Genomic DNA, 72,089 nt, shown 5'->3' on the forward strand with positions numbered 1-72,089 from the left:
GATTTAAATTAAATAAAAAGACGAATGGTGGAGATTTAGATCCAAATTGAAATCTCTTGACAACTTTGCGTATTTGGATCTATAAATAGAAACCAAAAGGATCGAGAAAGGGTCTTTGGTTTATTTTAAGAATAATTATAAAAAATTCAAGATCCTTTGAGATCCAAGAATTCTCTCAAAATAAATACTAACTTGTGTTTTGGAGTACATTTTACAAATACACCCCAAGTTCGAATTGTGGAATCCTTAAAAGATCACAAAACATTATTTAAAAACCCAGGAGCCAAAAATATATAACCCTTTATTTGTTTGTCCCTAATTACTTTAACTTAGATAATTGAGAGTTTTAAGCACTTTCATATACGTTGTATAATTGAATATATAACTTTGAATTATTGTATTCATTGTACAAGAATGTAGAGAAAGATTTTCTAGTATAATTCTTTTTGCATTATATATATAGAATAATAAACTTAAACCTTTTTTATTATTAATTTTAGGAGTTCAAATTTTTCTTTTGATCTCAAATATTTTTTTAATTATCCAGAAAAATCAAATCAAAAGTCATTTTTTTGATACAGAATTAGGGATGGCAAAAATCCCCACGGGGACGGGTACCCTCGGGGATTTTTCCCATTCGGGGAGGGTACGAGGATAATTTTATACCCAATTGTTTTTTCGGGGAGGGGACGGGGAAAATTTTTTACCCAACTTTTTATTCGGGGAGGGGACGGGGATGAGGTGGAATCCCCATCCCCTACCCATTTCCTCATTTTAATTTTTAATTTTATTTTTATTTTTAAAATTACTAATAAATAAATAACAAAATTATAAATATTGTTAAAAATAATAAATATCAAAATAGTTGTATGTTGGGAAAGTGGTCACCCCTTACCGGGAATTAGTTGAAGAGTATTAATTGAAGTTTTCACCAACTGTTTATTGCTTTGATTATACTGGTAGTAGTTCTTCTACTAGATCTACAGGGAATTCTTATAAGAAAGCAACCAAATGGATGACAGGTTTTGATGATTATGTAAACAATGGAGATTGTGCATTTGTTGCAGATGAATTAGATTCATATTTGGATGAGAAAGTTATACCTCGGATGGAAGATTTTAATATTTTGAGTTGATGGAAGACAAATGCTAATAGGTATCCTACATTAACTCGAATTGCTAGAGATATTTTGGCAATTCCAATTACAACAGTTGCTTCTGAATCAGCTTTTAACACTAGTGGTAGAGTTGTGAGCCCATACCATAACAAACTTCATCCAAGCACATTGGAGGCCTTAATGTGCTGTCAAAGTTGGTTACGAGCTTACAATAGCGGTATGAGTTTATTTTAATATGATTAATTTAAAATCGAAAATAAAAAAAATGTATTAGACTATTAGTTATTCGGGGACCGGGGACCCTCGGGGATCCCCTGTTATTATTCGGGGAGGGGATGGGGATTCTCTCAAGCAATTCTGACGGGGATAGGGAGGGGACGGGGACATATGCAAAATATCGGGGATGGGTATGGGGAGATTGGTCCCCTCCCCTCCCCTCCCCATTGCCATCCCTATACAGAATACTGAATAAAATATGAATATATAGATATTAGTACTGAATATTTTGGTTATTAGTATTTTAAAGTATTCAAAATTTGTTCAGCAAAAATTTATTTGCAATATTTATGTATATCAATAGAAAAAATAGAGCATTATCAATAAAATAAAATAAAAATCATAAAAAAATGTCTTTAAAGATTTCTCAAGTATCTTTAATGTGATTGAAAGATTTAAGTTCAAAAAGAAAATAGTAATCAAAATTGATTTCGGTATTTAAAAACTCAATTGAAAGGAATAGATTGACAAACCTAAGCCTATTAAAATAGGCAGATAAATCATAATATTATTAAAATAGGCACATAAATCATAATATTATTAAAACACACGCACAACGTTTTCATTAAAAATTAATTAGATAGTGTATTAATATTTTCTACAAATATATTTTTTTCAAACATACGTTTGGTATTGTGAATTTTGCTCCAAAATAAATAATTGAAAGTATTGTTTGTATCTGTTGTGAAACATATGAATGATATTTTAGTTTTCAAATTAATAAATTAAATATTTAGCCAGGATATATTAAGTATTTAAATGGATTTGTTGAGTAAAACTTAAAGTTTTAAAATTTAATGGTGAACTTATTTAGTAAATGAGTTTAGGAGTAAATTGGACGTTCCATTTATTATTATTATTCTATCCTCGTAAGGTAAAAAGACCAAATTACCTACATAATTATTTTAATTTTCATAGAATCTCTAGTGTTCTTTTGCATTCCAAATGTTGGCTTCTGCTTTTCTTTTGGGATCACAATTAGCTATTTAACTCTTTATTTGATCAAATTGTTCCATATCACTCTTTAGGTGCTATTTAGCGATTAATCTTTTCATCAATATTTACATTATTGGAGTGAAATATTCAAATTAATATGCTACAACAAACGTAACGGTCAAAGACGAACAAGTCAAGAAATACAAGAAACAAAAAATAAAATTAGGGTCATGTAAGTTAATACTTTATTTGATTTGTTTGTAACTATGAGGACCCTGTCGTAAATTACCCTCAAAAGCTCTCATTTGGGCCATCCATTTAATCAAGTAAGCCCAGTAGCTTGGTAAATTAGAGCGTGGGCCGTGGGCCGTGGGCCGTATCTCAAATGTCATTAATGATCCAACAGCTTGGAAATAAAATAAATAAATAAATTATTTTTAAAAAATAAAATAAAATATAAAGTCACTTCTCATGAATGTTTTGATTTACAGGGAAGAAAAATTTTACAGAGTAAGAATAAGAGCAGGGAAGAAGAGTAGGGAGTGCGATGGACTTCTCTCCTTTAACAGACGCTTTAGCGTCCAAATCGTATGAAAAAATCGCTGATATTTGCGACGACCTAATGCTCAAGGTTAATTTTTTTTTTCCTTTTTAATAATTAATCTTATTTTCAAAAATTAATTTCTTCATCTCATTATTATTATTATTAAAATTTCTCTTTAACAGGTTGCTGCAGAGGGTATTGTGTTTCAAGACGAATGGCCTTACGTGATTCATCTCCTCGGTTACTATTATGTCAATGATATGTAAGTATAAGTGTTTAACCCTTTTTTAAAAAAAAAAATTAATTGTTTTTTTTTTAATATTTTTGTGTTGCATCAATATTGATTTCTGAGAATACTGGCGGAGAACTAAAAAAATAATTATAATATTTTAAAACAAATTTCCCCACTTGCAATTTAGAGTTTTAAGAGTGAACTCTGATTCACATAAGGATTTTTGGAATATAGGTAGTATATAATTGAGAGTTTTGCTTCAGAGTTAGTCATGGTTTCGCAGTATGTAGCTTTAGACCCTAGTGGGACGGATCTTAGAATTTTATGTGCTTGCAGTAACAGTGCACGCTTCCTTTGGAAATCAATACCTTCGACAATTAAGGATAGCAGGGCAGAAGTGGTTGCAGCTTGGAAAATTGGTCAGCATCTATGGACACGGGATTATGCTGGTGTTTATGACGCCATTCGTGGGTTTGATTGGAGTCAAGAAGCACAAGCTCTTGTTGCTGCTTTCTCAGGCAAGTGCTCTTGTCACAAAACATTGGATACATAACTCTGGTTGTCTACGTTGTTTATTTGATATCGGTTGAACAACTTACCTCTTTGTTCCTTTTTTTTTTTTTTAATACATTTGAATTATACATGTTTACATGATGAAGTGTCAGATTTGAGAAATTATTGCTATGCAGTTTGTGTAGTCCAGCTAATGATGTATTGTTAAGTGGTAAGAAGACTAAGAAAGTGCGATTACTTAGAATTTTTTCTTTCTTTTTTAAGGAATCAATATTACATCAAGTTTTTTTTGAAGTCTTTGATGAAGTTTGGGTAGCATAAATCCTTATGCAACTGTTTGATTTAGAAAAAGTATGTTATCATGTTCATTGTGGTGGTATCTAGGAGAAAGACCTAAGATCATGTTAGTTGAATTCTTGATTGTCACATGGCTTGGGATTCATTTAAATAGGATAGGAGAAGATTTATTCATGCTCTTCTTAGTTTAGAAGGTTTGTGATGTCCTTATCCTTATCCATATGTATATGTCAGCAGATATGTGTATCCCTTACTTTAAAACCTTTTGCTATTTTTGTACTATCTTTATCCTAGGGAAAATGTTGATGTGTTTGTTTAGTTTATTAATGCATGGTGCTTATCAGAAAAGATATACTAATTTGTTGTGTTATAAAATAATTTTATGTTTCTTTTCTGATATAACAAAAATAGCAATAATCCAAAGAGTAGATTAGGGGCATAGTGATTGGTAATAAAATGGAAGTGTGTGAGCTTGTTGGATAAATGGATAATTTGTAGTTTCATAATTTTAAGTGCAAACCTATGTGGATAAAAATAATTATCCTAACTCATGGAAAATCGTAGTTCAATGACTTTAGGTGCATGTACAAAAAGTTCTTGCAGTTGAGACTTAAGCTCTTAGGCGCAAGGAAGCTGCTATCGTGGTATGATTCAAATTGCTAATATTTAGCCAATCAAAGCAGACTGAAAAATATTTATGTCATCTTAACATTCAATGTTTCCCTACAATACCTGGCTTGGTCTGGATTTGCTATACTTAAGCTTGTTTGATTCATTTGTAAGGTGCTTTCCCGATTTTGCAACTAATTCAACCTTTTTCATGTGGAAAATCTGGATTGTGACAGAACAGTCACGTCTTGATCAACCTCAGAGCTTCAGAATTGAAGTAAAAATCTTACAATTCTATGTGTTATATCTTATTGTTAAAGCAGCCGAAGCATTGAGTTCATTTTGTGCGCGTGTGACTATAATCTCAATAACATGTAAACTCTGTAATGTGACAATCCGAAACTGTGAAAGCATGTAGACTGGATATACTTTTTCATGTGATTCTGAAAGTGATTAGTAGTTGTTTGATGAAATACTGGCATATGGGTTAAGAAATGCTGACATATGGGTTAAGTCTGATAATTTAAATTTTCACCTTTAAAAGTCCATGTGTATTGAGTTAAAAGCCAATCATTTGATTTTATTTAGAATAAAAGTTTCTGGGTCCATTGCTAGTTGTTTCTCTTTCTTCAAAAGATGCTTGATGCATTTGTGGATCTCACAACTTACAGTACCAAAGTCAATTTCTTGTTTTAATTGTATATGTATATATTTTGGAAACAATGTTGTTTAACAATATTCAACAGACCCTTCTAGTATTTGGTGAATTTACTGGACTACATACACTGCACTGGGCACATTGTAACACTTAATGAATTTATTTCTGCCGCTCAAACATTGTCTGGACACAGATGGTATGAAGGCAGGAAAGTAGCTCTTTCATGTAGAATTGTAGCAGTTATTCTTGTGCTTTTTATTCCCCTAATTATATTACTTGATTTTCCTGAATGTCTGGAAATATGAAAGCTGTCTGTCTATTTCCTTGTCATATGCTTTGGTTAAGATGTTTAGCACCATCTAACATTTATTATCCTTGTCTATTTGCAGAGCTCTACACCAAGAGGATGTTTCAGCTGCTTATGTCTGCTTATTCGACAATAAGCACCCAAGACACAGCTCTCTTTCTGGGAATGAATGAGGATGATGCCGCATATTGTAAGATTCTTTCATTAATGGCATTAGCTTTGGTGTTATTGTTAAGCTTATTCTGTAATAGGCTAATAGCATCAATAGCAGTGCTTTTATCCCTAAATCTCTTTGCGATATCTGTGACCTACTGATACTTGTTTTAGAAATTTTTTTCCTTTCTTTGCTGCTGAAACAGAAAATGCCAATTTCTAAATATATCGTTAAAAAGGTTTTGCTGTAACGTGAATTCTATATGTATCAGAGTTAGCCAAAACTCAGACTGATAATAAGACATCAGGATATATATAAAATCAGAATCAGAGTTAGCCAAAACTCGGACTGATAATAAGACGTCAGGGGTAAGTATTATTCTAGCGCTCCTTGAGAACACTAGTCAGCCAAGCATAATAGGTTGTCACGTTTGTGTTAAATGTGATCTGCAGGAGTTTAATGCTATGGCTTGGCAACTAGACTAAATTATGTATGATGTCATCTGGTCTGCCTAGTTCAATATTCTGATCTAATATGCACTAGTGTGGCCCCCTTCATCTGGATCTGTTCATTCTGGCATTTTGTTTTCGTTTTTGTTTTCTAGTCAGTCCAATGCTTGCCACAACCAGCAAGTTGGCTAAATAGGATGGCTGATAAATAAACATGTTTTGCTGTGATGAATGACTTCATATTCTGCCTGTCTATTGTTTGACTGTTTGCCAATGTGGTTTCACTTACAAGCAGACGTACAACAGCAAGGTTGGACTTTGGATCCTGCTTCTCGAATGTTGACCGTGAAGAAGCAGCCTCTTGTGACAGAGCAGAAACTAGATCCCAGCAAAATGCAGTGCTTGACAGAATATGTGTTCCACCTTGAACATTGATTTAACCTCTTGAACGGCCAAAACTGTCAATTCTCTTGTGAAATCAACTTTTGATCCTGGACAGAAATGCTTTCAAAGCATTTAGAACTCGGATCTTTCGGCAGATATTGAAATAGCAATTGTATGATTTTATTCTTTGTCGAATCTGTCTTCCTATTTCTTACTCTATTACCTTTGTTATGAAATTTAAACTTTTACTCTGGTAACAGAAATGAAATAGCTCCAGCATTAGTGGAAACTCTAGGATGCGTAGCGAGCTATGTGCAATCGTTCTCGAGTTTAGTAATTCTGTGTTACAAACTTCTGTATTTGCCAAATTTAGATCATAAGTGTCGTCACAGAGTCGCAGAGAGCTTGCTATAAGAAATGGACACTGAAAGTGATACTCGCTGCTTGGTAGTACCCCGAGTGCTGACCTACACTTTCAACAGCCCATGACAATATTGTAGGTTTGAGTTGACTCCCTTTACCGAGCTCTAAGAATATTTTTTCCAAACCTAGGAACTGATTTAAGTTTGTCCAAACAGACTTTTAATTACAAAAATCAGTTATTAAAGAAAGAAAAAAAGGAAAAAGGAAGGAAGTGTTGCTCGTTTTAATAAAAGCACCAGCTCAACATTTGTAATTATAAATTAACAGACCTTAAAATTATAATATACCTATAGATTATAACAATTAAAGAATATACTACATTATAATCTATATGATTCGGATTATGAACAAATTAATGTTAATAAATAAACACAGTCGAGGCTCCAATCATTCAAGCTACACTCACGTACATTTGTTGTTCTTCTTGTAATTTGGCACCATCAAAGGCTTTGTCAAACTATAAATAGAATCAACTGAACGAAACCTCCTTTTCCTCGTCTTCATCAGGTTCAGGCACGACCCATATTCTTCATCGTCATCTTCATCGATCATCGTCGACAGTACTGCTTCGCTTGGCTTGTAATCATCGCCAGCTTCTGCCTCTCCGTCTCTCGTAATGCTTCGTTCTCGTAGTTTATTATTGATCAACTTTTTGTTCACAGTATTTTCGTGGTGATGAATTCTATTCAAGTCGTCTCTGCAAAGTAGCATAAGCTGCCGAGCAGCTTCTATTTCCAGATCCGATAGCGATAAGCTCATCGTCGGATTTGGTCTTTTTTTTTATTTGCAGATGAAAATTTAGCCATAAATATGAACGTGATTGCGAATACAGAGAGAGAGGAGAGTTCAGTTGATGGAGCTTTTATAGAGAGACTCGTCGTTGGAGACAATTACTAATGCATGATAAAGACGCGTACGCAGGTCGGTTTAGCACAAGAATAAAATCGAAATAACTTTTGATCCCTATGCTTTTATAATTTCTCATCTGATGGCATGGTTTGTTTGTTTACATCAGATGAGTCCCTAATGACTGACTGTTAAATAACCAAATTAGCCTCATAATATTTATTTTTGACAAGATTATTTATTAGCATTCAAGAATAATTCAGTCATTTACAAAGTAGATGCTACTCAAGTGTTCTATGGTCGCCAAGTCCTCCCTCAACATTGAGAGTGTGAAATATTGGTTTGTATTAGTTCTAATATTTTATGAATTGTAAATATTTGTAGAATTTTATACAAATGGAAAACTTGTGTCTTGCACTGAGAAACTGTAAGAGATTAAGGATGCAGATGTTATTAGCCATAAAGTGAGAGTCCTTTCGACAGTTTCATAAACTCTTTTGTCGTTTTGTTTTATAGGAAAAAAAAATCACAATTATTTTTAGAAGAAAATATTTTTGTCAAATTATAATTAATTAATGTCACTTATTCAAGTTGTTTCCTAGTTAGGTTTAAACTGCTCCAATTTTACTCTTATCATCTTAGGGTTTATATTGTTTTTTTTTTCTTTTTTCTTTTCTTTTAAACACATCTGAGGGTCGGTCCTGTTTAATATTGAGCTATTGTAATTTTTAAGATACAGTTGTTGTAAAAAAAATTATGAAATAAAAACTAATATTATATAGTAACTAAATATAATTTTTAAATAATAAGTTTAACATAATTAGTAAATATATAATGGATTTTTTATTATACAAATATAAAGTCAAATTAACTTAGTTTGTAAGTTACAACAGCTACTGTTTATAAAATATTTTAGTACCATACCTTTTAAGGTAAAGTTACTTATTCTCAATCTCAAACTGAGGCTAAAACTCTCAAAACTTTTTAATTTTCTATAATCTCAAATTTCTCTACAGTACAACACTATGATAAGACTTTCCTGAATTTTGAATATAACAATAGTAAAATAACCTTTATTTTTAAAAGTATCTTTTTAACAAAGATACTAAACATTCCCTAAACTCTTGAATGCATATAATATTCATTGAATTACATAACCTTTATAAATTATTGTCAGTAAAAGGTGTTGATGCCGAAATATGGTTGAGCTGATGATGGCGACCAAATTTTCTCATCAACGCTTTAATTTATTTTGATGGGATACTGTCACTCGTTGCTATATTGGAATTTGAATTGTTCTGATACTTCCTTTGATCTGCAACAACGAAAAATTGTCATGGGTGCCAGATTTTTTCCAGTGAAAACCCTCCAATACTCAAGTTAGCAATCAAGTTTTCTTTGCAAGGAAAATAATAATGTCACTCTCATGATTTTAAGTATTTTGTATTTTTTACCAGAAATCCTTTTCAGCTGGAAAAAGAAACAAGTCCATTTTTTTGGATCTCCCCCAATTCTTTTAGGCAATTGTGCATGTCGCATGTTATTGCTCGTTCTTTAATGCCCAGCCATTATCAAATTGAATGTGCTACTTGAATCTAAGAGTTAATATATCCATTTGTGTAGTTATTGAGCTACCGTTATAACGTTTGATTGTGGTTTAAACATTATAGCAGATCGTGCATATACGTTACGGATGAGCTTCCAAATGAAGCTCAACAATTTGAGATATAATTCAAAACCATGCTGCCTGATTTTGGTCTCCTCACAGAACGCTGGTCGTGCTTGCACATGCGACAATATAATTTTCTCCTTGAACTCAATTAACTATATTTTCATGCTCCAAACAAAAGGTATAATTATATTTATCATTATTCAGTCAAAAAAAGTCAAACAACCCATTTAATGGCAAAAGCTAATGGATGAGGGCAGTGGAGAAGTACTTTTCCAAAAATATAGGGACGTACTTGTTATGTTCATGATAGAATTATGTTGCGTTTGTTTTTTTAATTTGAAATATGAATATGTCTGAATGAACATGTCTGAATGACTTGCATATTTGTTTTTCCTTTTTCAATATCTGAAGAGAAAACCTTAAAAATTAGTAATTTACATAAATATCATTTTAAGAGGTGTATATATTTGTTCTTCATAATTTATAATTTTCACAGGTTGATTAGTTTGGTAGCATTAAAAAAAATATTATCATTGTTGATCCTAATTTAATTTTTTAATAAAAGATGAATTATAACATCACATTTTATTATAAAGCCAACACTGTTATTTTACTTTTGATTAATCACAATGGACATAATTTGGTTTGTTCAATATTCCAATTTAGCTAATGTTATAATGTGAATAAAAATTTAAAGCAATTTAAAAAAATAACTTCAAGAATAATACAAAAATATTAGGTTTATATATAAAATGTGGAAATAAATGAGTTGTTAAGGGTATTTTTGAGATTTGGAATTAAAATTTTCCATTTAAACTTTAAATTTCAGATAAAAGTGGACTTTTTTACTTTTTTATTCAGATAAAATTGTCTGACAATAAGTGATAAGTTAAAAAAATAATTTAAAATAAACAAATAATTGAAAAAAAGTTAAATTCAGACTTAAGACTTAAAAAAAAAATAACACCGTAGTTCGGAAATGTAAATGCCTTTCATACAAACTAGGATACCTTTTCCTGGCTAACTAAAAGCATTCGTAATTTTAGTCATGTTGCTAATGTGAATCATTTTATCCAAAAAAAAAAAAAAAAATTAGAGTCCTTATCATATTGTTATGAGTGTAGTGTTCAACAATAATGATGATATGGTAAATGCCGGGACATGGACTTGATTTTGTGATGCCTTCTTAAATGGTGTATGTTCAAGCTATGAATTAATAATTAGTTAGATAACACCATGTATTATTATTATTCACGATAAGATGGTATAAATGTCATCCATTAAATCACCGCAATATAGTTTAAAATCGCATATATATATATATATATATATATATATAAATAGAAAGGAAAAATGGAAAATAGTAGCTCATGCAATGTGAATTATATTGGTGGTAATTAAAAATTTGATAATCCTTTATTGATCAAGGAGTACTCTTTTGACATTTTTTGAAAAATATAAGGGACGACACAAGTTCAAGTTGGGAATTTACAAAACCCTTGCTCATCCGATCGAAAAGCTTCTTTCAGCAACTTCTCTCTCTCTATATGTATATATGTATATCGACAAAAGTAATTGATTCTAAAAATTAAATGAAGCTACAATACCATATATTATTAAGCTCGACGGCCAGCCTACTCGCATTTCTTCTTCTTAGCACTTGAGCCAGCCACCGGCAGTGGGTTGGTTAAACTATAAATAGAATCAATGGAACGAAACCTCCTCTTTTTCCTCGACTTCATCGAACACTCATGATCATCATCGACCATCGTTGACATTAATCCCTCATCGACAACTGTACAAGAGGATAAATCATCATCTGCGTCGCTCTCGTGTCGTCGTTCTTGTAATTTACAATTACTCGTCTTCTTCTGCAAATCCAAATCCAAATCCATGCAAAGTTGTATCAGCTGCCGAGCAGCTTCTATTTCCAGCTCTGAGAAGGTCATCATGTTCAGATTTCTTCTTCTTTCTTCAGTACTTGTAGATGAAAATAATTTAGCCATGGCTTAGGCTTGGCTTGTTAAAATTCAGAAATTAGAAGGTGGGGTGGGCTTTTTATAGACAGCTTCCAATCAAAGTAAATTGCATGAACAAGACGCGTAAGAGGCGGTTTGTGAATCTGGCTTCTCTTAGGAAATAATAATAATAATAATAATAATGTCGTTTTGCGTTTTCGTGGATAAATTTAATTATTTAATTATTATTGTATTATAAAAATGGGTCTTGATTTCTTTTTCTTAGAGGGCAAGTCACGTTTTCCTTTTGTAGCAAAGATTGACGAGTCGGGTGACGGGCATTTTCATCTTTGATTTTCGTTGACAAAAATGCCCTTATTTATTGGTCAGAATTCCTTATGAAAGGAGGAAACAGGTCCCTTTTTTCACCAGAAATTTGTCAAAATGAAGTAATGAACAAAGATAAACCAACCAAATTTTTTATATTTATCTTTAAATAAAACTTTTAATTTAAATAACAATATAAGACAATAATAACCTAAATATTTAATAAATAAATGGCAATATATTATTTTACTTTCTTTACGTAAAATTATTTTTATTATTTTATTTTAAATACGCAAAAAATAATCTTATTTTATTTAATTATTTATTATTTAGAAACTAAAAATAAATTTATAAATTTTATGTGATAATTTACTTTTTTCCTAAAACACTAAATTCAAAAATAAATTTAAATTAAAGGATTACATTTGACATTAATAGATAAAGTTATATTATATTATAAAACAATATAATATTAGATTTACTATGTTATAATTTAATACTTAATTTCAAAACTTAATAATAAAACTCTAAAAAATTAATAAATTTAAATGATATTAATTTAATTTGAAAACTAATATAAATTGATGTTATTTTAAATAATATGGTCCATATTACATGGATTATAGTATTACAATTTAATACAATACATTATAATAAAATACAATTAGAATAGTATAATATAATATAAATGTATCAAAAAAATAAGATAATTATTCACCGACCACCTTTTTTTAGCATTTTAAAAAATACACTTTTTTTTTTTTTGCAGCGGTTCACCTGAAGTTAACATTTTTTTTATTGGTTCACTCCCATTATAACACCGTTAGCTGACATCATAAGGGTAAAATCGTCATTTCGCAAAGATATTGTTTGAAGACAAAAGTGAACAGGTGCAAAACAATATAATTTCAAGTGGAGTTCAGCAAAAAAAAAGTGTATTTTTCAAAAAATGCAAAAAAAAAATATGTGGTTAGTAGGGTGGATAATTGCCCTTTTACATTTGGGGGTAAAAAAATTATTTATATAATATTTTGTTAGTTTTCTTAATAGTTTGAAAACAGAAGTAGATAAATATAAAATAATATAATTTTGAGTGGAGTTCAATAAAAAAAAATTAAGAATGATGCATTTTGAAAAAGTGTGAAAAAATAGGTGGTTAGTAAATAATTGTCCAAAAAATATAATATAATGTAATACAATATAATACACAAAATTATATTAATTTAATATTATTCAAAATTTAATATGATATAATGTGATGCGACAAACGCAACCTAAACGCAACCATATTTACTGAAGATAGGATGAAGAGCGTCCACTCACATTCGTTGGATACGGTTTAATAATTTTAAATTTACTTGGGCCGGTTATACATGTATTGGGCTTTCTTGTCTCCGTTAAGTCTAGAGAGTGCGACCCATATGTCTCCTAGGGCTTTGGTGTGGCCCAATGATTCTTAACTGAGTTATCACTAGTTAACTGTAACTTTTTTAAAATTATAATTAACTCACATAATTAATTTAATTTTCCTGGTCATTGCATGATTAATGTACAACAGAAGGCTAGATCCTCATCCTTTGCTGCCATATTTCTTGTAAGAAAATAATAAAATCATTAGTTACCATGTGAATATCATTCAACTTTTATAAGGGGCTTGAACATCTCTAATATTCAAGTATGACTAAATATGCCAGTATAATTTTACAAAACACTAATTGTTAAAGATGTTGAGAAGAGAGACTATAGTTTTGGTCAAACGCATACACGAGCTCTCAATTCCTTGACCAAGATCTTGAATGCACAATTGCGACTCATATTAACTGGTTTTGCACTTGCAAGGTGTTATCAGATTTGCGTGTCTTGTCAACGAGACCAATAACAAGGGAGCTCATCGTCGCGGATCGTCCAAAATTCCAGGCATTTTGATGATGATAATGAAGAAGATGAAGCCTTTAATCCGCACACAAGCCCATCGATTGCTGAAAGAAAGGGGTGTGGTCTAGAAGGCAAACTGTTTGAGTGAGTATGGAGACCAGAGATAGCCATTTTAATTTATTTAAAAAAAAAAGAATGCTTATTTCACTATTGATGAATGATTAATTGAGTCCTCTAATTTGCCTTCTTCACATTTTACATCCGTTCAATATAATACCAAGTGGGGTGAGGAGACATGAGGAATCTTAGCCTTTTAATAAATCAACAATTTGTAACATGATTTTGATGTGGATCAAAGTGCATTATCAGCAATGTTTTTGCAATGTCTCCCTCCCACCAGCTTTCCAACTCACTATTGTAAATAGAATAATAATGATAATTAATGATCAATAAGCTACAAATTATGCAAATGCACGAGTGGCGTTGACATGCAAGAAAAGTCTTGCCACTTGTAGATAATCGTGTAAAACGTGTGTATGGTTATTTTAATGGTCAACTTTTGGATTGATGAATCAATTTAAATTTCCAGATACATCGTATGATTGCTTTGCAACTGCCAGGCAAGATCTGCAAATTATGTTCATCAATGCCTTTAAAAATGATTGTCAAGCAATAGAAGACAAGATTCCTATGCTTGGCTGTTACATGTTTTTCTATGGGATAGGAAAATGAAATGTGATCTGTTAATGCTATTTGATACAGTGCCTTTGTAACAGGGAGACATCTGGCACATTTTTCGCCACTTGATCTATGTCTACCATGTGAAGATCATAAAAAATTGCTTATGCTGCTCTTCCTTAATCTGTAGACAACTGGAATCTTGACAACTCCATGTACATATATTAAACTGTTGGCATCTGATTCTGCCGATGAATTGGCGCAAGTCCACAGACAGCGAGAGCATTTTTCGTTACCTAAAGGCTGTGAAGATTGAGTCTACAATGCATGTGAATCTTCTTAATTGGTATTATTCTATCAGATACCAAGAGACAATAGGAATCTGGACAACTTAATTTTTGATGTCTATTTTTTGCATTGCATTCAAGTCTCTGTTATTGGTTTTATGTGTCTACTACTTGATCCATAGTTTTTATAATAAGATTAAATTTTTATTCTTAATTTAAAGATTTAACCCATTTACAATTTGAATCATTCACTCCTGAGATTAAAACATAGAGTAAATAAAAAATAAAATGAAAAAATAAAGATATTCCAGAATATATCACATAATACTTTGAGTTTGTATTCAAAATTATATGATTAATGTGCAAGTATAATTCTCATTTACAAAATAGGTATAAACATTTTGTAATCTAATTGCTGAGGATGTTGAGAAGGGAGACTCGAGCTTTGATCAATCGCCTAGACAAGGATTCGAGTCCTTCTTCAAGATATTGAATGCTGGACTCCAATTCTTTAAGCTGGTTTTGCAAGCAAAAGATGTTATAAGATTTAATAGTCTTGTGATCAATGAGTGCAGCATCCACCTTCCCAAACTCATTAATGTCATTTTTGTCTTCTCGGCATGCTATTCTTTTGGGGCGGATTAGCTTTGAAACCAATGAGAAGCCGCTTAGCATTGATCCAGTCCTTCGGCCTGCGACAAGGGACAGTAAGGATTCAAATGCAGTGAAGGTGACCTCTTCAACCTCTTTCAACATGCTAACATGCTTCTCATTGAGCGGAGATAAACATTTATTTTCCATGCCTTTCAAGTTCCCCGAGGCCTTATGGATTGTCTTTTTCACTGCCTTCCTAGAGGCTAAGTACTTCTTAATCTCACTTGTAAGCTCAGTTTCATTGCCCTTTCGTCTGCGCAAAGCTGATTGGAGTCCCTGTACGGATTGCTTAGATTGCAGCAATGCATTCTGTGCAATGCTGCAAATATCCAAGATCCTCAAAGATCCATTCACCAGCTCATCAACCAAAATCCTGTTACTGACTTGGGATAAAGCTTGTTGAGTGAGGGGCAATTGAAGGATTTTGTCAACACAATCATGTAAATCCTGAAGGCCATTTATGATGTGGCCTATATTTGAAGCAGCTTGAGAAGACCTTAATCTGCTCAAAGTCTCTTCAATTTCTGAAGTGAATGGGTGTGATTTAGTCGGCAAACTGTGTGATCGAACATGGAAAGAGGCTGCCATTTTTCCCTTGCTCTGAATGAGAAAGCTACAAGTTGACTAATATTGCCTTCATTTGGTTACCATAAGCACATTATATATATCAAACAGATAAGGGGGACAAGAGGAATCTCATCCTCTTTTAAAATGTCAAATGGCGACATGATTTGGATCTTGATCTAAACATTAGATCAGCTATTTTTATGCATTGTCTTCTCCCACTAGCTTGTTAGCTTATTTTTAAAGCTTCAAAATCGCACTCAAGTATATATCTTGATCACTTAAGTTAATAATGATCTGTAGAAGTTGTTGCCTCCGCAGCCATATAAAAAATTGTTCCCTGTAGAAAGAACAAGATTCTCGTAATTTATTAATTTAATGAAGAAATGAACATTAAAATAAAGGGCTATCCTCAATATGTTATCCTGTTATGCTATTTAAAAAAAAAAGCATGAACACTGATATATATATATATATAAATCGAGTATAATAGTTTATGTAAGAGATGCGTGCACAGACGTTGCCTCCAAGATCATGACTACAAGAAAAAGAGTAATTTCGGTGGGCAAATATCATTTGCGAATACACAAAAGTCATTAGAAAAACTCATTTTCGAGCGAGACATGCCGTCGACAATCATCGTACTAAGTTTATAAAAAATAACATGGAATCATCAAAGGAAAAAATTATTTCCGAGCCGTTGAAAATGAAATTAAACACCCTAAAAAATAAGATAGGATAAACCTAGTCATTTTTTTTTCCAACCATAACTAGCTGTTCAGCCTCTGTTTAAAGCTTCAAAATCGCACCCAAGTGTATATCTTGATCACGTTAGTTAATAATGATCTGTAAAAAATTTTCCCTCTGCAACAATACAAGAAAGGGCATTCCAGTTTAGATTTGGTTCCCTGTAGAAAGAACATGATTCTGCAACGCTCGTGCATTCTTGTAGTTTATTAATTTAATTAAGAAACGAAAATTAAAATAAAGGGCTATGCTCAATATTATCATATTATGCTAATTAAAATATAAAAAAATCATGCATAATAATTTGTATAGCTAGTTGCACAGACATTGCCTACAAGAGAAAAACAGAGCCAGCTGGATCGACAAGACGCTTCACTTTCGTACAAAAACATTGAATAGCAGAAAAGATTCATAAATTGGAAAAAATTTGAAATGCATGGAGGATAAACATGTCCCATCTTCTTCCAGCCAGGACAAAGTGGGTTGTGCTTAAAATTTTACTTGAGGTGGAAGTAACCGGTCTTGAATATTCTCTAAAATTGATGCAGTTCTTCATCTCCAGGCGAAAGTCATCATCAAAACTGAAGTTTTAGTATATGAACAGGAGGGAAGGCAAGATCAACAAACATGACTCTATAATATCAGAAAATTTTAATGAGGTTTGTAAGTAACGTGCTGCAGTATTTGATTGTTTCCCTAACGGGCAAACAAAAAGCACCTTGAGGGCCTGTTCGGTACCATTTTAAAGAGATTTTTTTCATTTTTGTTTTTAGAGTTTAGATATAATACATGTTTGGTGGGTGGGCTGAATTCAAAAAATAAATTGTAAAACAAATAATTCAAATTTGCATTTACAGTTATAAAACAGAGAACGTCTTCAACACGTTCTCAATGAATCACAAAACTAAATTCTAAAATACATTCCAAAACAAAACCAGATCAAAATTCACAGTTCTTTCTCTCCATGATGTTACTCTTCTTCCACCACAATTCACCGTCATAGCTCTCTCTCTCTCTCCGCGAGAGATCTCCAACCAAAATCGGCTTCTGCTGTTGTTGCGTCTCGACTGGTGGTGGTGCTGCTGCTTCGTCTCCGTTCTACTGCGGCCATGATGGATCGACTGCTGCTGCTGCGTCACCGTCTCGATTTGGTGGCGGCGGTGGTGCTGCGTCTACTCAGCTTCGGCAATAATGGATCGGCTGCTGCTGCTACATCTTTGTTGAGGATCGACTGAAGCTGCTACTGCCGTTGCGTATCTGCTCCGTCTCGACTGGTGGTGGTGATGGTCGTGCTGCGTCTCTGCTCTGCTTCGGGGAGGGTTTAATTTCATTTTCTGCTGAACCGATTGAACCTATTTTTCATTTTGTCCGATTGCTTGAAGCATACCGAGTCAATTTCGCCATTTAATTGGGTGAACAAAACAAAAAAAATTATTTTTATGGATTTGTTGGTAATTTTCAATAGGAATGGCTAAAAATGGATTCAAATCAACCCAATCAGATTAGTGATTGGATTGGAAAAAATTCATTCGAACTCAATCCAAACATATAACCTAATCTAATTTGACTCAAATATGTTCGGATCGGATGAGCAAAAAAATCGGGTTGAGTTCGATTTTGATCGGATTTAGATTAAAAGCGGTTCGGATTGGAAAATGAAAAATTTATGCCCATCTTTGGAAAACATTATATATATATATATATATTAGTTTTTTGGTCCACGATATTAAAATGCGGGAAAAGTTCTAGAAAGCTTAAAGCCATGGGGTTTTAAAAGTTTATAACTCGAAGGACTTAAATCGAACGGTTTATGCATTTTTCCGGACGTTCCCGTATTTTAAAATTCTGGACTAGAATATAAAAATGTTCCAGTCCATAATATTAAAGTTCGGGAACATCCGGGAAAACGTATAAATCGTGCAGTTTAAACGCTTCAAGTTGTAAGCCTTTAAAATTCTGGACTGGAACATTTATATATATATATATATATATATATTTATAAGCCCTCCAACTAGGGTTTCTTCTTCGCAGACTCAGGCGGCAAGTAGGCAGGCAGAGCTTCAATCGTGAACAATGGTGAAGGGCAGGCAAGGCGAGCGCGTCAAACTCTATGTTTGAGGAACAATTCTGGGATACAAAAGGTCAAAATCAAACCAGTATCCAAACACATCATTGATTCAGATCAAGGGAGTGAACATAAAGGAAGAGATGGCGTGGTACTGAGGCAAGCGTTTGGCTTACATTTGCAAGGCCAAGACTAAGAAGAATGGGACACACTATCGTTGCATTTGGGGGAAAGTTGCCAGATCTCACAGTAACAGCGGCATCGTTCGCGCCAAGTTCAAGTCCAATCTCCTTCCCAAATCCATGGGAGATAGAGTTAGGGTTTTCATGTATCCCAACAACATATGAGCAACATGGTTCGAATAGCTACTAGATCCAAAAGTAAGGTACCTTCTGAATTTGTGATTTATTCACTTAAGAGTTATGTTTCAAGATTTTGGACTCGAGAGTTATACTGGCTAGCGTGTTGGCTTTTACTTCTGTTCAATTAGTGTGGATTTTGGAACATTAATTTTAATGTTTATGCTTAGTTTTTTTTTTAAATTTTCTTATCATGTATCAAATTACTTTATCAAACAAAAAAAATATTTCTATATATATATAATGAAGAAATATTCCTAAACAGTTGAACAAAAATTTTGCAATTTACATCAAAATTAGTGAGATGTAAGTGTGGAGAAATACCATTAGTTATTTTTTTTTCAAATTATAGCTTTCTTTACTATTAGGTTTCTTTATCATCAGCTATTGAACATTAAAATTTTACAATTTATATATGATAATAATCACAATATGAAGAAATACCATCAAAATTTCAAAACACAAAACTCGGGTTGCTGAGTTGGAGAATTTAGGTTTCTGGGTTGGAGTGGAGCTTGGAGGCGAGGAACTTGGTGATGGACGGTTGCAGCAGATCAAGTGGTTGCATCTGTAAATGATCGGTGGTGGCTGTGCTACGTCCGTCAGCGTGGGTTTGCTTTTGGATTGAAACCCAATCTGTGGAACCTGATCGTGGGGGAAACCCGATTTATGAACACTAAATAGTGAAGATTGGAGGAGAATAGAGTGGGTTGTGAGGATTGAAGAGTGAATATTGGAGAAGAATCGAAGAAGAGTGAGAGCATGAGGTTGTAAAGTGTGAGTGAAGGTTGTGCTATGTGATTGCATGTGTGTATGTGTGTGTGTTTCACTCAAATCATGATTTTGCTTTTTATTTCTTTCTTTTTTAGCCAAATCTGATCGAATTTTTGGATCAAATCGGGTTTCACCTGATCAGATCACATTCCGATCCCATTGGCTAAAATGAATCCGATCGGGTTGGGTTAATCACCCGATCCGATCCAAACCTGACATTTTTCAAATTGGGTTGGCCCAGGTCGGATTCGGTCGGGTTATTTGTCCATCCCTAATTTTCACATAGATTGACTATTATATTTCTTATTATTTGTTAGTAGTACATGATATCTATATATGTTTATATACATATATAGAACATAAGTAAGATTAACACGCATAATATAAATTATATAGTTAACATTATATTAATATATGATACTTGTCTATATAATTAATAATAAATTTATACCTAATAATAATATTGATACCAATTAAGAATTTATATCAACTTTAAAAAAATTTTAAAATTAACAATTTTTGGGCAAATTAACAGTTCTTAAAAAAAAGAATGAAAATATATTCGACTAGGTGGAGTTGTTTAATGTGAAATCATATTTATGGTAGTTTGTGTATGTATTAGTTAAACAATTACTTTTTAAATTATAAGTATGACGTAAATATTTTAGTAAAAACTATTTTTAAAAATGGTATTGGCAAACACATACTCACTATTTTTATCTTTCTCAATTGTGTCTACCGAATACTTATTACTGTTTTTAGTTTTTAAATATAGGATACAACAAATAATACCATACTATATTTAAATTTGAAATACAGCAACTACAAAATACCATTTTCATTATCATTTTTGTTTTCAGAAAAAATAATACTGAATCGGGCCTTAATTACCTTAATAAGCATAAAGCATTTATGTCTATCATAGTAGTTTAACTCCACTTTGATCAACCTCTCAGCCTAGTATAAGCTGCTGAATAAAATCCCATGTCACCTCAAACTTTATTTTGAAACTTCAAAATCTTGCGTGTACACCACAACTCTAAAATTTGCAGCTTGTTTTGCACATCTTCAAATTTCCAGTATGAGTAGTTGACATGACTCTCCTCGACCCTTCTGTTGGATCTGAGATGAATACTGCAGTAATCACTGTATTATTTGTTTTGCGCTTGTATCTAAAGCTTATAACATGACTCAATCCATGAATATCTGTAAAACTGGCCTAAGGTCTCCACTATAAATGTATAAAGAGACTCTAGGCCTCATCCAAATATATATATATATATTCAAAATGTGATGTTTTACATCTGACTACATATACGTATATGTTAAATCTATACAAATGAACATAAACGTGCTCAAAATGCAGGTCATATAGCAATGTGTGTCATGGCCAATCTTCAATTGATTAAAACATAAACTACATGAAATCCTATAGAAACCTAAGAGAAATGGGGTAAATAAGAAAATAGTGAGCTTTCAGCTCAACGAGTGGACATAATTTGTATACAAAAATAAAGTAACGTTTATACATGAAAAACTACACCAAATAGTACCTAAAGGAAATAATTGCCATAATCGCCAGGATCATCATCTCCTGAGTAGATCCAAAAAGAAAAAACTTTCATACCTAATGCAATTAACACCATTGCATGCCTAGCACCTAACGGGGAGGGTACACATTTGTAACTTGCAATCACATCTCATGACTCAATCAATCATATAATGTATATGCATATAATCATAACACGATATTAAATCAAACTATCAAACATAAATACTTCACGGAATACATAATAGTAATAATATAAATCCACTTGCAAATCCTAACTCAATTACTATTTTGTTAGGGCTCCTATTGATTCCTAGGATTTCTTGGGTTCAAAAATTAATTGTTGGAACTAATATAAGAACATATACATATTATGAAAATTGTAATATAATTGCTGAAATTTCATAAATCTATTATCCATTAATTCATTTGATATAAATCTAGCCACCCAATCTATTTCTTGTCACATTTCCCCTCAATTCCTTTTTTCAACTTCTTTTTCTCTCTCAGCTTCTTAATTTCTTTTCTCCTTTTCCCTTCCTTTTTCTCTATTTCTTTTATTTTCTCCTTTCTATTTTCTCTTTTCTTTTCTTTCTTTCTCTTGTTTTCTTTTAATTTCTCTGTCTCCGCTTGGCTTTCGTTGTAAATGAATCAATTAGCAAGTAGCTCTCAATTTTCACACACATATATGCAGTGATTCAAGCAAGCAAGTGAAGATGCAAGAGACCTTAATGAAGCAAGCAGTAAGCCGCTTTCAACTTAATAATCCACATGTGGCTTTTTAAGACACAGGCAGGTGCAAGATAGTAGTATAGTTATTTTCCAGATTATTCTACTATTGTTGTTCTGTTTCTTAGCTTAGTATGTATAGTTCAGAGGCTAGCTATATTGCTACATATATAGTTTGGAACTAATGGAATAAAGGCATGGAAGATGCTTCTGCAATATTTCCTCTTTCTTTTCTTCTATCTCAGTTTCTTTTCTTGGTGATAATTTCTACATATCACATATTTATTTGATCTACAAATAATGTTAAACAATAATTGCTAGTGGTATCTTTCGAATAGATTTATACAAAAAAATGTCTCCCAAGTGTCATCCATAAAATTGTAACAAATAAGACAATTAACAAAGGTTCTAGTTAATCCAATGTATAGTAAAACCTCTCTATAATCATAATGTTTGTATCAAACTAATTTTATGACTATGGGAAGGTTATAACTTAATCGAGGTGTAGTTACATAATTAGTTATCCTTAGTTTAAGTGATATAAAGTGTATATATATGCTACATTGCTAATTAATTACTACAGCATGTTAAATCTAATGTATGGATATTGATAAAAAAGGTAAATATAGTTTTAAAAATCTAGTAATTCTATATAGTGTTAGGAATATGCTAAATCATCTTAAAAGTCTACAAAATAAACCATTGTCTCAAACAACTTTAGAAAAATATTTTATTCTATTTTAAAACTTTAATAGAATATAACATATATTCTATAATATGATTATCACTATACATTGCTTCATAACTATTAATTTTAATTCTTATGACTAGAATGATAAATTGGGATTGGAGAAGCTAAGCGGAATGTAACACCCGTTCCTCATTTGTTTGAATTTACTTGTGCTTATATATTTATTTGCTTATTTTTGTTTGTGTTAATTTATTTTAATTACAGTTATTTGAGATAAGGTATCATATTTTTCTTTAAAATTAAATTATAAAGGATTATCTATCTTTATCGTATAATATATTTTTATAAGGGCATGAGTTTTTATAAAACTTAAACTCTTCCTATCTCCCTACGATTTAAAACTCTTCAACCAAATAAATGTATAAAAAAAAAGAAGTTCTAGGATTTGATTTTATGTACTTTTGAAAGAAGTTTTGAGGTATTTGTCCTTCTTTAATACATACTTTCCAGTACAATTTTATGTATTTGATGATGAATGCATGCATTGCTCTCTTTATCATGAATGACTAGTTAGGCATTATGAGGCATGAACATTGTTATTTGATTACTATTTTTTTCCTTTAATTTGATTTAATTTCTACACATCCATAAATTAAAGTAGACATCCTAAGGTTTTCAATGAAGTATTTTGTGTAAAGAGATCCAAGTAACCAGTTTGTTGTGATTTTTGGATTAGAACAGTGGTGCTGGAAAATTCTGATTTTCAGCAGCATGTCTGATTTTGCCGATTTTTCTGACTAAGTAAATGATCTCTGAAAATTATCATGATTTTTTTTAATTCTCATTAGACTACTTATAAAAATTATTAAAAATCGTTATGTTAGGCTGTTGCAATTTTGGAGACTGCTTTCTAAAATTACAATGGCCAATGCTAAAATGGTTTTTAGTCTATTAAAAGGCTTTAAAAAGACCTATAAAAATTATATTCATATAACATTATGAGTCCTCTATGATTTATTTTATTTGACTAATTTTTATTGAGTTAACATTGATTTATGAATTTTTGAATTGCAAAACACAAACCTGAAAGGTTTTGGACAAGTTTGCTGGTCTTTTAATATAAATTTGTTTAAAATAGTTTCCATCTTCAAGAACTCTAAAAATTTAATGTGCTATTTTTTAATGTTTCTACCATTTTAAAATCAAGTGACCTAATTTTTATGAGTTTTTATTAAATATTTTAGCAATTTTCTAATTTAGCAACCTTTGTTTTTATCACTATTGAATAGTAAGGATATTTGCATGTAAAATTCTTTTTGCAATATGTTTATGAATTTTGTTCATTTTTTTGAATTTTTATATGAAATGCTACACATGTTTATGGATTCTTTTTTTTTTTTAATTTTCACAGTTTTCCAACATATGATTTGTTAGCCTAAAGGGCTACACATAATGTAATTTTGATGATAACAAACATGTGTCTTAGGTGATTTAATAAATATTGTATTTCACATTTTCACTAGTTTTTCAAGGATAATATTTATGCAAGTGAATCAAGTGAAATCAAGTTGTAGACACTCAACGGATAACAGCGAAATTAAGAATAAAGTTTAGAGCTCAACGGATAAATTATTGCGATAAATTCTTGTAAAGCCGGTATGATTTAATTGATGCATGATTTAACATTTGAAAAGCTCAAGAGATTAATTTTAATAATTACTTTTCATAAACTAAAAGGTTTTATTTTTATAAGATAGAGTATTTTGTGGATTTGAGTAATTTGGACTTAAATGAAAAGTTTTACAATTTTTGAATTTAATAAGTATTATTTTGAATTCCAGAGTTGGACCTTTTTGCAAACATTTGAAATGTTTTGGGCCATACTATAATTTATGAATGTTTGAGGACCCAAATGTAATCCAAACATTTAAAATCCAAAATTGGACAGAGAGTGAGCGGCTAACCACCTGAGGCTAGAAGCATGCCGCCTAAGGAAAATCTCATATTTTCAAATTTTGGACTAAAGTGAGATTTTGAGACCTTTGAAAACTATGGGTTTTATGCTAAATTTTGAAAAGGATTTTTTTGAAGGTGTGATCGGATTCTTACTCTGTTTGACCGCCAGTAGGATGAGATTATGTTTAGTGTATGCATGTGTGCTAGATTTTAATCTTGTCCTAAAGAGTCACACTTGCTCGCCGTTAAACGAATTTTTCGATATTTGATCGGCACCATCAATCTTGGCCTTTGATATCCTAGGGGAACTCATATTGATTTAATTTGAATGCCGACTTTACCGGATATAAGGTTGATAGAAAAAGTACTAGTGGAACATGTCCCTTTTTGGATCATTCAATTGTCTCTTGGTTTAGTAAGAAACAAAATACGGTTGCAGTTTCAACCACCGAGGTAGAATATATTGCCGTAGGTAGTTTTGTGCACAAGCCCTTTAGATGAAACAAACCTTTAGAGACTATGGTATTAATCTTGATCAAATACCTATCTTATGTGACAATACTAGTGCTATCAATCTATCCAAGAATCCCATTCAACATTCTAGAACCAAGCATATAAAAATTAGACATCATTTTCTTAGAAATCATGTTAAAAAATGAGATATTGTGATTAAGTTTGTTTCTACTAAAAATCAACTTGCGGATATCTTTACAAAACCCCTTAGTGAAGAGCAATTTATAAAGATGAGACATGAGCTTGGAATGATGAATGTTGCATCTTGAATTATGATTTGTTGATTAAGTTGATATGTTTGCTCTTGTATGTATTTATCTTTCATGTATTAAATAGATTATTGAAAAGTTTTGAATCTCAAAATGATTTAAAATTCATCAATTTTTAAGCAAAAAATAAATAGGTATGTATAATACAAGTCTAAGAGTAGGGGTGGGCAAAATCGGGTTCAGGTCGGGTTCGGGTCAATCCGATCGGGTTTCGGGTTGGGGAAATATTGATCCGAATACAACCCTAACTTACAACCCAACCCGACTCGACCCGATTCGATATATGTTCGGATCAGTTCGGATCGGGTCAAAAAATCGGGTTGATTTTGGGTCTTGGAACAATAGAATGCAGTTCGGGTCGAATCTTGGAGCAGCAAAATGCAGATCGGGTTTTGGAGCAGCAGCAAAATGCAGATCGGATTCGGGTCTTGGAGCAGCAGCAAAAAACAGATCGGATTCGGGTCTTGGAGCAACAAAATTCAGATTGGGGGGGTGACACTTGGCACTTGGATACAAATCAGTGGCCACAGACGTGCAGCAGTAGACGAGATGACGCACACTCGCGCAGCAGTAGACGGGATGACGAACACTCGCGCAACAACAGTAATCGTGGACCAGCGAACTCGCAGCAACGTCGAGCAGCAGTGAGCACATAGGCGGATGCTTCTTGAGGTGTGGACTCCATTGCTGACTTGCTGTTGGCCATTGGGTGCGGTCCGTGGATGTGTTTTGTGCGCAACAGCAGCCTTGTGTTTGTGTGTTTGTTCTGTGAATGAATCTGTGATTTGTGTTGTGTTTGTGTGACTGTGTGTGCAGCAGCGTATGTGTGTGTGGTTGTGTGCTGTGTGCAGTGTTAGCTTAGGTTTTTTTTTTTTTTTTAGGAACCCGATCGGGTATTCGGATCGGGTCGGCTTTGACCCGAACCGATCACAACCTAATCGGGTTTGTAAATTTCAATCCGATCGGGTTTCAATCCCGACCCGAACCGACCCGAACCCGAAATTTATCGGGTCGGGTCGGGTCAGGTCGGGTAAAATGCCCACCCATATCTAAGAGCTTACCAAATTTAAAAAATATTTTCAGAAGCTTAACCGGTATACTATTTCTAATCAACTGGAAAGCCGAATTCAATCTGACCCTTACTGAACTCAACTGGATAGCGGGTTATGAAATTCGAAAAACCAGATTCGTGTTTGCTCTTTGCTGGACTCAACCGGATAGCCGGTTATGAAATCTGGAAAACCAGATTCGCGTTCTTTACTTGCTGCACACAACCGGTTAACCGGTTAGGAAAATCTGGTTAGCCGAATTCGTGTGTTTATAACCTATTCATCTTCTCCTTCCTCTTTCGGTAAACCGGATCTTCCTCTCTCTCTAAAATCATTTCATCCTGAAATGACCCGTCCCGCACCCCCAGGGCAAGTCTATCTAAACTCGTGTAATCGAATCAATAATAATTATGATATCTAAGAATTCTATCAAAAATTCGACAGAATCTCCCCTATAAATAAAACATCCCTAAACCTGCAATTTACAAAACAATACTCCCAAAATAATTCAATATCCATCCACCCTTCATAACCAACTTCTCAAGTCAACATACCAAATATCACCCAAATCATTCTAATATTAAAATACAACGGTTATCCTTAATTAAAAAATATAACAAATAAATACAATTCGCAAAATCCCAAATACCAAAATATTAAATCTACGACTCTTAGCACCATCACGTGGCCACAATTTCAAATCTAACTATCGTTGCTGGGTCGACTGATGTACCTGCAAATCTCCTGTTGGGGGGGGGGGGAATAAAATAAAAACGGGGTGAGTATAAAACTCAGTGAGCTCAGTGAGTGGATAGTAGTTTTTGAAAAATAAATTTATTTAAAATGATTTAATCTTTCTCAAATCAATTTCATCAAAATATCATAAGAACTTATATAAACATATTCAATTCCAATCAGTCACTGAAATAACTATATTATATAAATCTGCATAAAATCAATGAAATCATAATACTTATAATATCAAATACTGAATACCAAAAACTATCATCAAACAAGTACCCAGGGGAATGATCTCATCATATCCGGACCTCGACGGACGGGCAATCAGGGAACCATCATGCCCCAGAGCTACAACGGATAGACGGGGAAATCTCATCTCATATCTCATGTATCTCAACATCTGTATCTCTGTAATCATCATACTGCATGCATAAGCCCCCAAAAGGCAAAAACGCCCAAACACAAGGCCCAAAGCCTCTATGTGTGTTTAGACGGGCCCCAAAGGCCTCTATCTCATCTCATCTGTATCTCTGTATTCATCTCGTATTATCTGTATCTGGAGGGGAAGGGTATTATCCAATGATTTTCCAAACAACATTTTATACACATGTACATAAACATATAATCACATCTGAAATCTCATTTTCTTTTTATTCAACATATTTCAAAATCCACTCAATTCTAATATCATGCATTTACTCAAAAACGATAACAAAATCATTCATTAAACTCATTCTTAATAACAATAAATATCAACACATAGATAAAAATCAATTTTCTAGAAAATCATTAAATCGAAGCATCAAATACTTATTTATCAAAACATACTGCATTGTATTATAAAATCAGCATATACTATGAAAATAGGTTTTGTATATTCCACTCACAGTGACGAAGTCCAGACTCGGTATCAACAACGTCCGCAGGTTGATTCTTGTTTGCGGATCCTCCTAATCAAGGAAACTACATAATCATTCTCCGTAAATTTGAAATACAACTAATTTTACATAATAATTCTTGAAAAGAATATCTATCAACAATAAACTATTCCTGCATGCACAAAATTACCAAAATACCCCTACATGCCAAAATTACCAAAATGCCCCCAACATCATTATTTTACCAAAATTATCCTCAGAATCTTCAATTACTAAATTGTCCTCAATTCAAATCACGAAATTACCACAATGTCAGAAATTACGAAATTACCCTCGGAGCGCAAAATTACTAAAATGTCCTTAACAACTTAAATTACCAAATTACCCTAGAAATCTCAAATTACCTCACTACCCTAATCTAAAATTACCAAATTATCCACTGATTCCACAAATTACAAATTCACCCTAAAGTTTTATGAATTTACCGAATTGCCCCTGCCGATCAACGGTGACTGGACTTCAGTCAACGACGACGGGAAGCTTAGGTCTGATAGTTCAGACCTCGGTGAGTCCAACGGTGTCAGCGGTGACCTCCCACATGCGGCGATGGCGGCGGATCGTGCTCCCAAAGCCGCGAGCTTTCCAAGTGGACGATTGTCGACAATCCGGCTGTTTCAGGTGACAAGGTTGGTCGGAAAATGATGCTGGTGATGTGAGGAGTAGAACCCAGCTAGAGGTGTGCCCAAACTTCGGCGAAATCGACGGCGATGGCGATGGGTTTTTGGCTGTGAATTTTTGAGCTTCAAACGGCGGTGTTCTAATCATTTTCCGGCAACGAGGATGGTTGAGTTATGACGGCAGGCTTCCAAGCTTTAGATCGGTACCAAGCTCGGCCGGTGAGGTGGCTGAAATCGCGAGATCCGTTCGGGTCAAGGTCACGGGTCGGGTCAGATTCGCGGGCAAACCGGATCAATCTCTCTCTCTCCTTCTCTCTCACGTGCCCCTCTTTCTTTCCTTTTTTGGAAACCAGCTTCCCACTTTCCATTTATAGAAACTAGCTTTTTTTTTTTTTTGCACTTAAGCTTAATACAAATTAAGCTAATACCGGATCCGTGACGAAAATAAAATCCGACTACCCGAGCTTTTAATCGCGCTCAATCTATCTAGATTTAATGTTGTGACAATTTTAAAATTAATATCGAAGAGGAAAAATCAAATCATAGACATAATTAGGAAAAATCAAAGTGCATATGTTACACATCCTCTCTATTTCTCACTCCAAAATCCATCATCTTCATCCATTTTTTACATCAAACCAATTCACGAAAATCATTCCCCATCATTCCTTGTGTCAAAAATCATCCTTCAAATTCATTTCCATCACTTAAATCACTAGATCCCAAATCAAACCTAGTTTTTCAACCGAATTTTCTCTCTCTAAATTACTTCATCTTAAGCCAATTTCCACCCCCCCCGATTGTATTTCACCGAGATGAAAGAAAACCGAATTGAACCCAAATATCCCTTTTCAACCTCATTATAATCCGTTTTATTGCTTTATTTATCATCAAATCACTCTATATTATCATGTCAAGTTCAAGGCCAGTTAGAGGAAAAGGAAAATAACTGGTTCAACAAGCCAAACAACCACGGCAAGGAGGGGCTCTTCCAATCAGTCCACCTTTGAGTCTACACATTTTCTGGCCAAGCATTTAGTCAAACAATTTCATCACAATTTCATGACCCGTGGGTACTTCTTATATTTTTTGTTTTAACGAATTAGCTTCATAGTCTTAGTATTAGTAATAGAAATTTGTTTTAATTGTTGGAAGAAGTTGGTTGGATTAATACTCTAGTGATTAAGAAGAATGTGTCTCCTGACTTGGTGAAAGTATTTTACTCAAATATGGATACTTCCGTGGAGAAAGAGAATTAAGTAATCACCAATGTTGGAGGAGTTTCAATTGAATTTGATGATTCGGAGTTGAATTCCATCCTAGGAACCTCTAATATTAGCTTAGAAATTTTTTCTCTTATGAAATCTCCCAATATTGATGATTATGTTCATATTGATGCTGTTAAGAAATACGTCGTCGTATTGATCTTTCTGATGATGATTGTAATATTCATTTTCGAACTCAATGTCTTTGTCTTCAAACTCGGATATCACTTTGTTTTATTTAGACCATTGTGTTTCGTAGGTCAAGACATTTAGATGAGGTTTCCCATATGGATGTTGCCTTGATTGATTGCATCCTTAGACGTCGTTCGATCAACTTAGGGTACTCATTATTCGAACTATGCTTTTTATACATAAGTTGATTACTCGTTCCCTTCTGTATGGTCATTTTATCATCCAAATCCTTAAACATTTTGGGGTACCTATCCATGAACCATCGTGTAAGCCTTCTAAGAGTATCGGGGATGAAGCTGTAAGTGCCTTAGGATTTGAGTGACGTAATGGAGCTTGAGTAAAATTTACTGACAATAAGTACACTTTTCTTATTCCGAGTGATGATCAGCCACTTAATGATGTAGTCCCAATCGTTCAACTACTTGATTTTTCGCTTCCATTTTAGGGCCAGCGTCGACGTTGAGACCGTCCAGTGTCTGCCTCTACACCTGCTTTACCTCCTCCAGAGCCTTCTGCCTCTGAAGAGGTTACTCTTTAGCAGCTTATGGATGAGGTGAGGACTCTCTTTGTACGACAGACTGATTTTCAGCAGCACATTCTTGAGGAGCACCAGCGCCTCTCATAGCAGCATGAACAACTAATTCATGGACAATGCCTCCTCTTTGAGTACTTTGGCATTCCATATTTGTTTCCACCCTGATCACCACCATCCTCACCACCTCAGTAGTCTCTTATGTTTGTATTTGGACACACTAACATTTACTGCTTTATGTTCTTTTATTTTCTTCCATTTTGATAATATGGATGTTTGTTATGATTTTGGATTATGTGTATTTGATATGATTGATTATGTTTTTCACTTATGTTTTGGATCATGTAGAACTAATGTGCTTGCCTTGAGATTTTGATAATCGATAGAGGGAGCTTTTTACTCTTTTTGATGTTGAAGGGAGAGATATGATATGTAAAAAAAAATTATTTATTATGAAATATATTCATTTGCATTTATGCAGGGGGAGTCTTTTTTATCTTTTTCAATTTTTTTTTCATCTTGCATTGATTAAGGGGGAGTTTGTCATAACTAAATAAAATTTTTATAATGTGTTTTGTCATCATAAAAAAGGGGGAGATTATTAGCCTATATGGCTATAGAATATTGATTTTGATAATAACTAACCACATGTTTTAGATAAAATAAAGGATTACACATTATGCTTTTAATATAAGAAAATGATTTTACGAAATTAGTTATTTTTCAGGATGTGGACTAAAATGAAAAAAGACTAATTTTATTAAGAATTGTTTTGAATTCTGAATTTGGACCTATTTGCAAATATTTAAAACATTTTAGGCTATACTATAATTTTCACATATTTGGGCCATATCATAATTGAAGAAAGTTTTGAGAATGACAATAATTATTTAAAAATTCTAAAATTGGACTTTTTTACAAAGTTTTATGACGTTTTGGGCCATAACATAATTTTATAAAGGCTTAGGACAAAACTGTAATTTTTGGAAACATAGTCACTGTAGCAAGCGGGTAACCAGATTGAAGAAAGCAGCAAACCGGTTATGGGTAGAAACTCACTGAAATAAAAGCGGCTAACCAGATTCATAAAAGCGGCAAGCCGGTTATCACCAGAAAGTCAATAACGAATAGTTTTCTTCTTCAACTATAAATTGGCTTAAATCAAACTCATTTAGGATGATGCAACCATTAATATTTTGAGCATTTCTGTGCAAATCTAAAAGCATAAACTCTGTGTATTCATTTTATTTATTCACACATATTAAGCTTTCATTTGTAGTCAACCACATTGTATGAGAGAAATTTTTGTAAAATTAAATTGAGAGGTTATAAGTGTTGGGATACACTTAGGTTAAGGGATTGGGGATAATCTCTTGTTGTAAAGGTTCATTAATACCCTGGAAGTCAATTGTAAGCTTTTGAATCCTTGGAAAGTTTGGATAATGAAATCTTCAAACTTGTTGTGCTTGGAGGCGTGGATGTAGGCGGGGATTGCCGAACCACATAAAAATCCTTGTGTTTGTTTTCTCTTCCTTTACTTTTTTATTTTTGTGATTTATTGAATTTATTATTTTTGATTCCATTAAGAATTAAGTTGAATTATTGTGGTTTGCTCAACTTAAGTTTTAAAACATCAATTCACCCCCTCTAGGGTTATATAACTTGTATTTCAGATTGAAGTGTGAAGAACGTACATGTTTTTACCTTTTTGTTCTTGACAAACCTCCTTTTAATATCTACAAGGAACTCCTTAGCCATATTTATCTTATTAAATATTAAGCCCTTAAATGCTTTAAGAATGACATCTTTTATAATCATTATATATATATATGATTTCTCCTACCTTTCCAAATTCTTTTTGTCATTAAAAGTACTCTCATAGGCAGGCAACAATCAACTCTTAATGCAAGGTTGAGATTTATGATTGCGAGAGAACTATTAAAATGTTCTTTTGCCACAACTTGAAGTTAAAATCATTTAGTATATGAATATAATTGATGTTGCAGTAACATTAGCAGGAGTCATAACTAAACAGTGAATAACAAGCAATCAAAACAAGTTTTTATAAGTTTCAAAAAAAAAATAAATTCAAATAAAAGTAAACCCCAACTCAAGATACTAGACACTCGATTAACATTTTATTTTTAGATAAAATATTAACTTGTAAATGATATCTTGGTGCAACAATTAGACATTGATAATAAGAACATGTCAAATAATGAATCTTGCTTTGGGTCAATTTATTGCTCACATGTAAACTAAATAATCATTACGCATTTATTACTGTAGGTGCACATGCAATTTTGTCAAATATAGACTTTCCTTTAGGCCGATTGATATTCACTGAAAGCATATATACACAACCGTTTATATTCCAAAATAAACTAATTTCCATAAGAGAAGTCACTTTGGTGACTTGTTGCTTCATTTAATTCATCTCAAAATATATGTAAACATACCAATATTTAAATTTAAAATTACACTGAATTACCTTTAAAAAATTTTAGGTAAAAATCAAAGTCAACATTACAGTTGGTCGGTCAATGGTTAACTATTAACCGGTTCAGGCTAGATTTGGATGTGTTGACCCGAACTGTATCTTAAACCAGTCCCCAAATCTTTATTGAAACCTTTTTTTTTTAATTCCTTTTTCTTGATGTGGCGGCCATGGCCACCGCTTCTGCTGAATCTGGTAGGCCACCGCTTGCTTGGCCCTAAAGCCGTCTCTCCCTTTTTTTTTCTAGCCCCCGCTTTTCCATATGCAGTGGCATTTGGCCGCGACTTTTTTTTTTCCTCGACGCAGCTTGGACAACCTAGGCCGACTATGGTGATGCCAGTAGTGATAACGAGTACCGCTAACCTTTAACTCAAAATTTACGAATAATTTAAAAATCAGATTTCAAAAATTATTTTTCTTACTTTCTGAATTTTCAAATTTAGTTAATTCTAGAAGGCTTAATCCTTTGATAAAAACAATCATTTAAATTTTAGGAACATTTGTTTTGCATCACAAAGAATCAATAATAGAATATGTGGAAGCATGCCTAAATACATAATGTGCAATTGTTTTCTAAGGATGTGTGGTTTGCCTTCCAGATCAATATGTTATCCTAAAGAATCCTTCAAATTTTTCTCTGTACTCTCTTTGATAATAGAATGTTAGAAAATAATTGAATATTACGTGTGACTTGAGAACCATAAACACTTATAAAAATAATTTTCTTGTTATCACTAAGTATTCTTTCTTTAGCCCATCTTAGTAATAGAAATTACCCTTAAGTCTCTACACATTAAATGTCATACCCTATTAGATACATTAAAGCCCAAATTACTGAAAATCTTAATAGATCACTTTTAATTGGCCTTAACCTTATAAGATAGTTTGCAATACATAATTATTCACATATAAGTCCAACGTTGGATTAAGGATCAAAATGGTCATCAATGTTTATGAATATGATTGTAATGCTTATAAATATGATTGTCATGTAATAAAAGACAAGATTCCTATACTTGGTTGTTATATGTTTTTCTATAGGATAGGAAAATGAAATGTGATCTGTTAATCCTGCTAATTTATATAGTGCCCTTGTAAAAAAGAGACACCTAGCACGCTTCGCCACTTGAAAGCCTTCGAGATCTAAGTCTACTATGAGTCCATTTGGAATTGCTTTTGGGAGGTTTAAAAGTGATTTTGAAAATTTAAAAGCTAATTTTAGTGTTTGGTAAAAAAAATTCAAAATCACTGTTGTCAAAATCAACCATTCCTACAGCTGATTTTGAAAAGAAGAGAATGAGTAACTTTTAGATTTAGATTTTGAGAATCAATTTTATCCTTTAATACAATTTTTAAATATCCTTAAAATTATTACCTAAACCCAAAAATATTCTTATTCAAATTGGAAAAAAAATCAATGTTTTAATAAATTTTTATTATAATTCATTAATACAAATTTGTTAATATCAATTTGTTGGTCGAATTATTATTAAATTTGTTTCACTATATTATAAATTTAATTATCAATTGTTTTAAGATAAAAAATAAAAATAAAATCAATATATTATAAATTTTATTTTTAGTAAAAATTATTATACTACACAATTAAAAAGATTATATGTACATGTTTTTATATATATAAGTAAATTTTATCCTACATTATATACATTTTAATCATTTGTTTTCAACAGTAAAATTTACCAAACATCCATAACTGCTTTCAAAACTCACAGTACTTCTGAAAACAAAATTCATCAAACACTTAATTGATTCTCTTATCAACTAGTTATTTTTACAGTATAACTAACAACAATTATTTTAAAAGTTATAGCATTCCCAAACCGACTCTACGTGAAACGTCAAAATTTGCTAGGTTTGATTTTGTTTGATCTGTACATAACTGGAATCTTGACAACTCCATGTACGTATATTAAACAGCGTTTTATAATTATTTTATTTTATTTTTACCTAACGTGTGTGAAGATTGAGTCTACCGTGCATGTGAATCTCCTTAATTAGTATTATTCTATCATCTACCAAGAGACAATTGGAATCTGGACAACTTAATTAACAATGTCTACTTTTTGAATTGCATTCAAGCCTCTATTATTGGCATTATGTGTCTAACACTTGATAAATAGGTTTTACAATAAGATTAATTTTTTACTCTTAAAATTAATTAACCCATTTACATGTTGAATCATTGACTTCTGACATTAAAAATTAAATGGAAACACTTGAGGTACTCCAGAATATATCACATAATACTTTGCGTCACTACTACAAAAATGACATTTACTGACACTTTGTTTCTGACACTTAGTAAAAAGTGTCAGAAATGGTGTACATTTGGACCATTTTCCGCCTTTAACAAGTATGTATCATAAATCATTGATACTAAGGTGTCAGTAGCTTAAAAGTCAATGATTATTGATACTAAAGCATCAGTGATAAAAAAATAATATTATTAATTTTGTTTTAATTTGAACTCGAACTCAAGATCTCTAAACTTAAAATTTGTAAGTTTAGAGTGCAAACCATTGATGCATGTGTTTTTAAATTTTCAATTTGATTAATTTTTTTATTTAATTAAATTTTACACAATTACTTTGTGGACAATAATAATAATAATAATAATAATAATAGTTTTGAGAATAATATTTTTTATTTTGCCACATGTCAACTTGTAATTCGTTGTTAATAATAATAATTTTACTTGACCACGTGTCGACTTATAGTTTGTTGTTTTATTAAATTACAATGTGAACAACTACACTATATAATTTTTCAAAGTATAAAATGAAAATAAGAAACCCTAAATCTAACCTAATCAAACAAACCACTTCTTAAGTTGCTGCCGCCGCTCCCCTGCTCCTTGACTTTCACTGCTGTCGGCCGCTGCTCCTCGACTTTCACTGCTGTCGGCCGCTGCTCCTCGACTTTCACTGTTGTCGGCTATCATTCCTTGACGTCACTGCCGCCTTTGCTCTGCTGTTGTCAAGCTTCAGCCACCGACGACTAGCTAGCCACTTTTCAGTACGTCGCTGCTACCGCTTTTATGCCGTCACATCAACTTCAGCCCAGCCAGCCACCGTTCCTTTACCGCCGAGATCAAGAAGCATTTCTTTCTCTTCTTTCTTTTGGCACATGTATGAAAATACTACAGAGGAGTTAATCTGTTAATTACGTTTCTGTACGTCGCTGCTGTCATTTGTGTACGTCGCTACTGCTGCTCGTCTTGGTCACTGCTGCCGCTCCTCTTCCGCCACGACAAGCTTCAGCCTTTTTGACAAAACATTTTACTTGGAATTATAAGCAAACCCTTTTGAGACCATAAAAAGCTAAGCCAATTTCTTTGGTTTCAAGGCCTTGTTTTTTCACTTTGAAATTGGATTATATAATGACAAGCCAATTGAAAACTTCTGTTCAAGATTTCATTGTTAAATTCAGCTTTATTTTTATTATTTGTGTTCCTTTCATTTTCTTTCCCTTTTTTTGATTTTTAATTCAATTTGGGATTTGACAGATATATTTTTTAATTTTTATAAAAATTTATCTTATTTGCAGGATGCTAAGGGACAGGATGTTGATCTTAGCATCTACAAGGGACAAGTTCTTTTGATTGTCAATCTTGCATCACAATGGTGTGCCTCAGCTCCTTTCATTTTTATTTTTTTTTTCCATAATGATTTATTGATTATTGTTGATGCTTCCATTTAATTAATGCTAATACGTGTTATCTATCTATCGGGAGTCTAAATTTTATAGAATTATATCATACTCGGAAGTATGCATGCTCCCTATACAAATAAGTGTTTATAAGAGAGGATTTCACCCAAAATCTTTAATTCTTGCAAAATGCTAGTGGCTCCGTTTGCACAAGTTTATTTTTCATCCATGTTTGTTCCTTTACCATAGCGGTTCCTTTACCACCGAGGTCAGACACCATTTCTTTCTCTTCTCTGTTTTGGCACAGGTATGAAAATACTACAGAGAAGTTTCTCTATTAATTACCTTTTATGAAAATAATATATATATATATATTATTCACATGTTTAATTGAGAACATCTAATAATATAGTGGGCAAACTATAGGAAGGTTGTTAGTAGACAATTCTAATTTTAGCTTTACTTTGCAAATGAAAGATTAGAAATAGTTCGTCGAACCCATTTTACTATATTGGAGGTTTGGGCTAATCTTGTATAGATTTTTGCTCAGAAGAAGGATGGTTCTCCAAGGGCGGTGGGTTGGTTTTTCTATAGACTATTCCCCTATTTTCCCATTTTGCTTTTCTTTGAGGAAACCTGGTCCATTTTTTTTTTTGTGTTTTCTTTCTTCAATCAAATATGTATTTCTCAATCTCCTCTAAAAAAATACCTATCTCATTTTACTATATGTTTATGAATTACTAATTGTATTTTGTTAGTATTCCATGTTCGAAGAAGAATATTAGATTGAAGAAAGAAGAAGTTGTTCCTTTGCTAATCGTTTGAAACCCAGGTTTGCACTGAATCTGATTTTTATCTTTTACTTTTTTACTTGACCCATACTTGAATCTAATTTTTGCTCCACTTTCCTTTCTTTCGTCAATTTAATTATCAATCCACTTCAAACCTAAAAAGATTTAGTAATTGGGAAACCCTTTTTTTTTTTTTAAAGAATTGCAAAGTACTGTAATTGGAAACTGGGTTCATGTCTTAAAAAGCAACCTGATTTGTAATGTTTGGCTTATAGTGGCCTTCTATTTCTGTTTTTCATCTCGGCTTGGTTAATTTCTTCACTAGTCGTTTAAATTTTGTTAATTTTTATTTTTCCTCTTTAAGCTCATTAAATATCTTTTTTTTTTCAATTTATGGCTTTCGGTCCAACTGATCATCGTTGAATGTGGGCACTATAAATGTTATAGTGCTTGTTAACTTAATGTATTTGATCATATATTATAGTATTGTTTACTTTAAATTTAGACAATGAAATAGATTACAAAAAAAATAACTTATGCTCGTCAAGTTGTAGACACCATCGTTTATGTCATCATTACTGAATATTGATGTACTTATTAAGTGTTCTCTTTATACTTTTGGTGAAGCAATTTTGGTATCATTATTGCAGGCTGTAATTAACTTGGGAATGTGTAGATTCTACAATTTCTTTTTCTGATTCCTTAACTTGCTTCTTTTAATCCTACTCTTCCATATTGAAGTAATTTATGAGTATTTTTGCTTCAAAATAACTAAGATTTATTTTTCACAGTATACTAATTGATTTTATGCATTTGTAGGTGGGAAAAAAATGAAGCCGTGGATGGATATTGAGTGACCTTGTGCTTTTTTTTTTTTTTTACTTTAGGTTGGAAACTTAATTGAGTAGTAGTTAGCACTTGTTGTTTAGAGATTGTTGAAAATTTAATTTGATACTTATGTTAAGTCTTTTACATATAGTGATGTAGTTGAATTGTGTGAATTTATGTGATCTATTTGAGATGTTTATTATATGAATTGTGTTGCAAGATATTTAATAATAAATATATTTCGAGTTTTCTTTTGGTTGTACAACAAACACGAAAAATATAATTAAAATAAAAATATACTATTAATCAAAAGCAGCATAACATTACTAAATACTGACACTACCTATTTAAAATAATAATAATAATTTTTTATATTATCGAGTCAGTTTCTGATACTATAGTCACATAAATTACTGACGTGTAAATAGTATCACTAAATACCAACATCATCGTGTCATTATTTTAGTGATACTATAGTGAAACAAATTACTGACACAAAAATCACTGACACTAAAAATTAGTGTCAGTGTGTTCTGGCTTGAGCAACACTGACACAATTAACAAGTGTCAATAAAAGTAATTACTGACGCTAAATTAGTGTCAGTAAAACTCATTTTTCTAGTAGTGCGTTTGTATTCAAAATTATATGATTGCAGTAATGTACAAGTATAATTTTGATGTACAAGTATGAATTCGGTATAAACATTTTGTAATCTAATTGTTGAGGATGTTGAGAAGGGTGACTCGAGCTTTGATCAAACGCCTAGACAATGATTCGAGTCCTTCTTCAAGATCTTGAATGCTGGACTCCAATTCTTTTAGCTGGTTTTGCAAGCAAAAGATGTTATCAGATTTAATAGCCTTGTGATCAACGAGTGCAGCATCCACCTTCACAAACTCATTAATGTCTTTTTCATCTTCTTCGCATGCTGTTCTTTTGGGGCGGATTAGCTTTGAAACCAGTGAGAAGCCGCCTAGCATTGATCCAGTCCTTGGCCCCGAGATAAGGGACAGTAAGGATTCAAATATAGTGAAGGTGACCTCTTCAATCTCTTTCAACATGCTAACATGTTTCTCACTGATTGGAGATGAGCATTTGTTTTCGATGCCTTTCAAATTCCCCAAGGCGTTATGGATTGTCTTTTTCACCGCCTTCCTGGAGGCTAAGTATTTCTTAATCTCACTTGTAAGCTCAGTTTCATCGCCCTTTCGTCTGCGCAAAACTGATTGAAGTCCTTGTACGAATTCCTTAGATTGCAGCAATGCATTCTGAGCAATGCTACAAGTATCCAAGATCCTCAAAGATCCATTCAACAGCTCATCAACCAATTTCCTGTTACCGGCTTGCAATAAAGCTTGTTGAATGAGGGGCAATTGAAGGATTTTATCAACACAATCATGTAAATCTTGAAGGCCGTTTATGTTGTGGCCTATAGTTGAAGCAGCTTGAGAAGACCTTAATCTGCTCAAAGTCTCTTCAACTTCTGAAGTGAATGGGTGTGATTTAGTAGGCAAACTGTTTGATCGAACGTGGAAAGAGGTTGCCATTTTTTCTCTTGCTGTGAATGAGAGAGCCTAGAAGTTGAATTAATATTTTGCCTTCATTTGATAACCAAATGCACATTATATATATCAGTAGATGAGGGGGACAAGAGGAATCCCATCTTCTTTTAAAATGTCAAATAGCAACATGCTTTCGATCTTGATCTAAACATTATATCAGCTAATTTTATACATTGTCTCCTCCCACTATCTCCTCAGCTTGTTTTTAAAGCTTCAAAATCACATTATTATCTTCACACCAGCTTCTCAGATATTGTATCAGCGATGTTCATGCAATGTCTCACTACCATCAGGTCTCCAACGAATTATCTAGCCATTTAAAGTTGTACCATGAGTGTTTATGGCACATTTTCATATGGAGACTAATTATTTTGGCCCCCAAATGTTAAGCTAAACAGATTGCATGAATACAGATCAGAACATAAGACAATCTCGCATAATAATTGTATGCCAGATGCGTAGACATTGCCTCGGAGAGAAAGAAGTAGCCGTGCTGGATCAGATATAAAATTGAACAGCAGAGAAAATAAAGTAGCGGCACACCGCAGATCCGTCTAAATTACAATATAAAAATTGGTGATGTGTTGGGAGACATGGCGTGGGGAGACATTGAGAATACAAAATTTCTTTCTGATCTTGGGACTGAAGTCACATCCAGCTCCTAACGACAAAGGATGAGATTCCTTTTGTCTCCCTTACACTTTGGTTTATATTGAGGAGATGCCGCCAGGAGAAAGAAAGAAAATTATTTAAGTGAATTCAGCATTTAAACTTCTTGTGGATTGAAACAGAGCTGCCTTGGCTAACCATTCTTGCCCCAGCAGCTTGCCATTCCTAGTTCATAAATTAGATGCACTACTTTATTAGTTAGCCCAGTTGCCTCTTCCTCAACCAATTTAAACCCAATAACAGCATAGAAAATGTTTTGATGAGTTGCTGGATGGAACTCTCAGGCTCTTGGATTTATGCAGCACAGCCAAATATGGTCTGCTGCAAACCAAAGAATGTGCACCAGGAAAAACTGAACTTGCACGTGAAGCTAAGAAATACTTAGCCCTCCTAGGAAGGCCGTGAAGAAACTATATATCAATCCGCAATGCCTTGGAAATTTTTGAAATGTATGGATGATAAACATGTCCCGTCTCTTTCCAGCCACGACAAAGAGTCTGAAGTTGTTATTAAAATGTTACACGAGGGGGAAGCAAGCATTCTGATGTTCTAAAATCACTACTGTCCTTTATCTCTGGGTCAAAGTGATCATCAAAATTGAGCAAGAGGAAGAATAGATATAAAATGACCACAAAAGTTGAAACAAACATGCTAACATCACAAAACTTGAAAGAGCTGTGATGTGCATGAAAGATTTTGAAGTTTCAAAATAAAATTTGAGGTGACATAGGATCTTATTCAGCAGCTTATTCTAGTTATATTATTATGATGGACTCAAAATCCGAGATGCTATATGCTTATTAAGGTAATTAAGGTGCTCTCCGTTTACTGCAGCATGTCACTAACAAACTTCATTAACATTTTTCTGATATTATAGAGTCATATTTGTTGATCTTACATGCACAATGGTTCAAAAAACATGGAATAGTCTACGATATTTTATTGTTTAATCAATACTAAAACTTCAGCTTTGATGATGACTTTAGGCTGGTGATGAAGGAAAGCAGCAATTTTAGAACACTCATAAGAGATTACTTCCAGCTCAAGTAACATTTTAATCACAACCTCAGTTTCTTTGTCCTGCCTAGAAGAAGATGGGAAATGTTTTATTCTCCATGCATTTCAAATTTTTCCGACATCATGTGTCCAACTCGTTACCAAATCTTTCCGCAAAATAAAATTAAACAAGATAGATCTGCAGCTTGATACTAATTTATTAATATTCTCTGTCATTCAACTTTTTTATACGAAAATGAAGCCTCTTATTGATCCCGCTGGCTCTGTCTTTCTCTTGGAGGCAATGACTATGCAACCGGTATATAAATTATCATACATGATTTTTTTATATAATGATCGGTGTTCATGCATTCTTTTTAATGAGCATAATTAACATGATAATATTCAGCATAGCCCTTAATTTTAATTTCATTTCTTAGTTCAATTACTAAATCATGTTCTTTCTACAGGGAACCAAAGGTAAACTGGATTGCTTTTTCTTATATTGTCGCAGAGGTAACAATTTTACAGACAATTGTTAACTTACGTGATCAAGATATGGACTAGAGTGTGATTTTGAAGATTTAAAAATAAGCTGACCACCTAGTGGGAGGAGACAATGCATAAAAGATAGCTAATATAATGTTTAGATCAAGATCGAGATCATATTGCTAATTGATAATTTTAGGAAGATGAAATTTCTCTTGTCCCCCTCATCTGTTGATATATATAATGTGCATATGGTAACCAAATGAAGACAATATTAATTCAACTTGTAGTGTTGAGCAAAAACCAGAAACAAAAGCTACCAATTTAACTGGTTGACTAATACTAACTCATTTGATCACAAAAAATGGAAACAGAAAATGGATTCAAGAACTGAAAGAATTGAAAGGAAAATAGATAAAAGTAACACAAAAGGATAGCGTGGTTCGGTACCAAAGTACCTACATCGACGGCTGAAAAGACCCCATTGCACTTGAAGCTTTTATTGCTTAAATGATTACAATGGTTTCTCTAGATTACAGAGAACATATCTCATTCACAAAGAAAAATGTAATTCACACTCTAAACCCCTTGAAATCACACACTCAGGTGCCTTTACAACCAGCATGCTCTGCCTTTTTATATGCTTCATGATTCCAGCTGTGATGTGTAACTAATTCAAAAAGTTAGTTGGTCCCACACATGCCAGCTCATCAGGCCACTTCAGCAACTTCAACAGAATAAAACTAACCTTCACAAATTTCCACCTTAGTTCTATTATGTTTAACCTTCCCCACATGGTTTCTACATTCCATTTGCTTGACTCACAAGCTAACAATTCCAATCAAGTTCAGTAAGTCTTTGAACTTGACTGTTGGTAAAGGCTTTGTTAAAATGTCAGCGGGATTAACTTTAGAAGGAAATTTAATCACATTAATAAGCCCATTGCTTATCTTATCCCTATGTACTGCATCCTTATGTCAATGTGCTTGGTCTTCTCATGATACTTAGGATTTTTGCTCAACTGTATTGCATTGGAACTATCACAATTGATAGAAACTAATTCTTGTGTAAATCCTAGCTAAGAAACCAACCTTTTCAACTAAATTGCCTCCTTAACAGCTCAACAAGAGCAATGTATTATGCTTCTATAGTTGACAGGGCCACAACTGAATGTAAAGAAGCTTTCTAGCTCATTGCACCTTCACATAAGGTAAACACATAACCTGTAATAGACCTCTTTTTGTCTAAATCACCTGCAAAATCTAAGTCCACAAAGCCAAACACCTCTGTTGTAGCTCTACTCACTCTGCCATACAACATTCCATACTCTACAGTCCCTTGGAGATACCTTAGAACCTATTTTACTCCATTCCAGTGCTCTTTGCTTGGATTTCTCATGAATCACAACTTCAATACTGTATGCTAAATCAAGTCTTGAGCAAACCATTACATACATAATACTGCCGACTGCACTAGAATAAAGGATTTTCTTCATATATTCAATATCAGAATCATACACAGGCTCTTGCAATTTACAAAGTCTAAAGTGAGCTGCCAATGGAGTTGATACAAGTTTTAAACCAACCATAGCATACCTATTTAGAACCATTTTGACATATACAACTTGAGAGAGGAATAAGGTCTTTGTATGTCTGTCTTTCACAATCTGCATACCTAGGATCCTTGTTGCAATGTCTATATCCTTCATCTCAAACATAGGATTTAACTCATTTTTGAGTTTTTTTATTTCTCTTCTATGTTTACATGCTACAAGCATGTCATCAAAATAGAGAAGTAAATAGATTCTATCATCACCAGCAAGGGTTTTAAAATTCACACAGCTATCATATTGGCTCCTACAATATCCACGCACAAGCATGAACTCATCAAACCTGATATACCATTGCCTGGGTGACTATATCATCACCAGCAAGGGTTTTAAAATTCACATAGCTATCATATTGGCTCCTACAATATCCACGCACAAGCACGAACTCATCAAGCCTGATATATCGTTGCTTGGGTGACTATTTCAGCCCATACAATCTTTTCTTAAGTAAACAGACCATGTCCTTAGTTCCTTCTTCAATGACGCCTTCTAGTTGAGTCATCAATATTTTTTCATCAAGGTTTCCATGCAAAAAGTTGTCTTCACATCCATTTGATCTAATTGTAGATCATAAAATATTGCAATAGCCAACAGAACCCTTATTGAGCTATGTTTGACTATAGGTGAGAAGACTTCATTAAAGTCTACCCCTTCCTTTTATGTAAACCCCTTGCCAACAAGTCCAGCTAGGGATTTCTTCTTTGAGCTTGTAGATCCATTTACAACCTATTAGCTTCTTTTTGGAGGGCCTCTTAACTTGGATCCAAGTGTTATTTTTCTTGAGAGAGGTTATTTTTTCTTCCATTGCTATAAGCCAATTGTGTTTATCCTTACTACTCATGGCCTCTTAATAGTTGATTGGTTCTTCCCCATTCATTTTAGTTGCTACAATAAGTGCATAGGAGATTAAATCTGCAATGCTATATCTTTTCATAGTTTTATGACCCTTCTATCCCTATCTCTTGCAAGCTGAAATTCTTTAATTTGATGTCTGAGTGACACCTTTGGTGACTTACAATTAATTCTTTCATCTTTACTACTTCTGGTATCATTCACCTCCAACTCAAAATTATTTTTCTGAACAAAACTTGAAGCTGTAACAATTATTTCAACTGTATTTTGCAGCATAGATTCTTCATTAAAGACTACATCCCTATTGACCAGAGTCCTTGATGATTTCCACTAATGCACCATCTTGTACCCTTTGACTCCCTTTGAATATCCAATAAAGTACCCTTTAATGGCTCTTGGGTCTAATTTTTCCTGATTTTGTGTGCATATGCTAAGCAACTAAAAATTTTGAGGTCGCTTAGATCAAAAGGCTTACCAGACCAAACCTTATGAGGAGTGTTAAAGTTTAAGGTCGATGAAGGGCTTCTATTCATTAAATAGGTTGCTATCGTTACTGTTTCTGCCTAGAAATATTTAGACAAGTTAGCATTGAGCAACATACATTTGACTTTTTCAATTAAAGTCTTGTTCATCCTCTCAACAAGTCCATTCTACCGAGGTGTGTCTCTGACAGTTCTATGTCTCACAATGCCATGTTGCTTGTTGAAGGTATCAAACTCACTATTACAAAACTCAAGACCATTATTTGTCCTTATCATTTTCACCTTTCTACTTGTTTGATTTTCCATTAATGGACACCATTCTTTAAACTTTTCTAGGACTTTATTTTTAGGCTTCAAGACATACACCAAAACTTTCCTAGAATTATCTATGAAGGTGACTCAACTAGCCAAAAGTAAAAAAATATTTAACTCCAAAGATGGACACACCTCTCAAGAAGCTATCGATATTCAAAAGGTAATGATGATAGGTGAGCCGTCAACTTGATAAATAAAACCATTCCCAAAACAATAGGCTTATCGGGTACTATACTAAAAATATTAAAAGCCTTCTTTTTGTGAAAACGTGTTATAAATCTTAAATTTCATAAGAAGACATATTACAACAAGATGACATAAATTTATAGAAATTCAGAATATCTTCTTTCTTTCTGAACATGATTTCTACAATCTCTTTCTATGAATGTCACGTTTTCATGACCGCCAGCCTCAACAACAAGTGATTGATAATTTTTGCACAATTTGATTCCTGCTCGATCATTTACATCAAACTTCTTTTTTGCATATGTATTGAGGCTATGATTGCACAGAAAATACTTGGATTTGGTTGGAGTTAACAGCGCATGGTTGTGGTCAAGATTTAAGCTTCGAATTGTCCACTTTCCATCATCCCCTAAACCAGCTCCCAATCTAGCATTGCAGCCTGTTTTTGCATTAGGTTGGGGCTTTAAAATTTTCACAGATTTGCTTCTTGTCTCACCACTTCTCCCACAAGCAAAAGTCACATTTCTAAGAATCCCATAACTATCCTTTCTACTAGTTCTCCTCAAAACCGGAAACCCTTTTCTTTTACTATACCCTTTGAAGTAAATAAACAGATCGGTATCACTATCGAATGACATCCCAATTATTGGCTCATCGTCCTCCTCAATTTTCTCCAACTCTTCAATTTCGATGTCCTTTTCCATATTCTTTATTTCTACAAAATTGAAATAATTCACATTGACAAAATGGAAGTAACAAAATGAAAATAATTCAGCACAATCTTACAAAACTAAACTAACTAATGATATAAATTGTGAACACAAATTTAATATATACCAGCTGAATCTGCAACATATATTTATTTATTTCGTGCTTACTATTAACTTTGTAATACACATGAATGTTTGCTGCATCCTGCCTGAGGCTAGACTTGCAAATCAAACTTATAAAATTCTATGGCTGCCAAACATGCTCCAGATCATGTTTTGTTGCATAATCATCCGTAATTACTAGACAATTAACATAAAATTCTATGGCTGCCGAACATGCTCCAGATCATATAAATTAACATAATAGCAGCTAAGATGTCACAAATTAATAATGAGCGCAAAAAAAATCCAGTTAATAAAGCAAACTACCTGCAGAAATTGATTGCCACAATCGACGATGAGTGAAGTCAGTCACCAAGATGCAACTCAATTCCTCACACAACCAAGAGAAGGATACACTGTGAGAGAGAGCCGACGGATTTCACACCGTGAGGAAGAGTCCACGAGTAGAACAGAAAATGCCTTGGGAGAATTAGATGTTCAGATTTCTAGCTTGAATGAGGAGTGGATTTGGTGTGAATGAGAGTGAGAGTGATGGAGAATGCGTGTGTGAGATCTAATGCGCGTGTAGTGTGTTTGTTTGTTCAAACAGTAGCCTTTTATATTGAACACAAAATGCACCGTTCGCTGCTTATTGTGGTGCTTATTGTGGGCTGAATATCGGTGCTGATATGAAGTTACATAAAAATACGAAATCAGTAATTTTAATCTAATATCATCAAAATTGATTGATGATGAAATAATGTAATGTTGCATGGTGATGGTACGGTGGCGGTAGGATTAATGTAGTCATGTAGACATATTTACTCTATTCCTGTGGGTATTGCACAGAGAATTGATTAGTTACTTCCTCTGTCTATTTGATCTGCTTAATTTGTAGTGCTTCATTATTTGTCTATTTTCTCAATATTTCATAAACCTCAAACTTGTCAGAATATTTCGGTGCTTATTTTTTAAACTTGTAAGTTTATATTTCCTTCATTGATCCTTGCTCCAAACCTTGATCTTTATCCTATTTCATATTTGAAAACGTTATGGAAATCACACCTAGCCAGTAATCAAATGAATTTATAGGTTCGTTTCGCTTGTATTTCATAATAATTTCTTAAAACTTAATCCTTTACTTTGGCCATGTGGATTTGGTAGGGCGTGAATCCTGCTAATGCCTTAGGATTTGTCATTTCTGCAAGCGTGCATATTTCAAGTAATTTTTTATTGTGGTCTCTGTGAAGATCAAAATGCCGCAAATCACGCGGAATATGTTTCCCATAACACTCCCCTCGCTAATTAATTAACCTTTTAATAAATTCTCGATTGGCCTTATTGTTCTTAAAATATTAATCCTGTCGGCCAACGGCAAGATTCTCTGTATTTTGGACTGGGTGCTTCGAATTTTTTAAACTCAACTTGCTCTCCCCACAATTAACAATTTTGAAGTTAAAATAATGGTGCAACTTTTTGACTCGAGAATAACAAGGCATCAGCATCCAAGTTTCATCTTGAATTAGAACGAAGAGATACAGTACCCTTGCATTGCTTCGATTGAGCCTTAACAAACCAAAATTTGTTCCTTTGTAGCAGTTCATTTCAATTTTCCGCAGAATTTCAGTTTCATTTTTTATAAATCCTTTGGTTTCTTCAACCTCCAACAAAATCGAAAAAAAAAATGTCCATCATCGGGGAGGCTGTTCTATCTGCTTCCATTGAGTTGCTTGTCAATAAGTTGGCTTCCGAGGGGCTTCGGTTCTTTGCACGCCAAGAGCAGATTCTGGCCGATCTGATGAAGTGGAAGAAGATGCTGATGAAGATTAATGTGGTGCTTGACGATGCTGACGAAAGGCAGAGGACTGACCAGTCTGTTAAGCTGTGGCTTGGCGAACTTCAGAATTTGGCTTACGATGTTGAAGATTTGCTGGATGAATTTGAAACTGAGGCTTTGCGGAGGAAGTTGCTGCTTGGAGATGGAGAATCAGATGCTGCTAATGATGATCAACCAAGTTCCAGTACAGGCACAAGTATATTTCGGAAGCTCATTCCCACTTGCTGCACCACTTTTACTCCACGTTCGATTAAGTTCGATTACACCATCATGTCCAAAATCAAAGAGATCAACGCCAGATTTCAAGATATTGTTTCGCAGAAAGACCTGCTGGATTTTAAAGAAAATTCAGTAGGGAGGTCCAGAAAAGTCAGACAGAGACGAGAGACCACATCATTGGTGAATGAAGCCAAGGTATACGGTAGGGAAAACGAAAAGAAGGAGATCGTTGAATTGTTGTTGAGGGATGATTCAACACCTCATGATCTGTTCTCGGTTTTTCCTATTATAGGAATGGGCGGGTTGGGAAAGACCACTCTTGCTCAGCTGGTCTACAATGATGCTCGATTGCAAGACCATTTTGATCTCAAAGCATGGACTTGTGTCTCTGAAGATTTTGATATCACCAGGATAACAAAATCTATCCTAAATTCCATTGGTACGGATCAGAATGTGGATAGTCTTGACTTCGATAAGCTTCAAGTGGAGCTAAAGAAGCAGTTATCTCAAAAGAAATTTTTGCTTGTTTTAGATGACGTTTGGAATGAGAATTACAATGATTGGATTGATCTGAGCCGTCCATTTGAAGCCGGAGCACCGGGAAGTAAGATTGTTGTCACTACTCGCAATCAAGCGGTCGTAGCAATCATGGGGACTGTTCCAGCTTATCCGTTGAAAGAGTTGTCAGATGAAGACTGTTTGAATGTTTTCACTCAACACTCTTTGGGGACAAGAGATTTCAATATGCATAAGTCTCTTGAGGAAATTGGCAAGAAGATTGTCATAAAATGCAATGGTTTGCCCTTGGCTGCCAAAACTCTTGGTGGACTCTTACGTGGTAAAACTGACCAACATGATTGGGAAGATGTCCTTAATTGCAAGATATGGGATTTGCCAGAAGAAAGATGCGATATTTTACCTGCCCTCAAAGTGAGCTACTATTATCTTTCTCCTCGTTTGAAACAATGCTTTACGTACTGTTCGTTGCTTCCAAAGGATTATGAATTTAAGGAGGAGGAGATAATTTTGTTATGGATTGCCGTGGGTTTCTTGGATCAAGAAGATAATGGGAGGGAAAGCGAAGATTTAGGTCACATGTTTTTCAAAGAGCTACATTCAAGGTCACTTTTCCAGAAATCAAGCAACGATACATTACGGTTCGTGATGCATGACCTTGTCAACGACCTTGCCCAATGGGCTGCTGGGAACATATACCTTAGAATGGAGGATGCACCGGGGGGTAACAAGCAACAAAGGTTTTCCAAATCACTTCGTCATCTATCATACATTCCTGGAGGTCATGATGGCGTTAAAAGGTTCGCGGACTTCGATGATACTGAACATTTGCGAACCTTTTTACCCGTAATGTTGTCAAATTGTTGGGGTGGATACTTGGCTTATAGCATTCTTCAAAGGTTGCTAAAACTTCATCGTTTAAAGGTGTTTTCATTGTGTGGATATCAAATCTCTGAGCTACCAAATTCAGTTGGCGATTTGAGATATCTACGATACCTTAACTTGTCAAGAACTTGTATTGAAATTTTGCCGGATTCAATTAACAAGCTCTACAATTTGCACACACTACTGTTGGAAGACTGTGATCGATTAAAGAAGTTGTGTGCTGACATGGGAAACCTCATCAAATTGCATCATCTCAATAATTCAACTACAAATTCACTGGAAGAAATGCCACGAGGAATTGGTAAATTGACTTTTCTCCAAACTCTTTGCAACTTTGCTGTGGGAAAAGACAGCGGTTCTGGGTTACAAGACTTGAAGTTGTTGATGTATCTTCGTGGAACACTTAAAATTTCAAAGCTGGAGAATGTAAAACACGTTGGTGATGCGAAGGAGGCTCAGCTGGATAAAAAGAAGAATCTTAAAGTGTTATTGCTTCAATGGACATGCAACACCGATACCGATGGTTCAAGGGACCTGGGAACTGAAACACGTGTGCTTGACATGCTAAGACCTCATCAAAATCTGGAACAATTTTTTATCAGTGGCTATGGTGGTACAAAATTTCCAATTTGGTTAGGCGATTCCTATTTCTCAAATTTAGTGACATTAAAATTTCAAAACTGTCACAAGTGTACTTCCTTGCCTTCAATTGGGAAACTACTCTCTCTAAAGCACCTTGAGGTATGTAGAATGAATAGAGTAAAGTCCTTGGGTTCACAGTTCTATGGCAATGGTTGTCCAAGTCCTTTTCCATGCTTGGAGACTCTTCGTTTCGAAGATATGCAAGAATGGGAAGACTGGATTCCTCATGGATTTGATCAAGAAGCTGAAGTGTTTCCTAACTTACGAGAGCTTCATCTTCTAAGATGTTCTAAATTGCAAGGCACGTTTCCAGAACGTCTTCCTTCATTGGAGATACTTGTCATTCAAAGTTGTGAGGAATTGCTAGTTTCAATTAGAAGGCTTCCAGCTCTCTGCAAATTTGAAATTAGTGGATGTAAAAAAGTTGTGTGGAGAAGTCCAACTGATCTTGGATCGCAGAACTTAGTAGTTTGCAGAGATATATCAGAGCAAGTGTTTCTCCAAGGACCACTAAAGCTACAGCTACCAAAATTGGAAGAATTGGAGATTGCTAATATTGACGAGCTAACGTACATATGGCAGAACGAAACTCGATTACTGCAAGACATTAGCTCCCTCAAAAGACTCAAGATTAAAAGCTGTCCCAATCTTCAATCTTTGGTGGAGGAGGACGAACAAAACCAGCTCGGGTTGTCATGCAGAATAGAATATCTAGAATTGATAAATTGTCAAGGCCTGGTGAAGCTACCACAAACGTCGCTCAGCTTAATTAATTCCTTGAAAGAGATAGGGATTTATAACTGCAGTTCACTTGTTTGCTTTCCAGAGGCTGCTCTACCTTCGCAGTTGAGGATAATTTCAATTCAGTACTGCAATGCATTGAAATCCTTACCTGTCACATGGATGCATGACACCAATACATCTCTTGAGACATTGAAAGTTTATGGGTGCAATTTGTTGACATATATTACTAGTGTCCAGCTACCGGCAAGCCTTAAGCACGTGGAGATCGAAGATTGCAGTAATTTAAGGACTCTGAGAGAGGAAGGGGAAATCCACAACGGAAGCAGAAGGGACACCTCTCTTCTTGAGCATTTAAGGATTGTAAATTGTCAATCTCTCATAACTCTTTTTTCAAAAAATGAGTTACCTGACTCGCTTGAGCACCTTGAAGTTGGAATTTGCTCGAAGCTTAAATTTTTGTCATGTAGTGGCAATCTACCTCAGGCTCTCAAGTTCATTTGCGTTTTTAGATGCTCAAAGCTGGAGTCAATAGCGGAAAGGTTGGACAACAACACATCTCTTGAAGTATTTAAGATTGGTTGCTGTGATAATCTTAAAATTTTACCGGGGGGTTTGCACAAGCTTCGCCACCTTCAAGAGGTTGGTATATGGAGTTGTGGAAATCTTGTGTCCTTTCCCGAAGGAGGATTGCCTTCTGCGAATCTAACTAAGCTCCAAATAACGTGGTGTGATAAACTAGAGGCGTTACCTGAGGGCATGAATAGTCTTCGAGAATTAAACATAGGAGGTCTGGCAAGCATGGTATGCTTCCCAGTTGAGGCAGATGGTGCTATGTTTCCCAGCAACCTTCAGTCACTTGATATTCATGATACGAAGATTTGGAAGTCATTGATGGAGTGGGGGGAAGGGGGATTGAACAGATTCTCCTCTCTACAACGACTGTCAATCGGAGGACTTCATGACGTGGTGTCATTTTCACCACAGGAGTTAGGAACCACGCTTCCTGCCTCTCTAACCCATTTGTGGATTTATGATTTCCAAAACTTGGAATGCCTATCTTCAGTTGGCCAAAACCTCACGTCATTGGTGTATCTTTGGCTTTATGCTTGTCCGAAGCTAAAATACTTTTCAGACAAGGGCCTGCCTACCTCTCTCTTGCAACTGTATATCAAGGATTGTCCGCTGATAGAAGAAAAATGCAGAAAGGATCAAGGACAGTATTGGCACTTATTAACCCACATACCTGATGTTCGATTAAATCGTCTTCTGTAGTAAGATCTTGGGTGCAAATGTTATGGCAATCTCAGATGAAATTTCACTCTCTCCCATCTTTACTGTTCTTTTTAAAAAAGACTTTGAAATAGTTAATGCAACAATTTCTGCTCTTGAGAACTACAAGGTGAACAGTTGTTGGATTCCTGTGAAAAGAATTTATTTGTTGAGGTTGATTGCTAGAATCTATATAATCTTCCTGAAGGTGTTGATGGTGCAAAATTTTCATTGATACTTGAAAATTGCAACATATGCAAGATAACAGAACAAAGAAGCTAGCTCATCCTAATTGGAACATTTCACTTAGTGATGTATGATAAATGTGGGACTCTAATAATGTTTTGGAGACATTAAAAAAATAGAAGGGCTGGCAACAGATGTCTATGCACATGGAACTTATGGACACCCAAAAATGACTCACCATCAACATTGCCACATAATTTAATTTTGTGCTGAGTGTGTATACAAAGAAAAATCAAATTCTTTTCGACATTCTCTAGGGTCTGTGGTCAGAAATGATTTACTTTTCTAATTTATAATTACCAAATGATTAGTGAAGTGATAAAAAGACACTGAAGTTAGTCTCTAATTCAAATCCCATCATCAATGAGCATCTTTCTTTAATTCAAGCCATCCAAGAGCTTATCCGACATGATTGGTTGATTCAAGTGAATCATATCTATCGGGAAGCAAATGCAGCAACAGATTTCCTTGCTACATATAGCTTATCTTTTCCTTTAGGTTTACATTGCTTTCAGTCTCTTCCTTTAAATATGCTTAGCATATTAAACAATGATGCTTCTGGGGTTGTACACTCCCGTTTAGTGTTGCCTTACCTCTTTTCAAAGCCCCTTATTAATCAAAAAAAAAAAAAAGACACTGAAGCATTGTAACATTTTTTAAAGAATAATAAATGAAAGTAAGAAACTGACCGACATGCACTTACAAATGATACCATTATCTTGATGGGTTGATAAATTAATATTTTTTGCTAGCATAAATAAAAATAACTTTAATAATTTTAATCATGAAAAATCATATTGCCTTTTATTTCTCCAAATTTTAAGATTGGGATTTCACTCTTATTCCAGATGTGTCACTCTAATTCTCATCAAGTGTGGAAAAGTTTGAGAAATCTTTAAAACCGCACAGTTTTAAAGTATTATAAAATTAACACTTTAAAACCATAGGATTTTAAAATTTTCTTGAACTTTCCCGTACTTTAAAATTCTAGATTAAAAATTTTCTATATATATATATATATAAAGCAACAAATAACGAAAAGATAGATTCATTTTGCTGGACACTGATTTTATCTTTATAGAATCTGGCAAACACTTATTGGTGCTGGCCTCTGTTTTTCTTTTCACTTCTATTATTGGAAGAAAGTCGATAAAAGAAAGTTGACGAAAGAGACCACTAGATTTTTTTCTTTTGGTAAAGATTGGAAATCAGAAAAAAAAAATGTTAAGGTGCACCTTATTGGCAATTGAATCATGGTCAACATTATTGTCATGTTAAAATTTCATGTTCTAAGTGTATGTATTTTGAAGGAAAAATCTGCATGCTTGCTTGTTTGTTTTGTAATTGTTGCCGGCAAATTAAAAGTATTTACTGTGGGCCACATCGAATGAATTAATAGTTTAGTTTCAGTGGAAATGAAAATGAAATATAAGGTAATCTGAGTATTTGGGGGTCATGCTTTTCAATCTTACCAGTTTCTTTCAAAAAAGAAGAAAATGAATTATCTTATGGACCCATCCTCCCACGTTTCACACATGGAATTGAATTATTGCCCTTAATCTTAAATTAAACTTCTTATCTACAATTAAATTAAACTTCCATCGTTGATCCATTATCTTCCATACATTATTTGTTTTGCTACTTGTCTCGCGGTTACCTCAATCTACATATATGATATCAAACTAGAAACAAGGACACGTTCAACTACTTACTTTTGGTTATATACCGGATTCTGACTGCATTTATGAATTGAAGATTATAGAAACTACTTGTGCAAGAAAATCGTCTTGGTACAAGATGTTTGAGTATCATTTTATATATTTTATGTCATTTATTAGGGTCTCTCTAAGATAATTTACCGTATCAACAATGTTTCTATTGCGTACCATTAGATTTAATTAATGGTATACAATGTTTGTATTAAAAAAAAAAGATAAACAATTTAAATTTTAATTAATGGTATACAATGTTTGTATTAAAAAAAAAAAGATAAACAATTTAAAAATAATTATAACCTGTTGTTAACCGTTTAGGGTACTTTTGTAAAACCCTTGGAGTTCGAAATAATTTCACTTGAATAAGATGTTTTATTTAAAAATCACTTTTCAATTCTCCTTTTGTTAGAAAAGCTATTAGCCAGCAACACAAATAAAGAAGCAACACAAGATAAAGAAGCAACACAAGATAAAGAATAAAATAAGAGAACAAGATATTATAGATTGATTTTATTCATTTCAATTGTGTGCACAAAACAAAGAGATGAGCTCTCCTTATAGTTACATAATCACTCTATGAAATTAATGGAAACATTATGGATCATAATTCCTTATGAGATAGTGGGAGTTATAGAGAAGCCAAAGGTTGCAAGTGGGAGATAGTAGGGAGACTAAAGATAGTGGGGAGATTAAGAGATATATGTTATGAACATCCACATTTATTTTAATGAATTCATAACACCTTTAAATTTGTAATGTAATAATTTTTTTTAACGTAAATGTTTCAAAATCTATGACTACTAAGTATAAGATATAATATCTAATAGATTATATAACACAAATTAAATAAATACGTTGCAATTATGAAATTTATATATGGTGTAACACCAATAAATGACACAACTAAGTGTGTAAATTTAAGTTGATGTTATAAATTGCATCAATAAAATCATGGTTGAGATTGTTTATAACTAAAAAAATACTTCATCACCCATATTTTAACAAAATTTAATATCCCTTATTAAAATCTCCATTATTTTATGTACTATTAAAGACCAATGTATAATTGATTATAAAGTATATATTATACCCATTTAGCATACCTATTCCATGAAATTATTGTTTATGCTACAATTAATATATTAACATGGTAGGGAATTATCCAAGCCTTCTAAAATTTAAGTTTCACGAGACTATATATTTCCACTTTGTTTCCGAATGTCACTTTGTTAATTTCATAACAGTTAAATCTAACATATATTCCTAATTAGCATTATTTTATGAGTCATGAAAGATTATTTATTGATATCCTTTTATTGTAATTATAAAATTTTATGTCACTAAGAGTTATTATTTTTATTATGGTAATTAATGGTGACAATAAATAAATTATTACCTCCAATAATATTCACGTGGGAAAGAATGTGAAAATTTTTCTTTATACACTTTTGTATTTTCATTATAAAAATATGGTATGAAATATTTTTAACTTAAAAATTTGACACAAAATTGAAGTCATTAATCCCTTACAATCTAGTGGCTGATATTGAAAGTCAAAACAATATTTTATGATGTTACATCATCCACTGTTGAATTGTATAAAATTAATAGTTTACATTTTGTGTTAAAAATTTAAATTAAAATAACCAAACTCTAGAAGTATATATCCAAGCCATGATGTAGTTATAAACAAACATATATTTTTCAATTACAGTTGTTGAATAAAATATTTCTCATTTGTTGTGACTTATATAGTATCTTTAATAGAACATATATCAAGTAATTGATCACAATGCTTTCTATGATCATTATTGTTTAAGTATTAATGGTTTTGTAACTATATTCATACCGAAGAAATTATTATAAGACCTTATGTGATATCTTAATATGAAGTATAATTGAAATAACATTACTTGTTACTTACATTTATTTCAATTGAAATAACATTACTTGTTACTTACATTTATTTCAATGCTATCATAGATATTTCTAATGCTAATGTCAAAAAAAGAAGAAGGTAAAATTGTAAAGTTACATGTAGTACATAATAATGTTAAAATTATTTATATTTTTTTCACTTTTTTGGTGATGTAAAAATATTTATCAATTGATTAGATAAAAATAATTTAAAGTATACCACAACTTGCAAATTACTTGTTACATAATTACTTATCGATTAAAATTAAATTAAGGTTAAGATTTTAATATTTAAATCCAATGGTCTCATAATTAATTGTGGGATTTTTATCCCAATGTAATAGAAATTTTCTTTTATCAATTAATTAAAATAAAAAAAATTAGTTAGCACGAGCACGTGAAGCTAACTAAATTATTGGTTGTCGTTACTGTCTTTTGTTTCACTCCAGTGTAATCACATATTTTTAATTGTGTTAACTACTTTATTAAAATATGTATCTTTAAGAAATGGCTTGAATCGCTGTTGGTCCAAAATTTGATTATACCTTATTTCGACAGGACAGGAATATAAGACGATGATATAAATTGTCGTTGTAATTTTAAGAATATGTACTGTACTTGCAGTAATAAAAACGGAGATTAAAATCTTTTTATCTTAGCTTGCTTTATAAACTAGAAGACTTCTAAAGGGAAAGTAGAAATGAACCTGAAGCGACGGGAAAGGGAGAAGAGTGTAGCTTTATTCCAAGCTAATTATATTCCTGACATTTAAGATTAACAAAAGGGTTCATTGCTTTGGTTCTTTACAAGTCTTGTTCTCTTTGAACTAATGTAATGCCCAATTAATCATGTCAAGCAATGGCAAGATGTTGGAACATTTTCAACAATAAATGTGTCTTATGGTAAAAACATGTCCTATTAATTGTGCCTTATAGCAAAGGTACCTTTCACTAAAGACATGTCTAATTAAATGATGTCTTGTTGTAAGGACATGTCCATTTAATTGTGTCTTGTAGAAAAGGTATCTCTCTACTAAATGATATAACTTTTCATGACAACATTTCACTTAGAGATGCATCATTTCATGGTGACATTTCATTTGAAATGGTGATGATTCAATTTGGACCATTGATTAAAATCAAATCTAGATCCAATGGCCATGAATGAAGGGGTATCATGAAAGATGACAACCCAAATGAGGGGGCACAAGTATATCTATAAATAGGGGTCATGTTTAAGCCATTTAGACATGAAATGAATGATCCTACACCACTCTTTTCTTAGCATTCCTTTCTAGTACGAATTTCAACACAAAATACCCATTTCTTTTGTGCATTCACATTCCAATATATTGTTTTCTGCAGGAACAATATATTGTTTCTTGGCAGGCTTGCAACATTCAAGAGTATTCTGGTTTGCTTTCGTCGATGCACAACGCAAGCAAACAAACAAGTGCTTCATTGTATCTTGGAGGCGTATTTGCTTAACTCATGTGCATCACTCAATTGGTGGGGGCAAATAACGTCTTAAGGAAAGCGACTTTTGTAACGTGCCTTGAAGCATACAAAATTTCTGCAGTTTCTTCCTACATACAGAGTTAGTTGTAAACACATTACTTTACATAATAAAGTTCCACCATTATTGTTGTATTTCTCTACATTTGTCATTCCCCACAAGTTCAAGTTCCAACAATCTTAAGACGTTATTTCTACAACAATGGCACCAAGTTCGTCTCTTCGACAATTTGCAGTAGATTTTGTCAAATTGGAGCGGTTCGATGGTGGCAACTTTATTCGTTGGGAGAAAAAGTTGCATTTCTTGTTGACAAGCCTCAATGTGGTCTATGTTCTCACAACACCAAAGCCTCAAGAACGTGAGAATGAGACATTAGCGAAAACCAGAGTGCGACATAAGTGGGAGCAAGATGACTACGTGTGTAAGGGACACATTTGCAATGCCATGTCTGATACTTTGTTTGATCAATATCACAACAAACCTACAGCAAAAGAGATATGGGACTCATTAGAGGCTAAGTACATGATGGAAGATGCCACAAGTAAGAAATTCTTGGCTTCTAAATTTTTTAATTATAGAATGGTTGATAATAGACTTGTGGTTGAACAATATAATGAGATTTTGCATATTCTTGATCAATTCAACCAACATAACATGAAAATGGATGAGTCTATTATTGTCTCTTCAATTATTGATAAACTTCCTCCCTCTTGGAAAGACTATAAGAAAAGTCTTAAACATAACAAAGAGGAAATCAGTCTGGATGGCTTAGGCCAAAGTCTTCGTATTGAAGAGGAACTCAAGCTTAATAGTTTTGAGGATCAGACTACTACGACCTCTAAAATTAATGTTGTAGAGGAAGGGAAGGATTTTAAGCATTCTAATCACCCTAAGAATAGAGTCCATTTCATCATTAATGGCCTCTTTCCAAAAAGCAGCATCTTGAGACTTCATTGCCTTTTCATAGGTGAAAGGATCAGACTCTATAGTAGGTGTGATCATGGTCTGTTTTGATTGTGAGTCTCTTGTCCCTTCAACTAAATAGACTATAAAATCTGGTCCAAAAGATTTTATAGTCCTTATTCTTTTACTTCTTCTCAAATGATTTTGTTCATTATTAGCATCGCGCTTTTGACCAATTTCTATTTGTTTATCATTCTCTTGAGAATCAATACTTTTTGGTATAGTGGAAAATCTATTTTCATAGAATATTGCATCTCTAGATTCCACTATAGTATTGATCTCAACAAAGCTATTAGGTTTACAAGAAACCTATAAGCTTTACTATGCTCTGCATATCCCAAGAATATGCATTCAATGCCCCTTTCTCCTAATTTCTTTATCTTAGGTTCTGGTAGTCTTACAATGGCTCGACAACCCCAAACTCTTAGATAAGAAAGATTAGGCTTTCTCTTTTTCCATAATTCATATGGGGCCACCTTTGTTTTCTTATTAGGCACTCTATTTAAGATATGACATGCAGTTAAAATAGCTTCACCCCAAAAACCTTTACCAAGCCCAGCATTAAAAAGCATAGCATTAACCATTTCTATTAATGTCCTATTTTTTCTTTCAGCTACGCCATTTTGTTGTGGAGTATATGCAGTGCTAGTTTCATGTACAATGCCAACAGATTCACAAAATTCAGAAAAAGCATATTCACCTCCTTTATCACTTCTAAGGCATTTAATTTTAGTGTCACAAAAATTCTCAACTTCATTTTTATAAGTTTTAAATTTTTCTAACACTTGATCTTTAGAATGTAACAAATACACATAGCAATATTTTGAAAAATCATCAATAAATGTTACAAAATATTTTTTACCACCTTTAGAAGGATTACTATGCATATCACACACATCGCTATGAATTAAATGCAATAAAGAAGATGTTTTTTCAATTTTTGGAAAAGGAGATCTTGTGATTTTAGTCTGTGCACTAACTTTACATTTTTCATGCATATCATTTTCATGCTTAGGAATTAATTCTAAATTAGTCATATCATGCAATCTTCTAATATTCACATGTCCTAAACGATTATGCCATAAAGATAATGAATCAACCATATAAGCAGAAGAAATATTCATATTATTGATATTGAGTTTAAACATTCCTTCATACATGTATCCTTTCCCAACAAAGGTACCACCCTTAGATAATATAAATTTGTTTGACTCAAACACAAGTTTGAAGCCAAACTTATTAAGAAGGCTACCAGATACAAGGTTTTTCCTAACTTCAGGAACATGATAAACATCTGTAAGAGTTAAAGCTTTTCCAGAAGTAAACTCTAGTTGCACATTGCCTTTTCCTTTAACTATTGCAGTGGAGGAATTTCCTATGTAAAGAACACTTCCATCATCCATTGCTTTATAAGATTTGAAAAGGCTACGATCCTTGCATACATGCTTGGTTGCACCAGAAGGGTTTGTTATGCCAGGACAAGAACATAAAGTTTGTAAACTAGTCAAGTCTTTATATGGTCTTAAACAAGCTCCAAAGCAGTGGCACGAAAAGTTTGACAAAGTGATTGTCTCAAATGGATTTAATATTCATGAATCTGATAAGTGTGTCTATAGCAGATTCAATGGAAATAAAGGTGTGATTATTTGTTTATACGTAGATGACATGTTAATTTTTGGTACTGATAGTGAGAGCATTGAACTCACTAAATTATTATTGTCATCTAATTTTGATATGAAAGACATGGGACTTGCTGATGTGATTTTGGGGATTAAAATTATAAAAAATGATAATGGCCTAGTATTGACCCAATCACATTATATTGAGAAAATTTTAAAGAAATTTAATTATTATGATTGTAAGTCTGTGTCAACACCTTTTGATTCAAACATAAGACTGTATCCTAACACTGGCAGATCAATATCTCAATTAGAATATGCACGTATTATTGGATGTCTTATGTATGCGATGACTTGTACTAGGCCTGATATTGCTTTCGCTGTTGGAAAGCTTAGTAGATATACTAGTAATCCAAGCCAAGCACACTAGCAAACAGTGTACAGAATTCTAAAATATTTAAAACATACAATGGATTATGGTATATACTACACTGGATATCCTTCAGTTTTGGAAGGATTTTCGGATGCTAGTTGGATTACTGATCGAGATGATCATACATCCACAAGTGGTTGGATTTTTAATCTTGGTGGAGGAGCTATTTCATGGGGCTCAAAGAAGCAAACTTGTATAGCAGACTCCACCATGGCTGCAGAATTTGTAGCTTTGGCTTCATATTGCAAGGAAGCTGAATGGTTAAGGAATTTGGTTATAGAAATTCCTATTTGGCCTAAACCAATGCCTCCTGTATCTATTCACTGTGATAGTGAGGCAACTTTATCAAGAGCATATAGTCAAATCTATAATGGAAAGTCTAGGCACATTGGTCTAAGACATAGTTATGTAAGACAATTACTTACAGATGGAGTAATCACAATTGACTTTGTGAAATCATGCCAAAATTTGGCAGACCCCTTAACTAAAGGCCTTGCAAGGGATATTGTATTTAAAACTTCTAAGGGGATGGGACTAAAGCCAGCATCATCTTATCACCAATGATGGAAACTCAACCCAACACTTGAAATATCAAGATCTTGGGTTCAATGAGCAAAAGTACATCACATGTTGTGATAGCAAGCACTATAATATTTTTTTTATGCGTCCCAAAGGTTAGTGCTTGATACCTGTAACATATGGGAAAGGTTAAGCTACTTAGCTTTTAATGGACTTATAAATTTTTTAGTTACAGGGACATTCTAGATAAGTCTACCTATGTGAGTGTAGGAGGTGGTGCCGCTTCCTATGTAACTTGGCTGGTTACTAAAGCGCTCATGAAAACAGGATATAGACACAGGGCCAATCCACGTGTCGGCTAAGGAATACTTGAGAATTTGAAAACTTATGTGTGAGATATATCCGGTTAATCGATTAAGGTCGCTGGTTCAAAGCTTGCCTACCATGCCACCTTGATTAACTTTGATGTATTGTCACTAAGTGAAGGTTCAAGTCCAAAAGACACCTTCATCTATGCATAAGTTTTCCAAGCCTGTGCAAGATAATTTTTCAAAATTCATTTATTTTGAAAATGGTGGGGGATTGTTGGAATATTTTCAACAATAAATGTGTCTTATGGTAAAAACATGTCCTATTAATTGTGCCTTATAGCAAAGGTACCTTTCACTAAAGACATGTCTAATTAAATGATGTCTTGTTGTAAGGACATGTCCATTTAATTGTGTCTTGTAGAAAAGGTATCTCTCTACTAAATGATATAACTTTTCATGACAACATTTCACTTAGAGATGCATCATTTCATGGTGACATTTCATTTGAAATGGTGATGATTCAATTTGGACCATTGATTAAAATCAAATCTAGATCCAATGGCCATGAATGAAGGGGTATTATGAAAGATGACAACCCAAATGAGGGGGCACAAGTATATCTATAAATAGGGGTCATGTTTAAGCCATTTAGACATGAAATGAATGATCCTACACCACTCTTTTCTTAGCATTCCTTTCTAGTACGAATTTCAACACAAAACACCCATTTCTTTTGTGCATTCACATTCCAATATATTGTTTTCTGCAGGAACAATATATTGTTTCTTGGCAGGCTTGCAACATTCAAGAGTATTCTGGTTTGCTTTCGTCGATGCACAACGCAAGCAAACAAACAAGTGCTTCATTGTATCTTGGAGGCGTATTTGCTTAACCCATGTGCATCACTCAATTGGTGGGGGCAAATAACGTTTTAAGGAAAGCGACTTTTGTAACGTGCCTTGAAGCATACAAAATTTCTGCAGTTTCTTCCTACATACAGAGTTAGTTGTAAACACATTACTTTACATAATAAAGTTCCACAATTATTGTTGTATTTCTCTACATTTGTCATTCCCCACAAGTTCAAGTTCCAACACAAGATTCTTGGTTCGGATCTTATTTATATCTGTAGGGGGCCTCTATTTTTTCTTTTCAACTTTATGGTGGGTTTCGCTTGATTTCTATTTCTTTTTTTTTTGGACTAATAAAACTAAGGCCAAAAACTAATAAAACTAAGAAAAAAAGGAAAAAAAAAGAACGAAATTTTTGGCCGGCGTAAGTGAGATGGCAATGAACGGTAATGAACGGCGTCAATGATCACAGAGGAGGACAGATCAACGTTGGACACAGAGGTAGTGGATGCCGCCGTTATCATGTAATCAACGGCGGATTTTACATGAACATAGAATTTTGTTAGACAGCCGCTACCACATGAATACAAAAGTTAGTTTGATTGATTTCGTGATTTTATTTAGACAGCGGGGATGAAAGATATTTCGTTTTTGGTAAGATTTTTGTGATTTTTGTAATATAATTTAAATGGATTTTGGACTTTTTTTATATTAAAATGAAATGATTTTAATTTATAAATTATTGATTTTATACAAATAATATAAAAAATTCATTTAAGTGGGTAGTTGAGTTATGACAAGTTAAATATAAAATAACAATTATGCACCAATCACTTATTTTTTCATATTTAAAAAAATACATAATTTTTTTTTTTTTGCATTTTTTTACACCCATCCACCTCCATTTACATAACGCTAAGAGAATTAATGGAATATTTATCAAAGGGAAAAAGACAATCAACCCCCTAACGTTTAGGAAAAAGGACAAAAAAACCCTCAACGTTTCAAAAAGGACTTATAACCCCCTTTCCGTTAACAAACACCGTTTGTTTTAATAGTAAATTTATTTTTAATTTTTAATTACTATTATACCCTTATAATAAAAAAATTAATATATTAATTTGAGATATATCACAATTAATAATTTTTTAAAAGCTTAAAATTGAGATACAATTATTTTTTTGCCAAAATTATTTACTATAAATTATACATTTCTAACAATAATAATATGGTTTTGATTCCTCAAAGAAAAAGGGTTTAATCAAATTTCGTTTTATTAGTAATAATCACATATGAAAGGTTTGATCATTAGAAAGGTATAATTTATAGCAAATAATTTTGGCAAAAATGTAATTGTATCTCAATTTTTAGTTTTAAAAAAATTATTAATTGTGATATGTCTCAAATCAATATATTAATTTATATTTATTATAAGGGTATAATAGTAATTAAAAATTAAAAATAAATTTACTGTTAAAACAAACGGTGTTTATTAACGGAAAATGGGTTATAAGTTCTTTTTGAAACGTTTAGGAATTTTTTGTCTTTTTTCCTAAATGTTGGGGGGTTGAATGTCCTTCTCCCTTTATCAAATGACCATCTTACTCCGAATATAAAATTACTATTTTATATGCTATCACTTTCCAAAATACAAATGTTAAAATTACCCTCACCGTGTTGCCTTTATCACTTCTCCCTTTTCCATCTCTTGCCGCGCCATAAAGAATCACATCTACAGCCTCGAAGCGCTTGCCGGCTACGGCCCCACATGCTTCAAATCACGACACTTGCAGCAAGAGTCACGTGCCAATGCCCTCTCCCCGCTCCATCTCAAATTTCTCCATTTTTGGCCCTCCTATCTCCTCTCTCTCGTTGCCGCTATAACCACAATTAACTCCACTTACTCCATTGTTAACCAAACGCTTTACTCTTTAAACCACCATTGCCTCCGTTAAGCTGACGAGGAAGTGTCTGCTAATCACCACAATTAGCATCTGCGCCGTGCTATTGTTGTACTCTCAATTGTTTTTTGTGATGCTATTCTCTGGTTATTGTTTGCGGCCTCCAAACGTGAAGAAGAAGAATTGATGACCAAGTTAAGCTAACAAGTGACTAGGGTTTTAGGGTCACGTTTGGCAGCGTGTGAGAGGATAGAGATATGATGATCTGACTTGGTTGGGTGTAAAAAGCATTGTTTTTATTTTGCCTTCCCCCCAATCAAAGGCTGTAAACGATTTGTTGTGCATGTGAAATTATAATTTTACCCTTATAAAGTCAGTAAAATTATAACAGTACAGTATGCAGACAGAAGAGGGTGGGTGCAAGGAAATGTAGCAAGCGAAATTCAACCAAAAAAAAATTCTGTACTTAAAAAAAAACACAAAAAAATGGTCCGTGGATAATTGTCCAATGTAAAAATAAGTTAACGAAGGATAATAGAAATCAGTATTAACGGTGGCCATAGGTCGGATTTGGTCCTATCCGAACTAATAATAGTAAAAGCACCTTCTACAGGCATGGAAATAGGCACAAAGATTCTCGGATCAAACATAATAAATGAAGAAATAAACACAAAAAAAAAAAAAAAAAACATTTGAGTCATGACCAGTGCAATAATTAATGACAATATCAAATAGGATGGAATGCTTTGACTTTGTAATGCAAGATCTTTCATTTTTACGATAATGTTAAGGTAAATTCACAAATGCAATTCTCACTTGTATGCCAAAACAGTTCGTCCTTTTGCTGCTAGAACCATCTTAGCATTTTATGAATTAAGGCAGAGTATTACTCTCACACCATTTTAGCAGATACTGGAGAAGGTAAAGTTCGCGCACAATATGCCGGATTAGTATGGGAGCTTCATAATTTGAAGACAGAGTTGCTACTTACCATGAAAGAGCAGTCCACGCTTCCCCTGAAGATAGGTATGTATATGTATATGTATATATTCTCGAATCCAAGTTATTTTATTCATTAATTGTAAATTTATATTTTAGCTTCATCTTCCTGACATTAAATGTCCTGTTTTTCAGCCATGTTCATGCCTCATGTGCTGGTTTCCTTTGGGAAACAGAGAAAGACCACGATGAATGTGATGCTCCATCATGTCTCTGATTCATCCCGTAGCAGTAACTTCTACAAATGCTTAACAGTAAAAATCTGGAGAGAGAGGTCTTCAATTGAAATACAACATAGAAAGAGGTAGAGAGAAGGAAACCATGCTGCAAGGTTGCAGTCATTCTGTTGTATTATATATATATATATATATATATATATAATGTGATGAATAAATGAAATTATTTTTGAATCTCTGGGTTCCCTTTTTAGCAAGAAAATCGGTCTCAATTGATGAATCATAAACAAGAATGGGCTCTAAATTGCTTCAAAATTTAGAAGAAAACAGATGTTATCAGCATTCCAATGCAATAAAAAAATGAAAACAAATTTGCAACTTTAACGTCTCTAATTCTTTCTTTTCCTTATATCCCCAATACACTTAAAACAAAATAAACATGAATGTACCAGATTTTGGAAGGAAAAAAGAAAAAAAAAAAACCAACCTTTTGGGTCGTTTGGGATCAACAGTCCATAACAACTATAGGAACAAGGATCCATAGCTTTCTTGGTCTCAATTGACTCCAAAATCAACATAGATGACGTGGTCCCATCAACGGAATTGCCATACCGGTGACGCCGCCTCGCTGCAACACTCATATGTGCATTCCTGTGTTTCGGGTCATCTCCATTGGGTTTGGATCAGATATAATCCATGTCTATGTAGTTGCAAAACAGATTGTCCTCGAGACCCTACGAGCCCCTCGAATAACTGATCTGAAATGTGATCTGAAAGGAGATGTACATAGTCCGAAATTCAGTTCTGCACTCGGATTGCCATCGACGTTTGTAAGGCTCTCGTGTCAGCGGATTCAAGTTCGTATTTGGTGTATCTTGGCTTTCTATTTTGGAGAATTGAGAGAGAGATTTAGACTTAGGAATGAAGAATACATGTTTTTTCTGTTTTTGATCCTCTTTTTCTCTCCTTCTATGGTGACCTTACTTAAAAAAAAAAAGGAAAAAATAAATATTCTATTAAAAAAAGACAATGACAACATAGTTTTAGTGAATTTTTAATTTTTACTTTTTACAATTCTAAAAACTAGTTACCACTACCCTCAATAGGTAGGGTAGTAAATGAATATTTATTGTAACTTTTTGGACTTCATTGAGCATTTTCTATCAAAACATGGCATAAATGGTCTGTGCCTAAGAGTGATAGTTTCTTTGCCTGAGTATTAGCTCATTGTACCTTTCTTTCTATAGTTTTATTTTTGTGATAGTACTTGTATGCTATAATTTTGACTCATTTAGTAGTCTCCTTTATGGTTTCTAATTAGGCAAATTAATGATGGTGATTGTATATGTATAGACCACCAAATGTGATTCCCGTAGACCAATAGGTTACCTAACTGCCTCTACTTTCTAGTGCTCGGCGCATTTAATTTAGTAACCGCTTTTATTGTCTACTACTTCCCCCGTTTCTCTATCGATATAAAGAGGTTAGAATGTTTACGCCTTTACGGTTCGTAATTCAAAATCAAAGATTGGTTACCGTTTGCTGAGGTCATTCTATGAATATGTATGTGTGTGTAAATATAGGCTAGATTTCACTGTGTCTCCCTGCTTGAGTGACAATCTTGAAAGAGTAATGATACAGCCACAAACTCTTGTACAAACTGATGTGGCATGATAAGATTGGTTGAATTAAACATCACTTGACCCACATGATTTGTTTTTATTAATTTATATTTTCATTCAACCAATGAATTAATGCCACGTCAGTTTGTACAAAATAAGTTTGTACAAGAGTTTGTGGCTGTATCATTACTCATCTTGAAAATACCGATTAAGGATACAAAAACATTACTTTACTCCTACATTGCCGTGATATCCCTGTTAAAGATAATAGATTAAAGGGCAAAATCGTGTTTCAATAAATATTGTAAAAGGCATTAGCTTAGAGGAATATGACTAACGGCGTAGTTGAATAACATGTCAAATGAAGGCAGCCTTTCAACTACCCCATAAGTTTTTTTTATAATTTTATATATGGTATAATATAATAAGTTATTTGCATTATTTTAAATGAAAAAAATTTATAAGTGGTTAAATGTACAAATGTATCCTTTTTTCTTGGCGCAAAACATCGTCTTGTTAACAATGTAAAGAGAGAAATTTTGAAACAGAGCATCAAAATGTTGGCCATAAACAACAAATTTCTATTCGAAAGACTACCAAACAAGTGACAATTGAAGAGTGCCTACTGGTAACAATAACCTAGAGGTAAGGATTTTTTATTTATTTAGTTATTTACATTAAAATGAGTTTAACAACATTTTTTTAAATGTAGATAGTATTAAGTAAATAAAAGATTTGTACATATGAAAAATGTGTGCTATTGCTATTATTATTTGAAGAAAAATGGGTTTAAACCCTAGTTCTTAGTAAATTGGGTCTTTTTGTTTTCATTGTACCATTAACAAAATTTATATTATTTCATTTAGACGAGATTTGTGGACATAAAAGGAAATTTACATTTGTATGATTATTGATATATATTGACCTAAGAGGTTGTTTAGCAAACGTAACTAAGAAACAATGTAATTGATATATACCTTGCATGTTTCAGTGATGGATATCATAAATATCAATAAAAATACCAACATAGTAATGATATCATAGCTTACAATGTTAAAGCACAACATCATGTACATGCAATTGCTACTGGAAAAAAAAGTGTTAAAAGGAAGTAAATGGCAAGAAAGAAATTAAGAGTTTCAAAGACCAAATTTTTTAGGCTCTTAATTCCAGAACCAAAGTCCACAACCGAGCCTACCATTTCAGTAGAAGATGATCTTCAAACACAAACCACAATTGAAGTTGATATTGCAGTATAACCTAAAGTTGTAACACAAACAACAACTCAACCTGCAGCAGAACTTAAAGTTGAAACATAAATCACCCAACCCACCATTGTAGCAGAACCTGAACATGAAAAACAAACCACAACCCAAAGCACCATCTTCAATTCCAGACCACATCCTACTCCTACAAATGAACCCTTATTCGAAGTTGAACTTGATGTTCAAACTACAAAAAAAAGTACTACAGAATTTGAAGGCACTTGTCATCAATAATATACAACCTGGTGTATTTGATCCTTTTGTCACACCTATAAAAGGAGCTGCAGATAAAACATTCCTACATTTTGAAATAGTCATAGCAGTACTACCACCGTAGTTTGACCAAACCCTACTCCTGCCACTAACAAAAGCACAACCACCTGAGTTTGATAAAACCCCATTACCAATGCCCACATTTAACCATCTTGCAAGTGATGGTGGTCCAAAAAAGGGGTGCTAATAAAGGTGAGACTGACTCTGTACACTTTCCAGAGCATAGTGATCACTTATCTGAGTTTCATGTTGCTGATGAATTGCACGAGTTTGTAGTAAAAGTTGATGAGGAAGATGTTGACGCTATTGATCCACCATTGTCCCAAGTCTTGAAGAGTAATCCATCCCGTAGGTTTAGAAGGTCAATGACTGCATATTCTTAATTAAAGGCATCAAATGAAGAAGCACAGGGTGTTGTGCCTATTGAGAATTTACAATAAGAGGTTATGTAAACCGAACCTTTTAAAAAAAAAGGGGAAAAATGTCAGCAAGCCACATGTTATTGTCACCCCTTTATATAGGCAAGCTAATAAGTCAAAAGCTACTTATGTCCAAATTAGAGCTTTTAAAAAGATTGTAAATCAAAGGAAGCCTCATCCTATGGATATAAAGGCTGATATAAGGACTACAAAGAAGAAAAGAAAGACCAACTTTGTATATTCTTAGTAACTTATGAGCAAGCCGAAGCCAAGTATGAAGAGTAAATCAACCAGGAATGATGATGGTGCTGGTCCATCAAGACATAAAGAAGAAGATGATGAGTAGCCATTAGCTAAGGAAATGTACTTCCAAATATGGTCTAAATCAGAATATGACATGTGTGGAGCCAAAAGAGTAGATAAGAGTCATTAATAATAATAAATTTAATAATGAACAAATTGAAAAAGATAAGAGAAGATAGAGTAAATAGATATTTTTACGTGGATCAGCAAATTATGCCTACATCCACGCCTATAAGTTCACTGAGCTTGAAGATTCGACTATCCAAGCCATTACAACTCAAGGTTTCAAAATACTTACAATTGACTTCCAATGTGTCAATAAAACCTCACAATCTGAGATGATCTCGCACTCCTTTTCCAGAGTATTTCCCACACTTACAATCACTCAATTTTGAAATCGAAATGAAGATTACATAGATCTTCCCTTTCACAATGTATGTATTTACAAATGAAAGCTCAATGTGTGATTTGATGAAAAAACAAACAAGTTTGAACTCAATATAGTTTGAATATGCAAAAGTAAGCTCAATGACAATTGTTGAATCACTCTTAAATTTGAATTTGATTGAACCTTTATAGTAAGAGAAGCAAACTAGTTGTTATCGACTTTCTGAAGGTAATTAGATTGTCGTTAAGCACAATCAGATTACTGTTTTGACTTGTGCAAGTTACTATTATGCTACAATTTAAATAATCAGATCACCGTCTTGAAGTTATTGGTTGGCCATTTAATTCCAGAGAGTTCATTGATTTGAGTCGGTTGCTGCTTGCAAACAATAGTTTACCATTTGATTCCAAAAGCTTACCTGTTTGAAGTTGGCTTGTCGTTTACGAATAATGGTTTGTCGTTTTCAGATAAATTACTTTATATAATATGTCGGTTAGCCGACTTCTCATAAACAGTTAACCGTTAATTTCCAAAAGCTATCAGTACCTCTATCATATGTTATTAGTTTGCCATTTTAAACTTATCAGTTTGCCGTTTTAAACTTAACAGTTTTCCATTTGTTTCCAGTACATTAATCTTGTCCAAAACATTACATAGCCTACAAAATCTAATTAATTTAAAAACTCCATCATTCTTAATCTTTCTTGTTATCATCAAAATCAATATTATGGATACATTTATGTCAACATTCCCCTCTTTTGATGCCGACGAACCTTGTATTCATAGTATGAGTGATTTAAAAATACCAGCTCCCCTTATATATAAGCTTCCCTTAAGTATTTTCTAAGTTTTAAAAGGTGCCAATATAACAAGTTATACCCATTCTAACCAATTCAAAAGCATATCACCCCTTTTGTGTGTGCGTGTGCATACAATAATTTGAACAAAATAACTCCCCCTAAGTACAAAGCTAATTTTAATAAATTCAAAGTTGAAATAAATTTCATCATCAAAAAGAAAATTTAGTGTTAATGGAAAAGAAATGCAATTAAAAGCCAAATTTTTACCCATGTTGTCCGAGTTGAAATTTAGTAGAACCTCCCTTTATCAACCAGTATCATCTCAAAAACTTTTTTAGCAACATTACACCCAAATCATCAAATTACATAAACCAGTATCTGAGGATCAAATCATCAAAATCATCACAAATCCATCAAATATCAAATCATCACACCGAACATTTATGTAGTTAAAGATCAAACCATCATCATAAAAACTAACATGCAATCTCATAAATTAAAATAAAATGTAGCATAAAGTTAACATAACATGAAATGATAAATGTCTATATGAAAGGTAAAGTGACAAAAAGAGAATAAAACTATTGTTGTGGATGTGGTGGAGATCTAGGAGGTGGAACGTGGAGGATAGAAGAATGTGTTGTTGGCCATCCAAAAGCTACTACTGCTATACGAGAATGCACTGCTACTAAAGCTGGAAAGTAGCAAACTGATACTAGAGTTGTTGCTACTGTTGCTCAGAAAGTGTCTGAACCTTAAAATGCAATTGCTGTACAAGATCCTCAAGAGCTGGAAGCTCATTAATATCCTTGTCATGTCCTTTCAAGTACTCTAGCTCCTCAACATATGCTACTGCTTGGCAAGGTATTTGAAGTCTAACTCCTAATCTAAAATCTTGTAACTGATCGACTGAATAGACATCGATGAGGAATCTGTCATCCTTAAGGGCCACTAGAGTATACTAGTTCTTAGTATAGGTGTTCTTAACCAATTCCCCGTTCTTTATATGAAATCCTAATGCGGTAATATCCTCTTCCCCTAACTTCTTGGACTCTTCATAGACCGGCTCACCAAAGTGTACTCTGAAATACGATAAGATCCTAATAATGATACTACCATAGGGAAGCAATCTGTTACTGACCCTAAGAGTACTCAACATATGTCTCATAATCACATATTTAAGGTTAACCAATCGACGACGAAAGATACAATCTAATAACCCAACACTCAAAGGAGTA

General features: G+C 33.4%; 6 protein-coding genes, 1 long non-coding RNA gene and 1 pseudogene across 7 annotated transcripts; 5 read left to right on the forward strand and 3 right to left on the reverse strand.

Moving 5' to 3' along the window:
* The first annotated feature begins 2,792 nt into the window (after positions 1-2,792).
* Positions 2,793-6,664, forward strand: LOC102623606 (COP9 signalosome complex subunit 8). Its single transcript, XM_006491798.4, has 5 exons — positions 2,793-2,960; positions 3,056-3,135; positions 3,442-3,623; positions 5,572-5,679; positions 6,388-6,664. Exons 1-5 carry the CDS (start codon positions 2,877-2,879, stop codon positions 6,525-6,527), a joined length of 594 nt encoding a protein of 197 aa, XP_006491861.2. The 5' UTR covers positions 2,793-2,876; the 3' UTR covers positions 6,528-6,664.
* Positions 6,665-11,051: 4,387 nt separating this feature from the next.
* Positions 11,052-11,423, reverse strand: LOC107178828 (uncharacterized). Its single transcript, XM_015534449.2, has one exon. The coding sequence runs from the start codon at positions 11,421-11,423 to the stop codon at positions 11,052-11,054; it is 372 nt and encodes a 123-aa protein (XP_015389935.2).
* A 3,527-nt stretch (positions 11,424-14,950) lies between these two features.
* LOC102610543 (uncharacterized) lies at positions 14,951-15,784 on the reverse strand. Its single transcript, XM_006491835.2, has one exon. The coding sequence runs from the start codon at positions 15,782-15,784 to the stop codon at positions 14,951-14,953; it is 834 nt and encodes a 277-aa protein (XP_006491898.2).
* A 2,781-nt stretch (positions 15,785-18,565) lies between these two features.
* LOC102623308 (60S ribosomal protein L35a-1-like) lies at positions 18,566-22,189 on the forward strand (annotated as a pseudogene).
* A 13,866-nt stretch (positions 22,190-36,055) lies between these two features.
* LOC127902593 (uncharacterized) lies at positions 36,056-38,739 on the forward strand. Its single transcript, XR_008055007.1, has 2 exons — positions 36,056-37,744; positions 38,523-38,739. It is a non-coding gene; the product is annotated as an uncharacterized LOC127902593 (long non-coding RNA).
* Positions 38,740-39,245: 506 nt separating this feature from the next.
* Positions 39,246-40,210, reverse strand: LOC102610238 (uncharacterized). The gene has a single exon (XM_052441083.1). It carries the CDS (start codon positions 40,077-40,079, stop codon positions 39,246-39,248), a length of 834 nt encoding a protein of 277 aa, XP_052297043.1. The 5' UTR covers positions 40,080-40,210.
* A 7,665-nt stretch (positions 40,211-47,875) lies between these two features.
* On the forward strand, positions 47,876-52,667 carry LOC107178827 (putative disease resistance RPP13-like protein 1). The gene has a single exon (XM_015534448.3). It carries the CDS (start codon positions 48,189-48,191, stop codon positions 52,617-52,619), a length of 4,431 nt encoding a protein of 1,476 aa, XP_015389934.2. The 5' UTR covers positions 47,876-48,188; the 3' UTR covers positions 52,620-52,667.
* Positions 52,668-58,210: 5,543 nt separating this feature from the next.
* On the forward strand, positions 58,211-59,023 carry LOC127902246 (uncharacterized). The gene has a single exon (XM_052441084.1). The coding sequence runs from the start codon at positions 58,211-58,213 to the stop codon at positions 59,021-59,023; it is 813 nt and encodes a 270-aa protein (XP_052297044.1).
* Positions 59,024-72,089: the final 13,066 nt, after the last annotated feature.

The sequence above is a fragment of the Citrus sinensis genome, chromosome 5 (genome assembly GCF_022201045.2).
Source record: "Citrus sinensis cultivar Valencia sweet orange chromosome 5, DVS_A1.0, whole genome shotgun sequence".
NCBI lineage: Eukaryota > Viridiplantae > Streptophyta > Magnoliopsida > Sapindales > Rutaceae > Citrus > Citrus sinensis.

Excerpts from the sequence above, each read along its gene's own strand:
- LOC102623606 (XM_006491798.4), top strand. The coding sequence starts at position 2,877 with ATGGACTTCTCTCCTTTAACAGACGCTTTAGCGTCCAAATCGTATGAA. Across the intron at positions 3,136-3,441 it reads TACTATTATGTCAATGATAT|TAACAGTGCACGCTTCCTTT; the intron begins GTAAGTATAAGT and ends ATGTGCTTGCAG. Across the intron at positions 3,624-5,571 it reads TCTTGTTGCTGCTTTCTCAG|AGCTCTACACCAAGAGGATG; the intron begins GCAAGTGCTCTT and ends GTCTATTTGCAG.
- LOC107178828 (XM_015534449.2), bottom strand. The coding sequence starts at position 11,423 with ATGGCTAAATTATTTTCATCTACAAGTACTGAAGAAAGAAGAAGAAAT.
- LOC102610543 (XM_006491835.2), bottom strand. The coding sequence starts at position 15,784 with ATGGCAGCCTCTTTCCATGTTCGATCACACAGTTTGCCGACTAAATCA.
- LOC102610238 (XM_052441083.1), bottom strand. The coding sequence starts at position 40,079 with ATGGCAACCTCTTTCCACGTTCGATCAAACAGTTTGCCTACTAAATCA.
- LOC107178827 (XM_015534448.3), top strand. The coding sequence starts at position 48,189 with ATGTCCATCATCGGGGAGGCTGTTCTATCTGCTTCCATTGAGTTGCTT.
- LOC127902246 (XM_052441084.1), top strand. The coding sequence starts at position 58,211 with ATGGCACCAAGTTCGTCTCTTCGACAATTTGCAGTAGATTTTGTCAAA.